Here is a 72,089-nt window from a genome sequence, read left to right as displayed (position 1 = left end):
TCTACATATATGATGATTCTTATTGCCAAAACAGACTTAAATTGAAGAAAGTAGGGAAAACCCCTAGACCATTCAGGTATGACCTAAATCAAATCCCTTATGATTATATACTGGAAGTGAGAAATAGATTTAAGGGACTAGATCTGATAGATAGAGTGCCTGATGAACTACAGAATGAAGTTTGTGACATTATACAGGACCCAGGGATCAAGACCATCCCCATGGAAAAGAAATCCAAAAAAGCAAAATGGCTGTCTGAGGAGGCCTTACAAATAGCTGTGAAAAGAAGAGAAGCGAAAAGCAAAGGAGAAAAGGAAAGATATAAGCATCTGAATGCAGAGTTCCAAAGAATAGCAAGAAGAGATAAGAAAGCCTTACTCAGCAATCGATGCAAAGAAATAGAGGAAAACAAGAGAAGGGTAAAGACTAGAGATCTCTTCAAGAAAATTAGAGATACCAAGGGAACATTTCATGCAAAGATGGGCTCAATAAAGGACAGAAACCATATGGACCTAACAGAAGCAGAAGATACTAAGAAGAAGTGGCAAGAATACACCGAACTGTACAACAAAGATCTTCACGACCAAGATAATCACGATGGTATGATCACTCACCTAGAGCCAGGAATCCTGGAATGTGAAGTCAAGTGGGCCTTAGAAAGCATCACTACGAACAAAGCTAGTGGAGATGAAGGAATTCCAGTTGAGCTATTTCAAACCCTGAAAAATGATGCTGTGAAATTGCTGCACTCAATAAGCCAGCAAATTTGGAAAACTCAGCAGTGGCCACAGGACTGGAAAAGGTCAGTTTTCATTCCAATCCCCAAAAAAGGTAATGCCAAAGAATGCTCAAACTACCACACAGTTGCACTCATCTCACATGCTGGTAAAGTAATACTCAAAATTCTCCAAGCCAGGCTTCATCAATACGTGAACCATGAACTTCCAGATGTTCAAGCTGGATTTAGAAAAGGCAGAGGAACCAGAGATCAAATTGCCAACATCCGCTGGATCATGGAAAAAGCAAGAGAGTTCCAGAAAAACATCTATTTCTGCTTTATTGACTATGCCAAAGCCTTTGACTGTGTGGATCACAATAAACTGTGGAAAATTCTGAAAGATATGGGAATACCATACCACCTGACCTGCCTCTTAAGTAACCTATATGGAGGTGAGGAAGCAACAGTTAGTACTGGACATGGAACAACAGACTGGTTCCAAATAGGAAAAGGAGTACATCAAGGCTGTATACTGTCACCCTGTTTATTTAACTTATATGCAGAGTACATCATGAGAAAAGCTGGCTGGATGAAGCACGAGCTGGAATCAGGATTGCCGGGAGAAATATCAATAACCTCAGATATGCAGATGACACCACCCTTAGGGCAGAAAGTGAAAAGGAACTAAAGACCCTCTTGATGAAAGTGAAAGAGGGGAGTGAAAAAGTTGGCTTAAAGCTCAACATTCAAAAAACCAAGATCATGGCATCCGGTCCCACCACTTCATGGGAAATAGATGGGGAAACAGTGGAAACAGTGTCAGACTTTACTTTTTTGGGCTCCAAAATCACTGCAGATAGTGACTGCAGCCATGAAATTTAAAAGACGCTTACTCCTTGGAAGGAAAGCTATGACCAACCTAGATAGCATATTAAAAAGCAGAGACATTACTTTGCCAATAAAGGTCCATCTAGTCAAGGCTTTGGTTTTTCCAGTGGTCATGTATGGATGTGAGAGTTGGACTGTGAAGAAAGCTGAGCACTGAAGAATTGATGCTTCTGAACTGTGGTGTTGGAGAAGACTCTTGAGAGTCCCTTGGACTACAAGGAGATCCAACCAGTCCATTCTGAAGGAGATCAGCCCTGGGTGTTCTTTGGAAGGAATGATGCTAAAGCTGAAACTCCAGTACTTTGGCCACCTCATGTGAAGAGTTGACTCATTGGAAAAGACTCTGATGCTGGGGGAGGTTGAGGGCAGGAGGAAAAGGTGATGACAGAGGGTGAGGTGGTTGGATGGCATCACTGACTCAATGGACGTGAGTTTGAGTGAACTCTGGGAGTTGGTGATGGACAGGGAGGCCTGGCGTGCTGCAATTCATGGGGTCAGAAAGAGTCGGACACGACTGAGCTACTGAACTGAACTGAACTGATACTTCTAAATAATTGATATATTAAAGAAAAATAACTGCTAAATTGAAAATATTAGAAATTAAATGAAATTAGCAATTCATTTTTAAATTAAATTTAATTAGAAATTAAAGAGTATTTGGTAAATACTATTTACCAAATGGTGCAGGGCAGCTATAGCCATTATTGAAAGAAAATATCATTTATTATATATACATATAAATGTATTAGAATAGAAAGGAAAAAAGTTGCTAATCATCATTGCTTCTAAAAAGTTTGAAAAAGAACAGAAAATTAAATCTAACAAGTAGAAGATAAGAAAATGGCCATAAATTAATGAACTTTATAGTGCTGTTGAGCACTGTCCCTTCTCTTTGAGGAACATGAAAGATACCCCCTCTTTCATCCAGTAACTTTAAGAGAACTGTATTTGAGGAGTGTAAATGCCTGAAAGAAGAGAAGACATATATCATATTTTATTGTCAGAAATATATCGAATAGTGCAATTGCTATCTTGCTATCGAGCTATCTTCTGGCATGTCAGATTACTATTTATATTTGTGGCTATTTATATTCACTTTGTGGCTATTTATATTCTATGGAGAAAGGGTTAAATTAATTTAAATGCAGTGCCTATTTGCTATTTTCTAAGTATTATGCTCAGTTCAGTTCAGTCACTCAGTTGTGTCTGACTCTTTGTGACCCCATGAACTGCAGCCTGCCAGGCCTCCCTGTCCATTACCAACTCCTGGAATTTATCCAAACTCATGTCCATTGAGTCGGTGATGCCATCCAACCATGTCATCCTCTGTCATTCCCTTCTCGTCCTGTCCTCAATCTTTCCCAGCATCAGGGTCTTTTCCAGTGAGTCAGCTCTTCATATCAGATGGCCAAAGTATTAGAGTTTCAGCTTCAGCATCAGTCCTTCCAATGAATATTCAGGACTGATTTCCTTTAGGATGGACTGGTTGGATCTCCTTGCAGTCCAAGGGACTCTGAATCTTCTCCAGCACTACAGTTCAAAAGCATCAGTTCTTCTGCACTCAGTTTTTTTCATAGTCCAACACTCACATCCATACATTATGTTAGATTACTTAAACTGCACACCAATTACTTGATAATACATTTATTTCCACTTTCCAATTAGAAGTTGAAACTTAGGAAGGTTTAAACAATACATGTAAGACATAAAATTATTGTAGCATATCAGTTTCTTGGGATTGCAGACTCACACCTGAATTCTCATGTCTTCAGGCTGACTGAAACCACCAGACTTCTTGATTTTTCAACTTGCAAGTGGCCAATTATGGGAATTTTTCATCTTCATAACTGTGTGAAGCTATTTCTATAAAAAATTTCATTTTATATCTTATCTGTCTGTTATATTCTAATCAGTTCTGTTTCTCTGGAGAACACTGACTAATACAAGGTTAAACATTTTACATCACAAATTTTCAACTCAAAGTGCAAAAGGTAATAAGAAATCTGAATTTATTAAATATAATTAATTTTTTCATTGATTTTCAAATTTTAATTTTGATAACATGAGAGGACTTCCCAAGTAGCACAGTGGTGAAGAATCTGCCTGCCAATATAGGGGATACAGGAGCTGTGGGATCGATCCTTGGTTTGGGAAGATCCCCTGGAGGAAGGCATGGCAACCCTCTCCAGTATTCTTGCCTAGAGAATCCCATGGACAGAGGAGCCTGGCAGCATAGTCAATGAGGTTCAAAGAGTCTAACACGACTCAGCACAGCACAACAACATGAGATGGTAATCTAACACTTTATGATTATGATCGTGAAGCTTTTTATTTTTTTTACTTTTAGTAACAGGCTTTGTCCTAATATTGAAATTGTTTCCCTTCTCTAAAACAGTCATCCATCTGAAACCATCAAATAAAATGTGGACATATCAGCATGGACAATAATTCTGGTGTTGTGAAATCTTACCTTATAAAACATTGCAATTTGGTGAGGAAATTAAAACACGTGCTTGCATTTCAGTTAAATTAGAATGCAAGAGCCTGATTGGTACAAGAGCCCAATTAGAGCTTGATGAAGAATTCTGGAATCATGTTGGAGCCAGGTGATGACTTTCCAGGTGATGAGAGTGTTTGGAATTTTTTTCAGTGTAAGTTCAGAGGCACCCAGGGATTTTTTTTTTCCAAGAGTAAATCTTTTTGGTAAAAGACTTATAGCTCCTGGATTCTTGCTAGGGTTCCTGAATCACTTACTTTTTTGCTTCTAATTCCAGCTACAGAACTCATCATTAGGACATTCAAAGCATCCCTGTGCTTTGGATTATTTGTGTTCAATCTCCATCAATTCTTATATTTTAAATATGTCTCTTTTTCCCTTTGTTGTTTAGTCAGAATTGATGTGGCATATAAGGAAACAAAAACATATCATTTTCTTCATGATTTTATTTGATGTGTAGTTAAAACAGATCAATGTGAATTTAGAATTTAAAAAATCAGATTGCCACTCTCAATCCACAGTTTAACATTGAAAAATAAGTTTCAATTCTTCCCCTACCTTTGAATCAAATAAAAGACCTGTTATTGCCTTTGACTTAAAGGCAGTAAAGACATAAGCCTGTCTTTGACACTTTTCTCTGCACGGTGATTATCTATATAGTTTATTATTCAGGCCAGTTATGCTTTCATTGCCATGGGTTTCAATTAAGCCAGGTGCTTAAGAACATACACATTCAATGTGTTATTTCAGTGAATGCAACACTAGACTGTCAAGATGACAAAAAAATTCCTGAGCCCAAATTACCCAAGCTTTAGGTAATGTGATCTGTATTAACAGAGCAGCTTTTGTAGCAATATTCTACTCTGAATAATATAATAAAAGGTAGCTGGCATCATCAAATAGTGAGTTATTATGAATTTGAGGAGAGTTTTGAAACCTCAAGCTAGAGAGCAACCAAAATTCCATTAAAATAAGGAATAGAATCAAAGAAGTTCTATCACCACTACACTAATACGACCAAATAAAACTGTGCAATTAATTCCTGGATGAATGGCTTTCTTCAGATAGACATATTTCTAGAAAATATAAGCATGTGTATCTCACATGATTTAGCCAATTAGATAATGTGTATGGTTTGAAAGTCTTTCAACCTCACACAAATAATTAAGAATATAATACACATATATGTAAAATATGTATATACCATATATGGTGTATGTGTATATATACATATATTTTATACAAATATAAAATATGGCATACTACATAGTACACATATATATTATATAAAAACAAAAAACATATTAAGAATACTCCAACTCTATAATTTCTATATATTCTCTATACATACTACCCAATTTATACATACATATAGTATGTAATAATCATATTTGCATGCAAGTAATGATCTACATTAAGGATATGACAACCCACTCCAGTGTTCTTGCCTGGAGAATCCCAGGGACAGCGGATCCTGGTGGGCTGCCGTCTATGGGGTCGCACAGAGTCGGACACGACTGAAGTGACTTAGTAGTAGTAGTAGTAGTAATGATCTACATTAAGAATATTCCTCTAAAGTAACTTATGTCCTAGTATTTAGTGGTTAGTAAGGCAACTGTAAGTCTTTTAATATAATTTATAGCTTGTGGTTAAAAAATAGCAGAACAAACACAGAAATACCTCCTGAATTTCTGAAGCCATACTGAAATTACACTAATTGGATACAAATAAACAGGTAGAAATCCTCATGACCAAAACAATGGGAAAAGAGACAACAGCAATAGCATTTGAAAACAGGAAGAAAGATGGGTGAATACTGACTGAACTAGTAGATTTGAGCCAGATTAAATCTAAGGCACCAAAATGACCGGAAGTAACTTTGAGACCAATTCTTAAAAGACTCAGAAATCAGTAGCCATAGGAAACTATGAAAGTGAAAGTGAATAGATAGGGAAAGCAGAGAGATTCAGATTTATCTTCTTCAATCATCTCATAAGTGACTGTCCTGCCTTTTTCTGAAAGAAGAGAAAGGAATAATTTGGACAAAGTGAATCTGAGTGAGTCTAACTGGATTTCAGCATGTGTTTTGAAGTTGCTGGGGTTGTACTACAAAATGTATCTGCTTTGTATTCTTCTTTGGAAAACTACTGGAGGATGTTTTTCCCCAAAACAACAGAGTAAGCAAAGAAGTAGAAGACCTAAGACACAAGGGATATAAAAACCATCACAGAAAAGAGGGACAGGACACTTCAGGTTGATGTGAAATGGAGATGCTAGAATGACATTTGTTGATTAGGACTGTCAGAAGGAAGCCAGTCACCTTTGGAGAATGAAGAGAGGGGCCCTAGAAGGTGTCCTGATGGTACCGGTGTTTTAATACTCTGAATGCAGGGTTATGCATCTAGAGAGAATCATGTGATGATTAATCATAGGCACATGGATTACTAATCACAATAGAAAAACACTAATTATTAATATCATGGAAACAAAAAGTTGTATAAGAAACAAATTGTAAATTTAGTATAATGCTTTAGCTGTAACTTCTATTTTCAGTCACAACAGTGTAAATATTTGTGTCTGTTTTCTGTTGTCATGTAATAAATCATCACCAGACTTAACAGCTTAAACACACACACACACGCACACACACACATCTATCTCCTAGTTCAACAAGTCAAGAGTCCAGGCAAAACATAGCTGGGTTTTCTCATGAGATATCAAGTAATGTGTTGAGGATGCTGTGTTTCTTTCTGGAACACATGGTCCTTTTACAAATTTATGTAGTTTTTGGAAGGATTCAATTCCTTACGGTTGTATGATGATAGTCCTGTTGGCTGGAAGAAACCCTTAGCTTCTAGAGGCCATCTGCAGTTCCCTGCCATGTTCCCCTCCCTGTAGGCAGGTTACCACCTGACTGCTTCTTTAGGCAAGCAAGAGGGTTTCTCTCACTGCTGCTGCTGCTGCTAAGTTGCTTCAGTCATGTCCGACTCTGTGCGACCCCATAGATGGCAGCCCACCAGGCTCCGCCATACCTGGGATTCTCCAGGCAAGAACACTGGAGTGGGTTGCCATTTCCTTCTCCAATGTATGAAAGTGAAAAGTGAAAGTGAAGTCGCTCAGTCGTGTCCGACTCTTCGCGACCCCATGGACTGTAGCCCACCAGGCTCCTCCATCCATGGGGTTTTCTAGACAAGAGTACTGGAGTAGGGTGCCATTGCCTTCTCCGTACTCTGCTAATATAGAGTTTTACAAGATAATCTAATTGAGAGTGGCAGCCTATTTATCACCTTTCCCATATGGCATTGAAAATAATAAAATCACACATTCTACCCACATTCAAGGGGAAAGGATTATACAAGATGAAGATCATGGTAGCCAATTTAGATTTTTGCTTAGCATGATTAAATAAAAATTATGAAATGACTATGGAAAAATGCATGTGAGAGTGCTCAGTCATGTCCGACTCTTTGCCATCCCATAGACTGTAGTCCAACAGGTTCCTCTGCCCATGGAGTTTTATAGGCAAGAATAAAGGAGTGGGATGCCATTTCTTCTCCAGTGTTGGAAGATAGAGGAAGACAAAGTAGATGAAGGAGATACATCTTCATATATCTCCTTGTAAAATCTCACGGATTCTTCATACTCTAGCAGTTGATAGTATATAAAACCAAACACTAAATATATTTTAAATTTTTATTTTTATTAACACCAAAAGCATTTTGTATTGGGATATAGCCAATTAACAATGTTGCAATAGTTTCAGGTGAACAGTAAAGGGACTCAGCCATATGTATACATGTATCCATTCTCCCCCAAACCCTTCCCAACCAGGCTAGCATATAACATTAAGCAGAGTTCCATGTGCTATACAATAAGTTGTTGGTGGTTATCTTTTAACACTAAATAATATTAGCCTGAGAAAATAAGGGCAAATATTAGCCTGAGAAAATATTCCCTCCATAATGGAATATGGAGGAAAAATCAGAAGAATTGCATTTAATCCTTTATATTTGAAAAATGAAACTGAATCAGAAAAATATATAAATAGCATATGAACTAAATAGCAGCTATAGGATCTGAGAGAAGTAAATAGATATTAGAAATACAGTGGGAAAGGTGGGGGAGAAAGAAACAGAGTTGATTTATGCTTTTATATCAAATTATAGAAACAGAGATGATTAAGCATTCCAGGGAATATTTCTGTAAAATTCATGTAAACATCAGCAGAGAATTTAATACGTGTTTCCATTGGTTTACTTTTAAGAATATTTTCTCCAATATGTGTTTTTCAAAAAATAAATAAAAATCAATAAGACAATTTGTCAGAAAACCACAGAAAATTAGGTAATAGTAGTTTAAATGAAGTTTGTTGAATAAATTTTTCAATTGTGATTTTACTTGGTCAGTTACTCAATAAAGGAAAATTTAATATTTTAATTTGATGAACAAGTGATATGAAAACAATACAAGAAAACAGAAAGATATGATTAGAAAGGGATTAATATTTACCTTAGAAGTTGATGTTAGTTATAGATATATCATTTGAAACATTTTTATTAGGCAGTTAAATTCCAGCCACATCATAAACAAAAATATAATTTTGCAGGAGTTTGGTCAACATTCCAAAATGATAGAATAAAATAATTCCAAAATAATAAAATTTTCTCCCTTCCTCTTGGAGTTTTATGTCATCTCTGTCTCAAGTAAACAGCTAACATTCTCCCACATATTTTATCTTCACTTTTTCTTTGCATAACAAATAGATCAATCAATTATAAATCACAACTTATACCAAAAAAGCAACATGAAATCATCATGTCTTCTAGACATTCATTTTATGAATAATGCAATGCCTTCTTAAATCTGTCAATAATGACAGGAGAGAAGAATTGGAACAGAAGGTAAGGCAGTGAAAAAGGGTGACATAGAAATAGGAAGAGTTTTCATTTAATTCACTAGTATAGTGAGGGTATAGTGAGGTTCAAATACTAGAAATAACATCAAATATCATAAATTTCCACATCGATGTCATCAATAAATCATGAAAGACAAGAGAATGGAACTGAAAATATGAGGTAAAACCAAAACACCCCACCAAAAAAAATAAGCAGACAAAAAATATTGATGTAATGAAAAAAATGGCTTTTCCTAAAAGCAAAACAAGAAAATAACAATATGACAATGGCAATAGAGTCCGCAGAGTATAACTGCTACATAGTTTTTTCTCTAATAAGATTAAATGTTACAGATAACAAAAACATTTCACTTCAATACCATATATAGACATTAGAATGTTAATGTTTGTGTTTCTTTTGGAGGAATCTGTTCCTTCTCAATGGATTCTAGTTTTCAAGCTCAATATATTCTAAACTGTGACTTACAAGCTAGAACTAAGCTGTATTAATAAAGAATTATAAATACTGAAATAAAATATGTTTATACACATTATCTGCAATAAAATATTAACTATCAATTCTAAGAGTGTTTTCAAATAAAATGAAACAACTTGGCTAATCTGAAAAGTATCAAGTGATCAGATGCCCTGATAAATTACCTTACTTTTCAAACGCTGGTACTAGTCTTCCACCACTCAAAAATAGAATCATCTAAATATCAATGCAAGATTTAGGAATAAAATGATCAGGGAAGTTGACAGACTTATAAATAGTTTTGTAATTGGTTTTACTTGAATAGTGTTAGAAATGGCTTAAAATTCCCTTTTTTTGGTTACATTCTTTATTTACAATCTTTTCAGACTGTAAAGACTAATGGCAGAAGTATAATCAGAAGGATCTGAAGATATTGGAAGTAAGACGGAACTCAGTAATTATCTTTTTGGATATTAATGGAGTATAAAGTATTGTAACCAATTGTGACCTCTCAGCACTGATGGTCAAAGCTATCTTAATGTAGTTTTCTTAAGCACATAATTTTGAAAGTAATGACATCTTTTTCCCACTGTTTTATGAGCAATAGTTGTTTATTTCCTAACATTTAATAAGTGCTGATGTTTCATTGCTGGGGAAAATATCAACAACCTCAGATATGTAGATGACACCAATCTAATGGCAGAAAGCAAAGAGGAACTCAAGAGCCTCGAGATGAAAGTGAAAGAGGGGAGTGAAAAAACTGGCTTAAAACTCAACATTCAAAAAACTAGGATCATGGCATCCAGTCCCATCATTTCATGGCAAATAGATGGGGAAACAATGGAAACAATGACAGACTTTATTTTCTTGGGCTCTAAAAATCACTGAATGTGATAGAATGAAGTAAATGAAAGTAAGCCATCTAAATACCTAATACTTAGATACCAACATATCACTGATAAGTAAAATGGATGAAAATAAGTAAAATTTATGGAAGTAAAACATCCATGAAAAGCTGACTATAGAGCTTTGTAGTAATTAAAACAAATTCACCTCATATATGGAATACCAGTGTTATGTCAGTAACACGATTAAAAAGTGAATTTAACTTCATGAGTAATTTCATATATTAAGAAAATTACGGCCAGGTTCGATGCATGATACTGGTTGCTTGAGGCTGGCGCACTGGGACAACCCAGAAGGATGGTGCGGGGAGGAAGGAGGGAGGGGAGTTTGGGATGGGGAACAAATCCCCACATGTGTACCTGTGGTGGATTCTGTTGTATGGCAAAACCAGTACAATATTGTAAAGTAATTAACCTCCAATTAAAATAAATAAATTTATATTTTTTAAAAAATAAAATAACAAATAAATTTAATCTAAATTAAAAAAAAAAAGAAAATTATGGCATAGAAATAGACACCTTCATTGCTGCTCATTCCAGAGATTCAATAACTACTGATCCTGAGTACACAGCTAGCCTGTTGGTTGAATCTATGGAACTTAAGTAAGCATTATTTTACTAAAATGAAAGCATTTTAGGAGTTTTCAGCATGTTTGCTATTTTCACTTGATTACAAATTTTTCATGTAAATGTAAACGTTTTTAGACTATCTTCCCTGGTAGCTCAGATGATAAAGAATCTGTCTACAGTGCAGGAGACCCAGGTTCGATCCCTGGGTCGGGAAGATCCCCTGGAGAAGGAAATGGCTTCTAGGAAACTATTGCCTGGAAAATCCCATGGACAGAGAGCCTGGTAGGCTACAGTCCATGGGGTCGCAAAGAGTCGGACACGACTGAGCGACTTCACTTCACTTCACTTCTACACTTAAGAAAACTAAAATTAATATGTACCTAAAATATTTATATATTTACTGAAATCAAACTGACATTGAGTTTTCATATTGAAAAATTGGAGTTTACATGTTTTTATGAAGCTGAACATTGTAGTAAAAATAACTGTACAATTTCTGATTATGCTTACCTTATACAATATTTGATCTTTTGCAACTTGAAATAAACATCAATTTGTAAGTAAAAATTGGTCATAAGAAAAACTTCAAATGATATTAGTACTTGAATCAAGGATGTAATCAAGTTAAAGCTATTTAAACTAACAATATAATACAAATACATGTCAAATACAAAGAGCTACTCATTTAAACCTTGGGCAAATGTATTTGAAGTTATAAAAATATTAGCTTTCTAAGCTTTAGGCTGAACATCCCATTTTTTGAGTTGTATGCCAGTGTGCTGCACTAGCTAACCAATCAATTTAAATTGACACTTTTGTTAGGACAGGAGTATTTGGGGAATAAAAGATGAACACCTTTTCATCCTTCCTCATAAATCAATTCTATTCTGTGCACAAGACATAGAAAATCCTTTAGCTCAAGTTATTAAAATGCAATCTTAACAAAATAGCTGCATTGTTCTCTTGTCTAATATAAAATGTCCATAAAAAAGTGCACTCAAAGTACCTACGGAAATATTCCTCTAAATATACATATGTGCAATAGTAATGGCTGTAAAAATACCATTTTGCTATTAATACAAAAATATGTAATTTTTTAGAAAATGTTCTTTATTTAATAAACAGAGCAAATGGGTGAATTGCAGGGAATTTAGAATGGTACATACCTATGTTAATATGGAGCTTATTTTAATCACAATGTGTCCAATCAGTCCTTGTGTTAAAAAAAATCCATAAATCTATGATATGAGAGGGAATAGGGTGATATGATTTTCATTTATCTTGGTGGTTATATGTGCTTAGCAGAAGGGTAGTGTGTGCTGGATACTAGCAAACTGTATGTTTGACCTTATAGGAAATTTTGAACCATCTCAGAGCATTCCATTGCTTACCAAATGACATTCTTATGCTTAAATGCATAGGGGCTTCCCTGGTGGCTCAGATGGTAAAGCATCTGCCTGCAATGCAGGTGACCTGGGTTGGATTCCTGGGTTGGGAAGATCCCCTGGAGAAGGGAATGACAACCCACTTCAGTATTCTTGCCTGGAGAATTCCATGGGCAGAGGAGCCTGGTGCAAAGCCATGGGGTTGCAAAGAGTCAAACAACACTTTCTTTTTTTTTTTTTTCTTTTTTTTTAAACAGGTTTTAAATTTTATTTTATTTTTAAACTTTACAATATTGTATTAGTTTTGCCAAATATCGAAATGAATCCGCCACAGGTATACCCGCGTTCCCCATCCTGAATCCTCCTCCCTCCTCCCTCCCCTACCCTCCCTCTGGGTCGTCCCAGTGCACCAGCCCCAAGCATCCAGTACCGTGCATCAAACCTAGACTGGCAACTCGTTTCATACATGATATTATACATGTTTCAATGCTATTCTCCCAAATCTCCCCACCCTCTCCCTCTCCCACAGAGTCCATAACACTTTCACTTTTGCTGCTTAAAAGCTTTAGCTGTGTTTGTAGATAACGTCATCTCAGTTTCCAACAGGTTGGTGCGGTGGTTTTAAAGTTTATGTCAACATGGTATTTGATATTATTTTCCATCAAAAGGTGAAATCTAGTTCCCCTCCCCTTAAATGTGCACGTGTTCTACGTCACTTCAGGCATGTCTGACTCTTTGCGATCCCAGGAACTGTAGCCCACCAGGCTCCTCTGTCCATGGGATTCTCCAATCAAGAATACTGGAGTGACTTGCCATAACCTTCTCCAGGGGATCTCCCCACCCAGGGATCCAACCCACCATCTCTTATGTCTCCTGTATTGGTAGACATGTTCCTCACTGCTAGTGCTGTCTGGGAAGACCCCTTAAATGTGGATGGTACTAAATGACTCACTTTTAGCAAACAGACTGTAGTAGAATTGATGATGTATAGCAGAAGCAGGCATCGGTTTATTAATCTTCTGGATATAGTCACACTTTTCTACACAGCCTCTGCACATCTTCCCAACCCTAGTCACCCAGAATCTTTAGCTGTTTAACTGAGACTTTCTTCGGGTCCACTGTGCTCAGGTGGATCTGCTTGCAGTAGCTTTAGCTCACAGATCTGTGATTCAGATACAAAAGGTCTTGCCATTTCCTTCTTACTCCTTCCACTGGATTTCTTTATCGGGATACATCACTTCAATGTCTTGGGGACATCCAAGACCTGTGACAGGACCGCTGGTCTGCAGCGCAACCCTGTGGCTGAGCCACCTTGGAAATTAAAAATCTTGCTCCCAGTTTTCTTCTAGATGGTGCTATCCAGCCAATGATGGTAACCTAATGAAATACCCAGCTCCGGAACCACTCAGATGAGCCACTTCTGGATTTTGAACTCTCAAAAACTTGCGAAATAATCTGTTTGTTGTTTTAAGTTTGGGAATAATTTGTTACATAGAAAATCATTTATAACTTTATTAAATTAACAAAGATAACAACATGAATCCTTTCTTTTTTTTTCAGCTTTATTTTTTTTATTTCTTTTTTTTTCTTTAAATTTTTAAAAGAAAATCCATCCTGAACCCTCCTCTCTCCTCCCTTTCTTAAATCCTTTCTTAAATATCAAAGTCTAATTGAAACAAGAATTCTTATTTCTTCTCAGATAAGACACATCACTGTGTCTCCAGTTAGTTCCTTGAAGTATTTTGGTTGTATATTTTTATTCTATACACTTCTAAATCTCACAAGATGATATTACTGTTATTCCTGCTGTTGGATTGTTGTGGTTTATGCAGTCAATGTTTTTGAAGTCTTTTTCCGTCCCTTCCCTTACTTCACTCTTATTCTTTAAAGATTTATGACAGCTACAAAATTCACAGTTGCGAATTGCTTTTAGCACGTCAAGATAATTCACTGTATTTGAGCCTCTTTTATTTTTTTGTGAATTTCTTTCTAATTTTATTTCCTTTGCAAGTAATAACTTTATTTTTTGCCTCAAAATGTTTCTGTTTGGTTTAAAGTATTAATTTCACTATGATGTGTTTGAGAATAATCTTTGAATTTATCCTATTCAGGTTCTTATGTTTTCTTAGTTTTGGGTATTTTCTCTTCAAACATTACTTTGCCTCCACTCAAAGTCTTTCTGCCTCTTTATACTAATATCCATATTTTATTTGACTTATATTCAAAATTGTTGTCTTTTCAGTTGTTTATTATTAAATTCATACATTTAATGTTTAACTTCAGTTATAGTATTTTTATCCCATGTCAAAAATCTTACTTTACTTAAAGGTGTCTTTGATTGCTATTTTTTTTGTAAACAAACTTATGAGTTTTTAGAGTTAGCAATGTTGCTCTGTCATTCAAAAACGTATATGCTGTCAGGAAGTCATCATTATATTTAATTTAAATTGTGACGTTTTTAACATTTAATTCCCTAGAAATTGTTTGTTTCCCTGGAATGATGTGAGGTAAATGACCTGTTTAACTTTTTCACGTAGAGAATTATATTTCACCTCCACTTATTGTAAATCTGCCTCTCTGGTCTGGCTTGCTAGTTCTATTATGGATCACCATTTCTTCTATACAAGTATCTGTTTCTGGGCTCACTATTCTATTGATCATTCAATCTATATAATTTTAGAAAACTCATTATCAATTTCATGGACCCTAATATCTTATAGATAGAATTCCCCACAGCTTATTGCTCTTCTTCAGATGGCTTTTTCCTATTCTCAGTCCAATCTAAGCTCAGATACACTTTATTTTTCATATTTATTTATTTGGCTGCACCAGATCTTAGTTGTGGCATGCAGGATCTTCAATTTTTGTTGCAGCATGTGGGATCTTTAGTTTCTGCAGACTGGATTTTTATTTTCAGCATATGAGCTCTTAGCTTTGGTGTATAGGATCTAGTTTCCTGACTAGGGTCCCTGGGAGGACCACCAGGGACCTCCCAGTTCAGATCACTTTAAAATTGCTTTAAACTTGGAGAGAATATTACTGTTTACACTACTAAATTCTCCTTTCCATGAACATAGCATGCATGCGTCTCTATTTCTTTAGATCTCCCATGCTTTTGCAATATATTTCCATTTTTGTCTTTGTAAAAAAAATGTGAAATAAAAATTATTTTTCTCATTATAAAATAAATACATGTAGAAACATCTGCACTTAATGTCTTCATTCTCTTTTGAAGAATTATCTTTTACTCCTTAGAAAATTTCTTATTTTCAGTCTGGAACAGTGTATTCCTCTCTAGGCATTGGTGACTCTGGCAACAGTATAAATAAACAGCTAAAGTGTTTATTTTATTCTAGATGAAATTCAAGGAATAGTGTAAGGATTCATTCTTTCAGGAAAAAAACCTCATGCACTCAAGGGACAGTTTTGTCTTTGCTTTTTGGTGTGTGTGTGTGTGTGTGTGTGTGTGTGTGTGTGTGTGTGTGTGGTGGGGGTGTAACTGTACTAAGCAATTCCTCAAGTGAACACATTGGCTCACCACCTGGAGAAAAAGCAGCATTGGTTACAGGCTTTCTTAAAATCTTAATGTCAGCCTGAATCCAGAGGGAGGTGGACAACTGTTGCCCCAGGGGCAGTATTTTTACTGCATGTGGGCTAAGTTGCTTCAGTTGTGTCCAACTCTTTGCCATCCTATGGACTGTAGCCCACCAGGCTCCTCTGTCCATTCAATACTCCAGGCAAGAATCCTGGAGTGGGTTGCCATGCCCTTCACCAGGGTTCTTCCTGACTACCTGGTACTTTTCCTTAATCTTCACAAAAGCAAAACTTTGGTGCTTTCCTGCTATTAACCCCAAAGGCAGGCCTTTGCAGAATATGTTCCCAGTAAAGAGTAGGTGATCAATGGCCAAAAATGATTGCTATGCTTTGTTATCATTAATGCAGTTAATAATTTTTTCATGTGTATGGATCATTTTGTAGGTCTCTTTCTTTGTAAACATTAGAACAATTTAGAATGTTCTCAATTTATGAAGCATTTATTATAAGGCTACCAGTTAGGAGTAAATATCAAGGAACTTGAAATGCTTTGGAGGAAAATTAGATTTTGAACCGGGAGGATAACCTGTGGCATCTAGGTAATTTTGTACATTATTCCTTGGCAATTATGATGCTGTCTGTCTCTCTCAGTTTCTGTTTTTCATTATCACTTCTGGTAGACATACTTCATCATACTCGGGTTCTTATTCTGTATGTATTTTGTTTTAATATGCAATTATTTTTCTCTCAATAGTTTAAACATACCGTATGCCTGTTAAGCAATTGTACTTCCTCTTCTATAAACTATGTGTTGGTGTGTGCCTGTGTGCTAAGTCGCTTCTGTCATGTTTGACTCTTTGCGACCATGTGAACTATAGCCCGCCAGGCTTTTCTGTCCATGGGATTCTCTAGACAAGAATACTGGAATGGGTTGCCGTGACCTTCTCCAAGGGATCTTCCCCATCCAGGGATCAAAATGGGTCTCCTGCATTGCAAGGCAGATTCTTTACCTTCTGAGCTACCAGCAAAGCCCAAAGTTGTGTTTCTATTCTTCAAGTAATAGAACTCAGGTTCTTGTTTGTATTTAATTTTACCCATTGATGATGGAACCATGAGAGTATGACTTACATTTCATTCTGTCTTTGTCTTTCAAGTGATGAAATACCCTGGCTTGTTCCCGTAGCTGATGATGATCTATAGGATTTCCTTTTTAATAATCATCCCCAATACCTATTCTTTATTTCTTTTAAATCCAGAATTTATAGCAAGGAGAGATAAGAAAGCCTTCCTCAGCGATCAGTGCAAAGAAATAGAGGAAAACTAGAATGGGAAAGACTAGAGATCTCTTCAAGAAAATTAGAGATACCAAGGGAACATTTCATGCAAAGATGGGCTCAATAACGCACAGAAATGGTAGGGACCTAACAGAAGCAGAAGATATTAAGAAGAGATGGCAAGAATACACAGAAGAACTATACCAAAAAAGATCTTCAAAACCCAGATAATCACGAAGGTGTGATCACTCTCACTCACCTAGAGCCGACCATCCTGGAATGTGATGTCAGGTGGGCCTTAGGAAGCATCACTACGAAAAAAGCTAGTGGGGGTGATGGAATTCTAGTTGAGCTATTTCAAGTTCTAAATGATGATGCTGTGAAAGTGCTGCACTCAATATGCCAGCAAATTTGGAAAACTCAGTAGTGGCCACAGGACTGGAAAAAGTCAGTTTTCATTTCAATCCCAAATAAAGGTAATGCCAAAGAATGCTCAAACTACTACATAATTGCACTCATCTCACATGCTAGTAAGTAACGCTGAAAATTCTTCAAGCCAGGCTTCAGCAAGATGTGAACCGTGAACTTCCAGATGTTCAAGCTGGTTTTAGGAAAGGCATAGGAACCAGAGATCAAATTGCCAACATCTGCTGGATCATTGAAAAAGCAAGAGAGTTCAAGAAAAACATCTATTTCTGCTTTATTGACTATGCCAAAGCCTTTGACTGTGTGGATCACAATAAACTGTGGAAAATTCTGAAAGAGATGGGAATACCAGATCACCTGACCTGTCTTTTAAGAAACCTGCATGTAGGTCAGAAAGCAACAGTTAGAACTGGACATGGAACAACAGACTGGTTCCAAATAGGAAAAGGAGTATGTCAAGGCTATATATTGTCACCCTGCTTATTTAACTTACATGCAGAGTACATCATGAGAAACACTGGGCTGGAGGAATCACAAGCTGGAATCATTACTGCCAGGAGAAATATCAATAACCTCAGATATGCAGATGACACCACCCTTATGGCAGAAAGTAAAGAGGAACTCAAAAGCCTCTTGATGAAAGTGAAAGAGGAGAGTGAAAAAGTTGGCTTAAAGCTCAACATTCAGAAAACAAAGATCATGGCATCTGGTCCCATCACTTCATGGGAAATAGATGGGGAAACAGTGGAAACTGTAGCTGACTTTATTTTTCTGGGCTCTAAAATCACTGGATCAAGACCATTCCCATAGAAAAGAAATGCAAAAAGGCAAAATGGCTGTCTGGGGAGGCCTTACAAATAGCTGTGAAACGAGGAGAAGTGAAAAGCAAAGGAGAAAAGGAAAGATATAAACATCTGAAGGCAGAGTTCCAAAGAATAGCAAGAAGAGATAAGAAAGCCTTCTTCAGCGATCAATGCAAAGAAATAGAGGAAAACAACAGAATGGGAAAGACTAGGGATCTCTTCAAGAAAATCAGAGATACCAAAGGAACATTTCATGCAAAGATGAGCTCGATAAAGGACAGAAATGGTATGGACCTAAGAGAAGCAGAAGATATTAAGAAGAGATGACAAGAATACACAGAAGAACTATACAAAAAAGATCTTCACGACCCAGATAATCACCATGGTGTGATCACTGACCTAGAGCCAGACATCCTGGAATGTGAAGTCAAGTGGGCCTTAGAAAGCATCACTAACAACAAAGCTAGTGGAGGTGATGGAATTCCAGTTGAGCTATTTCAAAGATGTAATATGAAAGATGAAAGATGATGCTGTGAAAGTGCTGCACTCAATATGCCAGCAAATTTTGAAAACTCAGCAGTGGCCACAGGACTGGAAAAGGTCAGTTTTCATTCCAATCCAAAAGAAAGACAATGCCAAAGAATACTCAAACTACCGCACAATTGCACTCATCTCACACGCTAGTAAAGAAATGCTCAAAATTCTCCAAGCCAGGCTTCAGCAATATGTGAACCATGAACTTCCTGATGTTCAAGCTGGTTTTAGAAAAGGCAGAGGAACCAGAGGTCAAATTGCCAACATCCGCTGGATCATGGAAAAAGCAAGAGAGTTCCAGACAAACATCTATTTCTGCTTTATTGTCTATGCCAAAGCCTTTGACTGTGTGGATCACAATAAACTGTGGAAAATTCTGAAAGAGATGGGAATACCACACCACCTGACCTGCCTCTTGAGAAATTTGTATGCAGGTCAGGAAGCAACAGTTAGAACTGGACATGGAACAACAGACTGGTTCCAAATAGGAAAAGGAGTATCTCAAGGCTGTATATTGTCACCCTGTTTATTTAACTTATATGCAGAATACATCATGAGAAACGCTGGACTGGAAGAAACACAAACTGGAATCAAGATTGCTGGGAGAAATATCAATAACCTCAGATATGCAGATGACACCACCCTTATGGCAGAAAGTGAAGAGGAACTCAAAAGCCTCTTGATGAAAGTGAAAGTGGAAAGTGAAAACGTTGGCTTAAAGCTCAACATTCAGAAAACGAAGATCATGGCATCCAGTCCCACCTCTTCATGGGAAATAGATGGGGAAACAGTGGAAACAGTGTCAGACTTTATTTTTCTGGGCTCCAAAATCACTACAGATGGTGACTGCAGCTGTGAAATTAAAAGACGCTTACTCCTTGGAAGGAAAGTTATGACCAACCTAGATAGTATATTGAAAAGCAGAGATATTACTTTGCCAACAAAGGTCCGTCTAGTCAAGGCTATGGTTTTTCCTGTGGTCATGGATGGATGTGAGAGTTGGACTGTGAAGAAGGCTGAGCACTGAAGAATTGATGCTTTTGAACTGTGGTGTTGGAGAAGACTCTTGAGAGTCCCTTGGACTACAAGGAGATCCATCCAGTCCATTCTGAAGGAGATCAGCCCTGGGATTTCTTTGGAAGGAATGATGCTAAAGCTGAAACTCCAGTACTTTGGCCACCACGTGCGAAGAGTTGACTCATTGGAAAAGACTCATGCTGGGAGGGATTGGGGGCAGGAGGAGAAGGGGACGACAGAGGATGAGATGGCTGGATGGCATCACTGACTCGATGGACATGAGTCTGGGTGAACTCCGGGAGTTGGTGATGGACAGGGAGGCCTGGCGTGCTGCGATTCATGGGGTCGCAAAGAGTCGGACAGGACTGAGTGACTGATCTGATCTGATCTGATCTGAAAATCACTGCAGATGATGATTGCAGCTATGAAATTAAAAGACGCTTGCTCCTTGGAAGGAAAGTTATAACCAACCTAGACAGAACATTAAAAAACAGACATTACTTTGCCAACAAAGGCCCATCTTGACCATAGTCAAGGCTATGATTTTTCCAGTGGTCATGCATGGATGTGAGAGTTGGACTATAAAGAAAGCTGAGTGCTGAAGAATCAATGCTTTTGAACTGTGCTGTTGGAGAATACTCTTGAGAGTCCCTTGGACTGAGGTCCAACCAGTTCATCCTAAAGGAGATCAGTCCTGGGTGTTCATTGGAGGGACTGACGTTGAAGCTGAAACTCCAATACTTTGGCCACGTGATGTGAAGAGCTGACTCGTTGGAAAAGATCCCCATGCTGGGAAAGATTGAAGGCAGGAGGAGAAGGGGAACACAGAGGATGAGATGGTTGGATGGCATCACTGACTCAATAGACATGGCTTTGGGTGGACTCCGGGAGTTGGTGATGAACAGGGAGGTGTGGTGTGCTGCAGTTCATGGGGTCACAAGGAGTCGGACATGACTGAGCAACTAAACTGAACTGAGTATTGTAAACCATCTATGTTCAAGTCCAATATATTTTCTGAAGATATTTCCACTGTTCTAAATTCCTGTTTTGAACATTTGAATTCCAAACTCCTCACTTATTCTTACTAGACCTTTGTTAATGCTATTTCTTCTTCTTCAAGTTCTAATTACAAATCCATCACCTTTAAAAATCAACTGGTTTTCTGGTGATATATATATTATATGTACAATATATAAATATAAATAAATAAATATATAATAATAATAGATAATTCCAAATTAATGAATATATTATGTATATTTATATATGGATATTTTTATCAGTGTATGCTTCTATTTTACCCTTTTTAACTTGTCTTATGGCTTAACATGACTGAAGTCATATTAGTTGCCACCACTTATTTGCAAAACAGTCAAATAGTGATGAGGACATATTAGGCACTAAAAATATACTTACTGAGTAAGGGGATGAATGCACTTCCTCCATAAATGCTAGATTGTAATAGCTTGTGCTGAGCGTCTATGGTTTGAAAGCATATAAAATGCACTCATGCAAATTAAATATATTTTTAATGATGTTCGTAGAAAGCACGCTCATATCACTTGAGCAAAAATGCAAAATCTGTAAATCCTTCTCATAAAACTTGACTAGTTATATGTGTATTAACTGTATAATGATTTTCCCACTCTAAAATAGATCCGTTAATGGACTGCCCAGCTCTATCTTATTTATTCATTATTTTTCTGTTGAAGTAGAGAACACTCATTTTAATACCACTAAACACTGCAAACATGTATAATCCTGCGAATTGTCAGTTAGAAAATTATGAAATTAAGCCATTTTTTTTGGTCTTCTTCTTCTCAAATTACAAAGTTACTTTTGGCATATTGATAAGAGGCCTTTTTTAACAATCAAAATAATAAACACATGGATTACTATTAGTTGTAACACCTTCTTGAGTCTCTTTGCTTTTTATGTTTGTCATCATAAGCTGAATATAATCTTGCCCACTTTTATTCTTTTGACATTTTGTCATTTGAAGCATATTTCAAGATGTAAATATTTCTTCTTGCCTTGGAAAAGTTGTATAGTCAATACAACTATTTTGACCTTTTCAATATTCTACATTTTGACTGGTTGTCTGTTCTAATCATAGGGTCCTGGGGTGGTAAACAGGGAAGGTTGGCCATGGCAAGCGAATCAAATTACAGAATACTAAAAAGGTCATAGTAAGATGGTTTTAACTTCAAAGAACATAAGAAATGGGGGGAAATATTTGTAAGACTTTTTAAATCTTAGTATTTAAGTAAAGGTATTCTTGTGTGCATTTTAACAAGTGAGTAATGAAAGCCAATGTTTACTATAATTTTTAAATTATGTTTGGACTACATCTGAAAAGTCAGCATATTCTGTCTGCAAATTTAATAAAAATAATTATATTTTCCTTATATAAAAATAATTATATTTTCCTTATAATTAATAATATATGAAATCCTCTTGAGAAGGGAAGCTTTATTGCATTTTTGCAGATAGTATTTAACAAATGACAACTACATAATAGTGTGAATTTCAGTCTCTCCTTTCCATCCAAGATGATTTAAAATATTGACTAAAAATCCCATAAGATGAACTTCATTGAGTTTATTCTGATTCACTGAATTTTCCCAATGGGTTATGTTTTTCCCCTTGCTACATGAGGCTCAGAGGACTGATCTTTTCATTGTGTTGTTTCTTTCATTGATGGATAGCTCCTCAAATGTTAAATACCCTTAAACAAAAGTCAGTTGTACACATCAGTCAGAGAGGACGCTTTCTCAAAACACACACAGTGATGTTTGGCTGAATGTTTTCAGTAATGTGACTTTAAAGCATTATACAGATGTAAACTAATGTGTGTATCTGTGTGGCAAGCTGTCATCTAGACATGAAGGACATAAAGACTGCCTGTCCTTTAAAACTATGGAAAAATGGGATAAAATTTGGCTGCTTTGGGGTTATTGAAAGTATTCATAGTCAAATGAATGATTCTGTTACTTAATTCTACTCAATTAGCCCTCTGCTCAGCACATTATCTTGGGAACACAGGTTTTTTTTTCTCTCTTTGTTTTGATTTTGGCTGCACCACTTGGCATGTGGGTTCTTAGTTCCCACACTAGGGATCAAACGCACGTCCCTGCATTGGAAGCATAGAGTCTTAACCACTAGAGCACCAGGGAGATCCCTAGGGGACACGTTGGGGCCACCTCTATTTCCAGTATTGTTGATGCCCACACCAAAGTTGGTGGGGGTGGGGGGCAGGCACGGAGCGGGTAAATGCTAGGCCCAGAAGTAAGCATGTCACTTTTAGCTACAACCCTTTAGCCTGAACTAGTCAATTTACCTATTTACTCTTAAGAGAGACAGAAAGTGAAATACTACTGTATGGATAAGATAGGGAGCTATAAATGTTCTGTTTATGTTATTATGTTATATTTATGTTATTATGTTAATAACTACCTTAAGAAGCAATGTGAACTTAGAAAAATGCACTCTGTCTTTAAATACAGGTCCACTTCTTTCTAATCCACATTAGAGCCAGATGGGTTTTGAAATTCACTTTTATCTTCTTTGGATTTTAGGAAACTCATATGGCATGTATAGCTGAAGGACTAAGAGTAATTACAGCTCTTTCCACACTTAGGATGGGATAACAACCTGAAAATACTGTAAGTAAAAAATGCATTTAATACACTTAACCTACCAAATACCCCACTTTAGCCTAGCCAACATTAAACATGCTCAGAATACTTACATTTGTCAACAGGTGGGCAAAATTATCAAACAGAAAGCCTTTTTATAATGAAGTATTGAATATCTCAAGTAATTTGTTGAACACGATACTGTAAGCGAAAAACAGAATATTTGTCTGTGTACAGTTATTGGGCTTCCCAGGTGGCTCAGCGGTAAAGAATCTGCCTGCAGTTTTGATCCCTAGATTAGGACGGCACCCTGGAGGAGGGCATGGCCACCCACTCCAGATTTCTTGCCTGGAGAATCCCCATGGACAGAAGAGCCTGGCGGGCTACAGCCCATAGGGTCGCAAAGAGTCAGACACGACTGAAGCGACAACACACACACACACACACAGAATGATTGTAAATGTATCATTTGCTTACCCTCCTGATCATGGGGATAACTGGGAGCCACATTGCCTAGCATCACCAGAGAACATCATAGGGCCTGTCACTAGTGCTAGAAATGGTCAAAATTCAAAATGTAATTTCCATTGAATGCATAATGTACCATTGTAAACTGGAAAAATGGTAAGTCGAAGCATCACAAGTCAGAAACTGTCTGTACTTCCCTGAATATAGCCTTCCCTGGGTGTGGGCCTTTGTGATTAATTCATAGATGCATGTTATCTATGCATATAATCATAGATGGATTGGAATTATCTGAATAGGGCCCTGATTTCTCCTTAAGTGTAGCTTAAATTAACTTGCACACCTAATATTCCATCATGGGAAAGCCCCAAAATGCATCACAAATATAATAATAGTTATTTGCACATCTGACCTATATTGGGAATCAATCCATCAGAAATCAGAGAATCAGGACTCATGATAGTTTAACCAAAAGGTTAATTTAATAAAATGATATTTACATGGCTTGAGGAATGGAAGGACAGTAATGAGGTTGAGATTCAGGAAACATTACAGTTAGGGAAACAAATAACATCAAAATTAAGTGTCTTGTATTATGGTTTGTCTTTGCAGATCTTTTTTTTTTTCCTATCTAATCTTATTTTTCTTTTCTGGTCAGCATGCTTCAGTTCACTTCAGTTCAGTCACTCAGTCGTGTCCGACTCTGCGACCCCATGAACCAGAGCACGCCAGACCTCCCTGTCCATCACCAACTCCCGGAGTCCACCCAAACCCATGTCCATTGAGCTGGTGATGCTATCCAACCATCTCATTCTCTGTGTTCCCCTTCTCCTCCTGCACTCAATCTTTCCCAGCATCAGGGTCTTTTCAAATGAGTCAGCTCTTCGCATCAGGTGGCCAAATTATTGGAGTTTCAGCTTCAGCATCAGTCCTTCCAACGAACACCCAGGACTGATCTTCTTTAGGATGGAAGGGTTGGATCTCCTTGCAGTCCGAGGGACTCTCAAGAGTCTTCTTTAACACCACAGTTCAAAAGCATCAATTCTTCTGCAATCAGCTTTCATTATAGTCCTACTCTCACATCCATACATGACCACTGGAAAAACCACAGCCTTGACCAGATGGACCTTTGCTGACAAAGTAATGTCTCTGCTTTTTAGTATGCTGCTTAGTTTGGTCATAACTTTCCTTCCAAGGAGTAAGTGTCTTTTAATTTCACCATCTGCAGTGATTTTGGAGCCCCCCAAAAAAAGTCGGTCACTGTTTCCACTGTTTCCCCATCTATTCGACATTTTAAAAAAAGTTTAAACTTAGTTTCAACACAGAGGCTTAGTTTTAAAACCAAGTTTCTTGAGTAAATGTCCTGAGGTAGATCCCTAAGCCTGGGCCATCAGGCCACGCTGCAAGGAAGGAAGGTAAACTGGTGGTGTTGTCAGGTGGGGAATTCAACTCAGATGACTAAACACATCACTGAAGATGGCCAGCTGGAATGGAGTTGGCCAACAAAGATACTGGAGTACACTCACTGCAGTGATTTTACAGAAGATTTGGGTCTCTAGTATCATAAATACAATATTCTGCTGTGTATGTTTTCTACTGCTCCTCTGATCTGTGCTAAGATGTTATCTTTGATGACCATTATCTATGAGCTCCCAATACATGTTAAGTGGTAAAAAAAATATATTCATTGAGCAAACAGTAAAAAGTTAAATATCCCTGACAATATATTTCAATTATTTGCAGATGTCAGAAACTTATGAAATCTCTATTTCCACCCAACTTATTTTCATCAGTGTTTTCTTTACTACAAAGAACTAAAATTCTTTTTGAAGGAGATGCTATCACTTGCTAAACTGACATTTAGTTTCTTCTCCTTCTCAAAAGAATCTTGATATTATCAACTGACCTCTCTTAGAGAAATCAAGGGAATTCCAGAAAGACATCAACTTCTGCTTCATTGAATACACTAAAGCCTTTGACTGTATGGGTCACAACAAACTGGAAAATTCTTAAAGAGATGAGAATACCAGACCACCTTACCTGCCTCCTGAGAAACCTGTATGGTTAGAAATGGACACAGAACAGAAGACTGACTCAAAATTGGGAAAGAAGTATTTCAAGGCTGTATGTTGTCACCCTGCTTATTTAGCTTATGTCCAGAGTACATAATGTGAAATGCTGTGCTGGATGACTCACAAGCTGGAATCAAGATTGCTGGGAGAAATATCAATAATCTCAGATATGCAGATGATAACACTCTAAGGGCAGAAAGTAAAGAGGAACTAAAGAGCCACTTAATGAGGATTAAATAAGAGAGTGAAAAGGCTGAGTTAAAATTCAGTGTTGAAAAAACTAAGATCATGGCATCAGGTCTCATCACTTTGTGGCAAATGGAAGGAGAAAAAGTATAAGCCGTGACAGATTTTATTTTTTTAATCTCCAAAATCACTGTGGTTGGTGACAGCAGCCAGGCAATTAAATTATGCTTGCTCCTTGGAAGAACAGCTATGACAAACCTAGACAGCATATTAAAAAGCAGAGACATCACTTTGCCAAAAAAGTGCCGACAAATATAGTCAAATCTATGTTTTTTTAATAGTCATGTACAGATGTGAGAGTTGGACCATAAAGAAAGCTGAGTGCCAAGGAAATGATTCTTTCAAATTTTGGTGCTAGAGAAGACTCTTGAGAGTCCCTTGGACAGCAAGGAGATCAAACAACTCAACCCTGAATATTCATTGGAAAGAATGATGCTGAAGCTGAAGCTCCAGTACTTTAGCCACCTGATGTGAAGAGCCAACTCATGGAAAAAACCCTGATGCTGGGAAAGATTGAAGGCAAAAAGAGGAGGGGGCAGCAGAGGATGAGATGGTTAGATAGTATCACTGACTCAACAGACATGAATTTGATTAAACTCAGGGAGATAATGAAGAACAGGGAAACCTGGTATGCTTCAGTCCATGGGGTTGCAAGGAGTCAGACAAAATTTAGCCATTGAACAACAATGATATAAATACACTGTATATCATAGCATACTAAAGTCATCCTCCAGTCCAGAGGCAGGTCCTGATCAGTCTATACACTTGTTTATAATTAATGTAGAAAGAGGCCAAGTTCAGTTAGGATATAGAATAGGGTATTCCCAAGATAAATGTTACTAATTAAAGGTTGGTAGAGGTCTTATATTGGTTTGATGCAAATGGAAAAAATAACTTTCATCTTATGGCTATTAGAGAAGTGTGAAAGACACTATATGTGAAAAACAGACAGTTGTCCTAGGTTATGATAATAGCCATCTTGCAAACATGAAAACAGTGAATCTGAGGCAGTGCTGGCATGATAAAACATGGTGAAATAGAGAATTACTGAGAAACAGGGCCCAGATTTACCATGTCAGATACTTGTCGGTCATTGGAACATCCTGCTATATGCAATAATGTTTCTGTTTTACTTCCATCTATTTGAAAAAGGCTTTTTGTTCTTCATAGCAGAAGGCAGGTAAAAGGGTGCATTATCCCTAAATATATCTTTGCCTTTGAATTATTTAAAAAAATAAAATGGCCTCAAATATCTCAGTGTCTGCATATATGTATATTAGACTCTCCTGTTATTTATTCTGCTTAAATTAATTCATAGATGAATTGCTATTTGCTTTACCAACATCAACTTTCAAAGTGTGCTGTGTATTAATATTATAAAATAAAGATTAAAGGCATGCTTTAATATTATAAAATAAAGATTAAAGGCATGCTTACTTTTTTCAATCTTGAAACTTTACCTATGCAAATATTAAATAATCTTTATATTTGCAATATAACCAATCATAATTTAATTAGTCTTAGACTACCATATATTTCAAAATAATTGATAAAGTTTTATGGAGCCTTAAATTCAGACTTTTATTATGTCAGACATCTGTTCTCCCTAGTCATTTCACTTTAATTGTCCACTCTTTTCTAGAAAAGCATACATCTTTCAGGCATTTTTTTCTATTTTCCCCATGACTCTCACAAGTGCATTTTATGACTTTTGTTTATAAAATGCTTTACAGAGAAATTGACTATTTAGAGATGTCTTTATTTAATAAAAGTATGAGAGAGCTAATAACAAAAAGGAAATTTAATTCAGAATTGTCATTAAAATTGACTTTCTACCCTTCCATTGACTGATAGGCTAGAAGTGGGAACCAAGAGTTCTTTAACACAGTCCATTTTAAAATCGTGTTTAAATATGCCACAATGAAAACCTTTTTCTTAAAAGATGTCTTTGTGTGTGAGTCGCTCAGTCATGTTTAATTCTTTGAGACCCAATGGACTATAGCCTGCCATGGAAATCTCCAAGCAAGAATTCTGGAGTGCGTTGCCATTCTCTTCTCCAGGGGATCTTCCTGACCCAGGGATCAAACCTGGGTATCTTGCATTGCAGGAAAGTTCTTTACCGTCTGAGACTTACACCCTAATATGCGAAGCAAAAGTTAACTAATAGCTATTTTTAAAAGTAAATGAAGAAATACTATAGGGTAGTTCTAAAGGCTGTACAATGCGGCAGGGAAGAATGCAAAGCTTTTTAGAAAGAGCATGGAGATGGCAGTAAGAACTAAAGAAGGGAGAAAGTAATTGCCCAAGTAAGAGTGTAGCCAAGATCCTGAAGTTTATGTGTCCATGAGAACAGATCTTCAGCATTTCAGGTGAATGAGATAACACTTTCCCTCATTCAAGACATAGAACTTCTGTAATTAAAAAGGACATATGCATGTGTGCATGCTCATTCGTGTCCAACTCTTTGCAACCCCATGGACTGTAGCCTGCTAGGCTCCTCTGTTCATGGGACTTCCCAGGCAAGAATACTGGAGTGGGTTGCCATGCTCTCCTCCAGGGGATCCTCCTTACCCAGAGATTGAACCTGTGTCTCTTCCATCTCCTGCATTGGCAGGTGGGTTTTTTACCCTTGCATCACCTGAGAAGCCGAAAGGACTTATAACTATACTTTAAAACATGATTTAATTTAAGTAGAAAGTAAATAAAATAAAGTTTGTAGTATTACTTCCAAAGGAAGAACTTATATATAACAAGAAAATAATTTTTAAAAATCTTTAGACACTGTATAGATAATATTAGCTAAATTTAGGCCATCTAAAATGATTGGATATATTAGATAATCTGAAGTGAACTTTTATTTTTGTTATTATTTCTTCAGTTTTATTGAGATATAATTGACTGTAACATTATGTAGGTTTAAGGTGTATAGTATAATGATTTGATACACACTGTGAAATGATTATCACAGTAAGTTTAGGGAGCATCCATCATCACACATTGTTCAGTCACTCAGTCGTGTCTAATTCCTTGCAGCCCCATGAGCTGCAGCACCACAGGCTTCACTGTCTTTCACTGTTTCTCAGAGTTTGCTCAGACTTACATTCATTTAGTCAGTGGTGCCCCCTGCTGTCCCCTTCTCCTGTCTCAGTCTTTCCCAGAATCAGGGTCTTTTCCAGTGAGTCAAGCTCTTCTCATCAGGTGGCCAAAGTATTGGAGCTTCTGTTTCAGCATCAGTCTTTCCAATGAATATTCAGGGTCGATTTTCTTTAGGATTGACTGATTTGACCTTCTGGTAGTCCAAGGGACTCTCAAGAGTCTCCTCCAGCACCACAGTTCGAAAGCATCAGTTCGGTGCTCAGCCGTCTGTAGGATCCAACTCTCACATGACTCTTGGAAAAACCATAGCTTTGACTATATGGACCTTTGTTGGCAAAGTGCTATCACTGCTTTTTAATATGCTGTCTAGGTTCATTGTAGCTTTTCTTCCAAGGAGCAAGCTCTTTTAATTTCATGGCTGCAGTCACTGTCCACAGTGATTTTTGAGCTCAAGAAAATAAAGTTTGTTACTGTTTCCATTTTTTTCCCCATCTATTTGCCATGAAGTAATGGGACCTGTAGGGAGAGAACAAATTAGCCAAGATGGTGCAGTCAGGCTCTCTCACCCCACGGGCTGTCACTCTTGCCCCATGTTTTATAAATTATGATTATGTAACAGCTGAGATCACTTATAGCACTGTGCATGCACATCATGCAGTATTTGCTGGGTCACAGGCTTTGTGCAGTACACAAAGTATGAGCTTTGTCATGAAAGCCCTGGCTCCTGCTACACTGGGGCTACATTGGAGCAATATCATGGTTATGTTATGTGAGGTTATGTTATGGCTCCGCTATGGCTGCATTTTGGTTATGTTGTGGCTGCTACTATGGCTGCTGTGTCAGCCAGGAGAGAGGCTGTGTTATGGCTACCATTCCAGCCAGGAGAGAATAAACATGTCTGCAGTTCCTATGGCTCCCCACATCTTCTTCCAGCCTCTTAACTCACATCTTGCCTACCCTGGTTCAGTGAACAGGGAATACAGTGTGAACAGCAAGATGATTGGCTCTGTGAGCTGGATCAGCAACACAAGACTGGATACCATGAACTTAGTTTTTTGTTTTTGTTTTTTTTTTTAATGTTGAGTTTTAAATGAACATTTTCACTCTCCTCTTTTGCGTTCATCAAGAAGCTATTTAGTTCTTTTTTTTTTTCTGCCATTAGGGTATTATCATCTGCATATCTGAGATTATTGATAATTCTCTCAGCAATCTTGATTCCAACTTGTGGTTCATTCCGCCAAGCATTTAGCATGATGTACTCTGCATGTACGTTAAATAAACAGTATGACAATATACAACTTTGATGTACTCTTTCCCCAATTTTGAACGTCTGTTGTTCCATTTCCAGTTCTAACTGTTGCTTCTTGACCAGCATACAGGTTTCCCAGGAGGCAGGTAGGTGGTCTGGTATTCCTATCTCCCTAAGAATTTTCTAGTTTGTTGTGATCCACAAAGTCAAGGACTTTAGCATAGTCAATGAGGCAGAAGTAGATATCTTAATGAAATTATCTTTCTTTTTCTATGATCCAAAGGATGTCAGCAATTTGATATGTGTGTATGTGTGTGTGTATACACATATCTTCTTTATCCATCAATCTATTGATAAGCCCTAAGTTCCTTCGATTTTTTTGCCCTTGTGAATAAAGCTGCATTGAACAGAGGAGTGCATATATCTCTTGAAATTAGTGTTTATGTTTTCCTTGGAAAAGATATTTTTATGTTTCAAAGGGCTGAAATAAATTCCTATCATTATATATAAAATTTAGATAATCATTTAACTCTTTACTCTCATAATTCTCCAAGCCAGGCTTCAGCAATACCTGAATCGTGAACTTCCAGATGTTCAAGCTGGATTTAGAAAAGGCAGAGGAACCAGAGATCAAATTGCCAACATCCGCTGGATCATCAAAAGAGCGAGAGAGTTCCAGAAAGACATCTATTTCTGCTTTATTGACTATGCCAAAGCCTTTGACTGTGTGGATCACAATAAACTGTGGAAAATTCTGAAAGAGATGGGAATACCACACCACCTGATCTGCCTCTTGAGAAACCTGTATGCAGGTCAGGAAGCAACAATTAGAACTGAACATGGAACAACAGAATGATTCCAAATAGGAAAAGGAGTATCTCAAGGCTGTATATTGTGACCCTGCTTATTTAACTTCTATGCAGAGTACATCATGAGAAAGACTGGGGTGGAGGAAGCACAAGCTGGAATCAAGATTGCCGGAAGAAATATCAATAACCTCAGATATTCAGATGACACTACCCTTATGGCAGAAAGTGAAGAAGAACTAAAGAGCCTCTTGATGAAAGTGAAAGAGGAGAGTGAAAAAGTTGGCTTAAAGCTCAACATTCAGAAAACTAACATCATGGCATCCGGTCCCAGGATTTCATAGGAAATAGATGGGGAAACAGTGGAAACAGTGTCAGACTTTATTTTTGAGGGCTCCAAAATCACTGCAGATGGTGACTGCAGCCATGAAATTAAAAGACGCTTACTCCTTGGAAGGAAAGTTATGACCAACCTAGATAGCATATTAAAAAGCAGAGATATTACTTTACCAACAAAGGTCTGTCTAGTCAAGGCTATGGTTTTTCCAGTGGTCATGTATGGATGTGAGAGTTGGACTGTGAAGAAAGCTGAGCACTGAAGAATTGATGCTTTTGAACTGTGGCATTGGAGAAGACTCTTGAGAGTCCCTTGGACTGCATCAAGATCGAACAAGTCCATCCTAAAGAGACCAGTCCTGGGTGTTCATTGGAAGGACTGATGCTAAAGCTGAAACTCCAATACTTTGGCAACCTCATGCAAAGAGTTGAGTCATTGGAAAAGACTCTGATTTTTGGCAGGGATTGGGGGCAGGAAGAGAAGAGGACGACAGAGGATGAGATGGCTGCATGGCATCACCGACTCGATGCACATGAGTTTGGGTGAACTCCGGGAGTTGGTGATGGACAGGGAGGCCTGGCGTGCTGCAATTCATGAGATCACAAAGAGTTGGACACCACTGAGCAACTGAACTGAACTGAACTGAACCCTTTACATGTACTATGCATCAATACATCTTCCATGATTACCTAGGTGGTAGAAAAAGTAATTGGGAATTGATGAAATAACACTGATATGATTTTCCTTTGGAACAATCAGCTTTTTTCCTTTCCACTTCCCAAATAAGTTGACCATAAGTTTATCAGACAAGAATGTTGTTCCCAAGTTATTTTTCTATTCAAATATCCATCATAATCCAGTTGTAGTAAGTTGGCTGGAAAGATATGCTGAGTTGTTCCTTTAGAAAAAGAGTTAAGTGTTCAGAAGAAAAAACAATAAAATAGAGTGCATAAATGCTTGCCAAATGTAGACAAGTAATAATATAAAATCTAATACATTGTCAGTTTTATCATTTTTGGAATGCCTGTGATATGGCTTATTATTTTTTAAAAATGCTGAGGTTTTCTCTCTTCATTCCAACTATTTAGCAAACTGGTTTTATTATCAAGGGAAAATTTAATTTATGAAAAACAAACAAGCCTGGGGTAAGCATAATTAATTTTATCCCATTAAAGAAAGATTTATCTTGATCCTAAGTCAGGTATAGTCACTAGTTGAACTCCTCATTTCATGAAACTTTTCTATAACCACAGTTGAGGACTTTGAATTTCCCTTCTTTGACACAAATCTCTGACCTCCCAGACTTTATACTGCTTTACCCTATTGTATTTGCACTACATCATTATATTTAATTTCTCTTTCTATCTCCTTTAAATTTTTAAAGATCCTCTATTAATTTATATTATTCGGTGTTTTACTGTTAGATTATTCTTTCTAGTGAAAAAATTGTATTTATCTCACTTTCCCCTTATTTTGCTTTCATTTGTTTGACTTTTGTGTATTGAAATATACTTGATGTAATATTGTGTAATTGAGACTTTCACTCACTTAGGTGTAGAGCATGTTGACTGATACATTTATATATTCTAATATGATTGGCGTTTCTATCATATCACATAATTATTTCTTCTTGTGGTTGGAATAACTATGTTTTAGTCTCTCTTTTTTTAATTTTGGCATATTTTACTGAAAATCTTAGTTGAAATGAAGACGGTTGATTGAAATGCACATAAGAATTAATGGAAATAATATGCTTAGTTTGATGGCAACTGTGCTGAAAGAGCTGCATATGGACTTGTGTTTTTCTGATGTCTTTCAAGTAGTTATCATATTACTTGGCACATAATAAACATTCAGTAAATATTCAGTGATCAAATGAAGTCAAGAACAAAAGTGACTGAATGAATGAAAATTTATAAACAAGTAAACCTCTGGATATTTCAAGGTGTGATTAGTGATTTTTTTCCTGCAATTCTATCCATCAGTACATTTTTCATACATTTTAACATAATAGTGGCAACTTTGAATAAAGGTCACATTCAAACTACCTACAATGACATTTTATTTCACAAAAAAAAGGAAATTATGAAGGATTTCATTATAAATGTAATCTCTGTAGGTTAAATTTGTTGCATGAATCTTAAAATTATTTCACAATGACATTTAGCATGCATGTATAGTAGCTGGAATTATTAAGGAATTTATTTTCTAAATTGAAACACATTTTTTTCCTGGCCATATGTCTACATTGTATGCATTCCTGGATCTATATTGAACAGGCAGGTTGGCTTCTCATTTAAATGACTTTTTAACAAGTTTTAAAATTATGTTTTTATTGAAGTATATTGGTTTACAAGGTATATAATAATTCTTCACAGAGCAAAAATTGAGGTGGGATTGGGGAGGGTAGAGATAATAATAGAATAACAAAGGGGTAAGTAGTAACTGATTTTATAGCAGATATTAACACATCAAAGGAGAAGGCAATGGCACCCCACTCCAGTACTCTTGCCTGGAAAATCCCATGGACATGGACAGAGGAGCCTGGTAGGCTACAGTCCATGGGGTCTCGAAGAGTCGGACACAACTGAGCGACTTCACTTTCACTTTTCACTTTCATGCATTGGAGAAGGAAATGGCAACCCACTCCAGTGTTCTTGCCTGGAGAATCCCAGGGACAAAGGAGCTGGGTGGGTTGCCGTCTATGGGGTCACACAGAGTAGGACATGACTGACGTGACTTAGCAGCAGCAACACATCAAAAATGAGCTGCATGATCAAGGAATTGAAAATGGGTCATTCTTTGGATGCAATGGTCTTATTGCTAAAATCTTCCTTTTTTGTCCAGTTTGTCAAAATTTGTCTGTATTTTTAATGTCCTATGAGAATAAGATCATATAGAAAATACACTGAAACAAAGACTTTGTCTTTATAAAAAATGATTACGAGTATTTGCAGTGCTATTTTCATTGCAAAGAAACCATTTATTCTAAGAGCATGAAAGACATTCACATGTCTAATTTGCTAGCTATGTTCTGTGCGACTCTGAGGGAACTTTGGTATTTCCTGTCCTCTTCCTCAGAAGTATTTTATTTCACTGCTTCTTTTGACAGTATTGTCTCCTACATTTAGTTCAGCTATTAAGTTATTAAGAAGAATTAAATAAGTTCATTTTGAAATATTGATAGAGGACAAAGCACTATAAATGTGAGGGGAAAGGGTGGAGATACCAAGAGGCTGAGGTAGGAGAGAGGGCTAACGTTAGCCCAGTACATTCCATTCCATTCCCTGCCAGCTCCTGGTGGAACTTGACATTCACTCATAATTGAGAGCCGGTCTTTATAACATTCCTGTTTTCAGTGCCAGGTCTGCTGTAATAATGTTGCCATACTAGTGTTTCTGGGATCAAACTTCATATAAATTTAAACAGGGAATGCCCTGGAAGTCCAGTGGTGAGGACTCTGTGCTTTTACTGCCGAGGGCAGGGAACTAAGACCTTACAAGCCACATGGCACAGCCAAAAATGAAAATAAATAAATAAATTTAAACAAATAGGCAGAAAAGTTTGGATATATTTGCTAGTATTTGGCATGTGGCCGTATTTATTAAATTTAAAAATATTTGTATTTATTTATTACTTACTTTTGACATCTATTCTACCAGTGGTTATGATGAGAAAACATTAAGCAATATTTGTAAATCATAGAATATAAATTAATAATATAAACATTAAAATTATCACTGTAGTAAACTGTATTCAACTGAGTAAAAAATCAGCTGGGTGACGGATTCATGAAGGTAATTGCTGATGACTTTCTTTAACAAACACACAAACACCCCTTTGTCTCCCATTACCTTTCTATTATATGTGAAGTATGTATATATTCTTTTATTCATATAATAAAAAGACACAGCAAAACAAATGCTGTAATATATTTTAAAACACGAACTTGGGAACACCATCTTGAATCCCTCAGTTGGAAAATGCTGTCCATAATGAATGAGTGTACAGGGAAAATGATAAATAGAGTAGTATTTGAGTAAAAAAAACAGTTCCAGAATGTATTAGCTGTGTGACTGGGCAGTTCTTAACTTGAACTTCTCAACTATAAAATAGTCACATTGATAATATCTATTTTACCAGGTTATTAGTAAATATACAAGAGATAATATATAAGGTATTTAATAAATACATATTCTAGTGAACTTTTGATAAATAGCTATAGCTGCCTTTATTCTAATAATTATTCATTTTAATATCATTATTAATAAAGTATAGGTTAGAAATCAAGGAAAGAAGTTTAATCACCTCACTATTGTGGAATATAAAATGCAGAAGCCAGAGAGAAGTTTTAGATTCCTAGGCCAATACAAACCTGAGAATTGCATTTATTCAATTTGAAACCAGACACTGTGAAAAGCACACAGTGTACACAGAAGGAATTCAGTAGATTTAGGGCAAAGCAACACACGTCCTCTGGGGAAGGCAGGGCATATCAACTCTCTGTGCTCCAATGCTATGTGGTATATGCTACTAAAATATAGAAATATATTTTGGCACACATCTATCCATAATACGGTGATCCTACAGTTGTCTTACAATTTTACTGTTGGATGTAAAATCCAACCACTGTTTACATTCAAATAACTCCCATCATTCATAAGTTTCTGAAGGTCATTAACTACAATTGTGTAGTAATGGGTGCTTTATGTCATAATTATTGCCACATATATAAAATCTCTGAGTTTTAACAAGATTTAGACAACAAAACTAGGAGACCATCACCATAATGTTTCTCAGCTGAGATACTAATGCAAAATCAGTGTCTTTCAAACATCTTTAGTAGTGACCCACAGTTACTTATAAAATCTGGACATCATTCCCCTTAAGCTGCAAAGGAAAGTTTTTCCAAAGAATATATTGATTTTAGAGCAGTGCCCTAGAATTGGACAATCTAAGTTCAAAATATATTCTTATTTATTAGTGTAATCATTTCCTTGACTTTGGTCATGTTTTGTAACTGCTCTGAGCTTTGGTCTTCTTATCTATAAAATGAGAATGTTAATACTATTTACTTTTAAAAGCTGTTATGATTTTATGCATCTATATTTGTGTGAGTATACACGCACACACACACATGCATATGTGCATGACAAGTTGCTTCAGTGTGTCTGACTCTTTGTGACCCTATGGATCATAGCCTCCAGGCTTGTCTGTCCATAGGATTCTCCAGGCAAAAATACTGGAGTGGGTTGCCATGACCTCCTTCAGGGGATCTTCCCAACCCAAGGATCGAACCTGAGTCTCTTCTATCTCCTGCATTAGCAGGCAGGTTCTTTGCCACTAGTGCCTGAGAAGCAAGATGTGTATCTATGTGTGTGTGTGTGTGTGTGTATTTGAGATATATATATATTTGAGAGTGAGAGATACAGATATATGTGGAAGGAGTCGGGCACTGATTCAATAGAGCTATTTTTGTGTGATATTTAGATCAGTTTTTTAGCTTTCTTATTAAGATAATTTCAACCGAATAGTTACAGCTCTAGAGATTATGAATAACATTTTTTTTTAATGTTTAGCCATGTAACCCAGTCAGGAATTCTTGAGCCCATGAAAACTGAATGATTAAAATTAAAATGATAGAAGTATATTTTTATCATTAAAAACATACTCAAAAAATTATATCCAGTGTACCTATAATCAAAAATCAGTGATATACTGTGTATGGATAAGTGTATTTTGTTCTGTAATGTACCAAATTAAAAATAAGTCCCTTCATGTGGGGCTAAGACACTAGCTTTTAAAACTAAAGTTCTTGTACTGCATTTTAATGTAATTCATCAGAGTTTGGAGACCTTAATTCATTCTAAAATGCTAGGTGCTTTCTTGCTGAAAAGAGTGCTTAATTTAATTACTCAGCTTCCAAAATTGGTCAAAATATTTATATTGAACTTTACTGGAGTATGAAATTCTCAGTCTGGTGACTCCTTGCAGAAACCACACTTTATAACTTTTAAATGCATCATTCTTCCAACAACAGAACATGGCAAGCACTCTTCTGTTGCCTGTCAAAGAGTTTCCCAATTGTTTTGATAAATTTAATTTCAAAAGTTGGAGATCGATGTCTAGAAAAGTTTCTAAATGAACAATTAGTGAATTTATGCAAAGGAGTCTATGGGAGTAGCAAAAATATGTTGAATAAAATAGCTTATGAGACTTTTCTTCAGCATTATGTCAAAATCACTTGTTCAATTCAGTTGTAGTTCTGTTTTCTGTGAGATGTATGTGTGAAGAGGCACCTGTATGTTTATCTGCTTTCCATGTCTGTGCTGACCAAGATTTGCAATTCAAATACCAACCATTGTAATCACAGCTCTGATTCATAACTATAAATTACACTTATACTTTTGTTATTAAACTTTTCTTATTTAAAATGTATTTTACTTAGACTAATTTTAAGAATAGAATGATTAGATCATTTCTGTGACAGAGCTGACCTTAAAATAACCTCAGCTGTAAGAACGGAATGTATGACAGCAGATTGCAGAGACTGTATGATTCTGGGTACCATCTGAATGTCTCTGAAAATGCGAATGGTGCAATTAAAACAGATGTCTTAGGCTTCTGATCATTTGGTTTAGATGTCATTTGGGTCTCTGATTTTAGTCATCTTACTGGACCGTTCAGATCACAAATGATTTTTTATCTCAATTGAAAATATTGTCCCTATGAAAAAGACTCACTCCTCTGAGTGCCACTTGATACTTTACTAAAAAAAAAAACAAAAAAAAAACAAACAAAAAAACACAAATACAACTTCAAAAGACAATGACTAAAGCTGACAAATATTTTCTACATTGTCACATATAATCATAGTTTCTCACATTGATTTTTATTTTCCTGCGGACCATGCCAACAGATGTTAATATGGTATAAATGAACATGTCAATTTTCTCATACCTATGTTGACAAGTGTTAAAGAATTCAGCTTAAGAGGGACATGCTATCTGACAATTACCTGTCTTCATCTTTTATATCAACTTATGGTGTTGTCCATCCAGTGTTTGGTTTTCTATCATAAGGTGGCATTCGGGACAGAATGCAAAAGGCAGATATATTATTTTATCCACACCAGCTCTGAAACAGCACTTTCTGTCCACCTTTTGAATGACTGGCAGACCAATGAACCTCCTCTCCTCAAAAGCAAAGGGGAAGAAGGCAGGAGGATCTGTACTCTAGGTGTAGGATTCTTGTCTATTTTGATTTATCAGAAGACCTTTTTTTTTTTTTTAACTGTTTTAGTACTTTATTATTATTTGCAGGAATCTTTTTTTCAGAAATGAGGCATAATTAAAGCTGTTAAAATATCACCACTACAACATACATCACATTTTAATTCACAACATTTTAATTCACAGCATGTATTTAGGTTTTTAGCAAATTGAATGTGTTATATACCTGAGTGACCCTCATTCAGTGGCATCACAAGGTGATCATTCCGTAGAATTATTTTCTGGGGTAACTGCTACAGGATTTGAACTGCATTTTCAGGACAGATCTGAAGAAAATAAAATCATCAGTATTCAAAATGCATATTCCAATGTCACAGAGCTTATTTTCCTGCGTGTATTAATACAAGGCACTTTGAAAACCAGCTGGCTGTGAGACAACGTAGATTCCAGGTTGGCATAGTGAACTACACACTGTAGAATGTGAAAATGAAATTAAAGTCACTCAGTCACGTCCAACTCTTTGTGACCCCATGAAACTGTAGCCCACCACACTCCTCTGTCTATGGAATTCTCCAGGCAAGAATACTGAAATGGGTAGCTATTCCCTTCTCCAAGGGTCTTCTAAACTCAAGGATTGAACCGTGGTCTCTTGCATTGTAGGCAACTTCTTTGTCCTTTGAACTACCAGGGAAACCCTATGGCAATTGTCTTTTTTTTTTTTCCCGTATGGACTTAGTGTTATGGAATACCATTATTTATCACAAGATGCATATGTGTTTCTGTACTTTTGTCTTGCTCTTAGAATGTTACAAACAGGACTAATTCATAAATGCATTACATTTTTAGTAAAAATCCCTTCTGAGCTGTTTTAGATGCACGCAGTAAAATTTATTAGGCAAACTGTGAGCAGTTTTAGCTTTTTTAACATATGTGTTTGTTCTCTGGAAAGAGTGAAACAAATTTGTGTCATCAGTAATCTTGGCATTGTCGGTGCTTATCACTTTCATTTACTTTAGCTGCTTTAATGCATTTTTTAACTGTGCTGGGAAGTCTCTTGTGTTTCTGTAATTGCTACTAAATTTATATATTAATTTAAAATTTGTAATTTGTGACATATCTAGCTATTTCTTTCTCTTTCCTCCCCTATGAAATATTTGTGTAAACTTTTTTAAAATAATTTACTAAGATTGCACAATTCTGTAGGCATAAATTGAAACATATTAAATAAATTAATAATACATATTATATTGTCTTGTTTAATCTAAATGCATATTAAATAATGTCACTTCATCCCCTATAAATTCTCCCACTCAGAGAAGTACTTTTGAGAGTCATCAAAAAGGAGTCTTACAAGTGTCTTAAGATTTACCTCAGGTCCACAGGGCGCCTTGGTCTCCATTGCTCCCACATCGCTAATGTACTGGGTGCACAGAACCAAACACGAAAAATAGATTGTGGCCGAGAAGGAGGGCCTCCCTCTCTCATTCTGTTTCCTGTTACTGTACCTTAAAGGAGAACTTCAGCAGGACTAGTTTTGCTTTTATTCATTATAGCTGTATTTCCTTAGGTCAGTTTTGTTTTTTTTTTAATTCATTTTATTTTACACTCACCACGCTACATATAATGCTTTCCAGGTGACGATAGTGGCAAAGAACCCACTTGTCAATGCAGGAGATAAAAGAGATGCCAGTTAGATTCCTGGGTCAGGAAGATCCCCTAGAGAAGGACATGGTAGCCACTCCAGTATTCTTGTCTGGAGAACCCCTTGGACAGGTGAGCCTAGCAGACTACAATCTCTAGGGTTGCAAAGAGTCTGACACAACTGAAATGACTTAGCATGCACGCACACACAACTGCTACATATAAAACTAACCAATATTCAAAAAGAATATGAAATCCATATTGTCTCTTTCAAGAAACAGCCTATTTACTGGGTCTGTAATACCATGCCTCCCTCTGAAAAAAGAAATATGCCAAGATTTTCCCCAAACCATGTGTAAACAGTATATGTGGTGGCAGTAGAAAAAGTGTTTCTCCTTAAATTTATCCTCATGTCCATACAAATCGAAAGCTTACTTGAAATAGAAAACTACTACAAATGATGTCATATGCAGACCAGCATTTCATCAAGTTACTACTTGATGGTGTAGTTTCTGAACTATCTTTCTAATTTTGATATACAAAATTTATTTTTATACATTTACATTATCTCATGTGACTAAAAACCACATCCACTATTTCTTCAGTTTCTCTCTATATACCAGGATATATATCCTATGTTCTAGATTTTAAAATACATATAATTGATCTATCTGAAATTGAGTTTTTTTGTGAAGAATATTCTTTTATACAACTCTTGAGCTCTGGTGGCTCAGAAGACTTCCTTGGTGGCTCAGATGGTAAAGAACCCACCCTGCCATGCAGGAGACTTGGGTTCGATCCCTGGGTCAGGAAGATCCCCTGGAGAAGGGAATGGCTACCCACTCCAGTATTCTTGCCTGGAGAATTCCATAGACAAGGGAGCCTGGTGGACTACAATTCATAGGGTTGCAAAGAGTCAGACATGACTGACTGACTAATACTTTGACTTTGATTTTATATATTAAGTTAATCATATGCATGTTAGCTATGTATTTTTGTTTTGACATATTCCTAGTTCTGTCAGTACTTAGAAATATTTAAATTACAACCTTATTTTATTAATTTTTGTTTAAATCTATATTCTCTTAAACTTTACTTAATAGTCATCATATTTATAAGATAGTTATTAATATTCTTATTTTAGAATTGAGACACTGGCATCTAGAAAGATTAACTACTAACAGATTCATTTTTTTATTATTTCAAACCCAAGTTGATAGCCTTTATTTCATGCTACATCCTTTTGTCAAATCGTTGTTAAATATGACTGTATATTATAAAATTTTACTAGTTTTTGTCTATGTATAAAAAGGAATAATAGAAATTTTCTGGAACATGTAAGTGAATATAGCATTTATAGTACTTTAGCAAGTTTTCAGGTTAGAGGTTAATATTACAAAAGTTAATTGATTTCCTATATTCCAATAATAATCAAATTAAATTTAAATAAAAAATACCATTTATAATAACACCATAAAATGAAACCTCACTAATCTGATGCAAAAATCTTCAGAACACATGAGAGTATTTAAGATCCAAATAAATGAAAAAAATTATGTTTGTGGATTGGAAGACCTAATGTTTTTAATATATCAGTTCTTCCCAACTTGATCTATAAATTTAATACAATCCCTGCAAGATATTTTGTGGATGTGAACTAAATGATTCATAGTTTATGTAGAAAAGCAGAATACTCAGAATCACTATCAAAACATTTGAAAAAAAAAAAGAAAACTGGAAGACTTGCATTATTTGACTTCAAGCCCAAATATAAATCTACAGTAATCAAGAATATGTGGTATTAGAGAAAGATTCGGAGAAGGCAAAGGCACCCCACTCCAGTACTCTTGCCTGGAAAATCCCATGGACGGAGGAGCCTGGTAGGCTGCGGTCCATGGGGTCGCTAAGAGTCAGACATGACTGAGTGACTTCACTTTCACTTTTCACTTTCCTGCATTGGAGAAGGAAATGGCAACCCACTCCAGTGTTCTTGCCTGGAGAATCCCAGGGACGGGGGAGCCTGGTGGGCTGGCGTCTATGGGGTCGCACAGAGTCAGACACGACTGAAGTGACTTAGCAGCAGCAGAGAAAGATTAGACACTTAATCAATGGAACAAAATAGAGTCCCAAGAAATACACCTACATAGTGTATATCCAAGTGATCTTTGACAAAAGGGTAAAAGCAATTCAACAGAAAAAGTACAGTCTTTTGAACAATGGTGCTGGACAAATTGGACAATGTTATGCAAAAAAAAAAAAAAACCCTTATATACATAACTTACATAGTTTTAGAAAAATTAGCAAAATGGGCCATAGAGATACAGATAAAGCAAAACTATAAAACTTATAGAAGAAAACATAGGGGAAAATCAATCTATGTGACTTTGAATTTGATAATTAGTTTTCAGATACAATACTGAAAGCATGACTCATAAAAAAATAAGTAGATGTATTAAAATTAAAAATATCTTCTGTGATAAAGTTACTGTTATGAGAATAACAATTCAAGCCACAGACAAGAAAAAATATGAAAAACACATATCTCATAAATGACTTGAGTTAAAATACAGAAAGAACTTTAAAACTCACCATAAATGGACAAAAACCCAATTTAAAAATGAGTAAAGTATATGAACAGATATCTCACCAAAGAAGATATACAGAAGGGAAAAAAGAATATGATATTCAATATAATTTTTCATTGTTTAGTCTCTAAGTCATGTCCAACTCTTTTGCAACCTCATGGACTGTAGCCCGCCAGGCTCCTCTGTCCATGGGATTTCCAAGGCAAGAATACTTGAGTGGGTACCATTTCCTTCACCAAACACATCTTCCCAACACAAAGCTCAAAACCACCTCGCCTGTAGTGGCAGGTGAATTGTTTACTGCTGAACCATTAAAGAAATACAAATTCAAACAGTGAGATGCCTCTATAAACTTACTGGAATGGTTAAAATTCACTCCTCATTATTTATTTTAACCCATGGAGGATGACATTGGCAGTTGTTGAGTATGCAAACAATAGCACCTCTTCTTTATTGAATGTGGAAGTGTAAAAGGGTACAAGCACTTTGGAAGATGGTTTGGCATCTTTTTACAGAGTTAAACATATTTTTTCCATGTAATGCAGCAACTGAGCTCCAAGATATTTACACCATTGATCTGACAACTTACATTCATACAAAATCTTGCATGTGAATGCTTATAGCAGCTTTATTCATGATTGCTACAAACTGGAACCATTGTGATCTTCTTAATATATAAATAGATAATAGTACATGAAGTATAGTCTGTATAATGGAATAATATTCAGTGATTTTTAAAAATGAATTGTCAAGACAAGAATATAGATAAATCTTAAACGCATATTGCTAGGTGAATGAAGCCACATTCTATATCATATCAATTATAAGATATTCTGGAAGAGGCAAAGCTATAAGGATAGTAAAAAGATTAGTGGATGGATGCAATTCAGAGGGAGTCGAAAAAAAGGAGGTTTAAAGTTAAGTGACACTGTCTTTACCAGCCTAGTAATCCCAGTTTGATAACAAGTTACAAAGTGCTTGTATAACAACATTGTTAGCATTCCTTATGATGGAAATAGGGTTTATAAAATCATAATTCATGAATTATTTTCATGCAAATTAGCAACATGATCTGTCAGCCAGATATGAAATAAATTCAGTTTACAAATAGTTGAATTTGAGTGCAATTTTTAAATAAAATTTAAAATAAAGCACAGTATAATTACTTAGGACAGTTAACTTACCTAAAGTTGTTTGTCGTTGTTCAGTTGCTAAGTTGTGTCTGATTCTATGTAACCCCATGGACTGCAGAACTCCAGGCATCCCTATAAGTTGCTTAGAAAATGAAAAAGCCATTATCAAAACACCAGAGATGATTACACACACACACATACACACACCCCACATACACACACAAAAGAAGAAATAAGACTATTAAAAGAAAGTCTGAACCATAAAAACTAGAAAGTAGGTGTGAGAATGAATAGAGTTTAAGATACGGAAAGATACAATTGTCACAAGAATTAGAATAATATAATTTGAGTAAGTAGAGCAAATAATTTCTTCATAATGCAGTCGAGAAGAGTTAAAACTATAAAATCTTTAGCAGAAAACATTGGAATAAATTTTTATGACCTTGGATTTGGCAGTAGATTTTTATATATGACTCCAAACCTAACTGACAAAAGTGATTAAAAGGAAAAGTCAAGATTCATCAGAATTGAAAAACTTCCATATTTCAAAAATATTATAAAGAAACTGAAAAACCAACCCACGGGTTGAGAGAAAATACTTGCAAATCATGTATTAATATATTGTGAATTATACCTGTTATAAAAAGAAATTCACTAAAAAAGACTAGTTTTGTATATTTATACTCCTTATCAAAAGTAGAATTTTCATTATGCTTTGACTGAATTCAAAGAAACTCTTTATAATATACTATAAGAAACTTTAAACACATAGTCTTGTCAGTTCAACTCTTGACTCTTTAAGACTGAGGGTAATTTTTAAATTTTTGTCAACCGATATTCCATCCAACACGAATCCCTGCTGATACTGTATAATAGAGCAGCTTGAAGAGTTTTAGATTTTAGGAGAAAGCATCTTATCCAACTTGCCAGAAGGAAAGGCAGTGAACACTCTGATTCCCAAACCGAATAACTATCAAATGTGACATATGGTCATCTTGGACCCACTGTCTCTTTGGTAACAGTGCATCTTGAACTTACTAGCATGAAACAAAGAATGATTTCTGATGAGATATTTGTGACACTCAACTGCTCTTGTCAACCTTACAGCATGAGTTTCATTATGCCTGGGTGCATGCTAAGTCGCATCAGTCATGTCTCATTCTTGGCTACCCTATGGACTGTATGTAGCTTGCCAGGCTCTTCTGTCCATGGGGAGTCTCCAGGCAAGAATACTGGAATGGGTTGCCATGCTTTCCTCCTCTTAGTCTCCTGCATTGGCAGGTGGTTTCTTTACTGCTAGTGCCACATGGGAAGTCCAGTATCTTATAGGGCATGGTAAAACAAAACAAAACAAAACAAAAAACCTCTCACATGACTAATTCTATGCACATTCTCTAGTCAAATGTGACCTATATCTGCATGCTTAGCTAATTTATACTGTGCACTGAATTTAGACTTTTTTTTAAAATAAAGATTTTAAAGTGACCATCTAATCTGAGCCCTGTAGGTTACCATACAGAAATGAGAAACAGAACTATGAAATGATATACCCACAGCTTAAATCTGTGTAGCAGAAATATCAGGCGTCATCTTAGGTTTCTGAGTTTCTCTCCTTTGGTTATTCCCAAGCATGTCCTTTTTAGCAATTCTCCCTGCTTAGTTCTCCTTAATCAGTTGAAATTTGACCGAAATTACACTCATATAGTTTTTGGTTGTTATTGAGAAATAAAACCATTTATGAGCCATGTGTATTTCTAATACCAGCTGCAGTCCATGGGGCCACGAGGAGTCAGACATAACTGAGTGACTGAGCACACACACACACATTCTAACATTTAATAAACAAAATATCAGTAAAGTATATTTATAAACATGAAAAAGTATACTCAAAGTGGTTAGGTATTGTATAAGTAAAAATTGACCCTCAAAGCTATTGCCTAATGTTATTATGGTCACACAGTTTTTAGCTGAGAGTTAGAAACTGTCCTCCCATCATCCAAGTCTTATGGATAGACTCCTACTTATTATATGTCACTAGCTCATGGAACTTAGAGAATTCCCTGTCTACTGTAATTTAATAGAAGTGTGAAAACTCTTTGTCTTGCTTGTTTGAAGATGTTAGTCACCATTAAGAACGAGCTCCAGAGAACAAGATGGCAGAGGAGTAGGTGGACATGGACTACATCTCTCTCCACGGATACATCAGAAAGACATGTTCAGACACAGAAGTGCATGCAGAACACCATCTGAGAATGGACAGGAGTACCTGACCAGTGGAAAAGAATATATAGAAACACGCAAAACTCGGTAGGATGAAGGCTAGAGGGGGAAACGGGAGTGTTAGTAGGACTGGACCTGCCCTCAGCGGGTGGGCGAACTGAAGCAGGAGTCAGATCCCAACAGCAGGGCAATTGTCTGAGTTAGAGGAGAAACATTTAAGGCTGAGAGTGAAACAGCTGATCTGTGGCAGCCTAAATGGGATGAGAATTAGACAGTCCTTGCCGCAGCCATACATACCCGTGACAGGAACGCTGGTCTTCTGGAATGTGCAGAGACTGGGAGCTGGAATTTAGGGATTATGGAGTAATCCCAGGGCAAGGGCTGCTGTTGACTACAGAAAGATGGATTGAGGGGATGTGAGGGAGGAGATCATGGTGGAAAATGCCAGTGGAGGAAAGCCAGGCAGCCATGGAAGCAAGGCAATACTGCTGAGTCACACATAGTGGGTGGAGCCATCACCATAGCCTCTCTCTCTCCACATGTCAGCATGGGCGGCTGAACAATAGAGAGGCTGGCCCATCAAATGCCTGATGCACTGAATTACAGAGCAGGACCCTACCCAGGGTGCCCCTTTAAGTGCCTGAGGCGCCAATCTACAGAGTAGGACTCCAGCCAGGGAGGGGCCATCTATGTGCCTGAGGCACTGAACAACAGAGAAGGATCCCAGACAAGGGAACCTTCTTAAGTGCCTGAATGGGTGGGGCTACAGAGAAAGACTGGCCAAAGAGGCCTTCAGATTGCCAGCTACAAGAGGCTTGAAAAAAACTGATAGGGCCATAACTCCTGCAGCAGAGGGAATCCTGTCCCTGCACACTTGGAGCCACCATGGTCCCCACAAGACAAGCAGCTGTGTCACCTTCACGCTCAACTCTCACTGGGGCAGAACTGCCACAGGCAAAAAAGGTTTTGTTTCTACGCGTGCAGGATTGCTTCTGTAGTGTCCCGACTTTGCTACCCTGTAGACTGTGGCCTGCCATGTTTCTCTATCAGAGTGGGGGTTCTCCAGGCAAGAATACTGGAGAGTATTGGCCAATACTGGTTGACATACCCTTCTAGAGCACTATATTTCCTGCTGCCCTAGCCACCAACTCCCCTGAGTGCCTGATGCTGCCAGAACCCCTGCAACCCAAGCAGCTGCACCACTTCCACACCTGGCCTTCTCAGGGCAAACCCAAGTCCTCCAGGGCAGCCTCAGGAGCAAACCCCAGTGGATGGCCCACATGTAGAGGTGGAAATAAAACCACAACTGAAACCCAGGGGCAGTGTGGCTAAGGAAGAATACCCAAAATCTTCCCACCAGCTGTACAAACTGCAGGTTAAATCCACACAGTCAAACAAGCCGACTCCGTGTCTATGGAATATATAAATGCCCATTTAGAGCTCCCACAAAAGAAAACCACTAGCTCCAATAGCTGTGGATATTGCAGTCAAGAACACAGGAGCAGGATCAGATTAGAATCTGAGCTGCCCCCACAGCAGGTTCAGAGAGCAGCACAGTATTGGAGGGCATCCTAGGGAGGTAAGGTGGACTATGACTCCCAGCCAGGGAAAGGACTCAAACAGCAGTGACTCAAGAAAAACATTTATTTTCTTATTTTTTTTACATGTTCTATAGATACTTTTGGATTTTTTTTTCTTTCTGTTTTTCTCTTTTTTTTTCCCTCTCTCTCTCTCTCTCATTTAAAAATTTTAATTATTAAAACTGTTATATTTTTCAACATTTATTCCTTTGTTTGCCTTTCCTATTGTTCTTCTCTCCTTGCAGTTAATCTTTAATGTGTATAAATCTTCTTTGTCTACCTCTATTTAACTTTACATATCTATTCTTTCTTTCTTTTCTTTCTTTCCTTTCCTCTCAGCATATTTATTAGCTTTGTTTTCATTGCTTTATTCTCTACTTGGCACCTTGCTTTAGTTTTGTTTTCCAATTTGTGCTTAAGTTAGTTTTGTTCTTAGCTGGTAAATATAATTTTTTATTTTCTTTGTTTGCCAGGTCAACCTCTTGTACTTTATTTTTGTTGGACTGTTTTGACTTTGCTCATGGGTGTATATGTATATGTGTATAGTCTATTATTTTAGTTATTATTTGCCTGACTTTATAACTGCCATTTGTCTGGAGTTTATCTTTGGTTTCTCATTTTTGGATATTTGTTTTAATCTCACTTAATGCCATAACAAACCACTGTGGAATCTTTGTTCCTGGCCAGAGTTAAAGCCCTCAGCTGTTGGAGTGGGAGCACTAACTCCAAGACCCTATACTACTAGAAAACAACCCCAGGGAGTATCAAATTTTGAGAACTCACACAAAGGAAACCACTTGAAAACAAGACTCAGCATCACCCAAACACCAGTAGCACCATGTGCAGGACACCTCAGCTAAACAGCAAACAGAACAAAAATACAAACCCAGTCATCAGCAAGCAGGATTGCCACCTCACTCAGCCTTGCCTATCAGAGGAAAAACAAACAAAAGAACAAACTCAGCACAATTCTCATCCTATACAAAGCTTACGCAAACCAGTGGATCAACCTTAGAAGGGAAGAAGCCAAAAGGAAGAAAAAATTCAACCTTCTTCAAGGAAAGAATTCAACTTTCCTTGAAGCCTGGAAAAAGGAGACCTCAAACATAATAACTTACAAAAAGTAATAATGAAAAGGAAGAGAAATACTGCACAAATGAAGGAACAAACTAGAAACACAGAAGTCCAAATAAAGAAGGGGAAATAGACAAATTATCTGAAAAAGAATTCAGAATAATGATATTAAGATGATCAAAAACCTTGAAAACAAAATGGAGAAAATACAAGAATCAATTAACAAAGACCCAGAATAATTAAAGAATAAACATACAGAGACAAACAACACAATTATTAAATTAAAAATACTTTAGAAGAAATCAATAGTAGCAAATCTGAAGCAGAAGAACAAATCAGTAAGCTGGAAGATAAAATGGTGGAAATAATTTAAGAGCAAAATAAAATGAAAAGAATGAAAAGAGCTGAGGACAGCCTCAGAGACCTCTGGGACCATATCAAGCACACCAACATTTGAATTATAGGGGCCCCAAAACAAGAAGAGAAAAAGAAAAGGTATGAGAAAAATTTTGGAGATTATAGTTAAAAATTTCCCCAAAAAGGAAAGGAAATAGTCAATCAAGTCCAAGAGGCACAAAGAGTCCCATAAAGGATAAACCCAAGGAAAACATGCCAAGACACATATTTATCAAACAAACACTAAATACAAAGAAAGAATATTAAAAGCAGCAAGGGAGAAGCAATAAGTAACATACAAGGGAATACCCATACGTTTAACAGCTGATCTTTCAGCAGAAACTCTGCAGCCTGGAAGGGAATGGCAGGATATATTTCAAATACTGAAAGGGAAAAATCTACAACCAATATTACTGTACACAGCAAGGATCTCATTCAAAATTGACAGAGAAATTAAAAGCTTTTCAGATAAGCAAAAGTTAAGAGAATTCAGTACCACTAAACCAGCTTTACAACACATGTTAAAAGGACTTACATAGTCAAGAAATACAACAAAGGAAAAAAGTTCTGCAAAATCAACCCCAAACAATTAAGAAAATGGTAATAGGAACATATATATCAATAATTACTTTCGAGGTAAATGGATTAATGCTCCAACCAAAAGACACAGACTGGCTGAATGGATACAAAAAATCAGACCTATATATATATATGCATGCAAAGTACATCGTGAGAAATGCTGGACTGGAAGAAACACAAGCTGGAATCAAGATTGCCGGGAGAAATATCAATAACCTCAGATATGCAGATGACACCACCCTTATGGCAGAAAGTGAAGAGGAACTCAAAAGCCTCTTGATGAAAGTGAAAGAGGAGAGCGAAAAAGTTGGCTTAAAGCTCAACATTCAGAAAACGAAGATCATGGCATCTGGTCCCATCACTTCATGGCAAATAGATGGGGAAACAGTGGAAACAGTGTCAGACTTTATTTTTCTGAGCTCCAAAATCACTGCAGATGGTAACTGCAGCCATGAAATTAAAAGACGCTTACTCCTTGGAAGGAAAGTTATGACCAACCTAGACAGCATGTTAAAAAGCAGAGACATTACTTTGCCAACAAAGGTGCGTCTAGTCAAAGCTATAGTTTTTCCTGTGGTCATGTATGGATGTGAGAGTTGGACTGTGAAGAAGGCTGAGCACCGAAGAATTGATGCTTTTGAACTGTGGTGTTGGAGAAGACTCTTGAGAGTCCCTTGGACTGCAAGGAGATCCAACCAGTCCATCCTAAAGGAAAATCAGTCCTGAATATTCATTGGAAGGACTGATGCTGAAGCTGAAACTCCAATACTTTGGCCACTTGATGGGAAGAACTGACTCATTTGAAAGGACCCTGATGCTGGGAAAGATTGAAGGCAGGAGGAAAAAGGGATGAGAGAGGATGAGATGGTTGGATGGTATCATGGACTCAATGGACGTGAGTTTGAATAAACTCTGGGTGTTGGTGATGGACAGGGAAATCTGGCATGCTGCAGTCCATGGGGTTGCAAAGAGCCAGACATGACTGAGCGACTGAACTGTACTTACTGAACTGATGCACCCAACATAGGAGCACCTCAATACATAAGCAAACACTAACAGACATAAAAGGAGACATTGACAGTAACACAGTAATAGTGGGAGACTTTAACACCCTACTCACACCAATGGCAGATCATCAAAACAGAAATTTAATAAAGAAACACAAGTCTTAAATGATACATTAGATGAGATGGATCTCATTGATATCTTCAGCACGTTCCATCCAAATGCAGAAGAATACACCTTCTTCTCAAGTGCACCTGGAACATTCTCCAGGGTCGACCACTCTTTGGGTCACAAATGAAACTTCAGTAAGTTTAAGAAAATTGAAATCATTATCAAGCATCTTCTCCGACCACAATGCTATGAGACTAGATATCAATTACAAGGAAAAACAGAGTAAAAAACACAAACACATGGAGACTAAGCATGTTTCTAAATAACCGACTTGTTAGTGAAGAAATCAAAATGAAAATCAAATAATTTCAAGAAACAGATGACAATGAAAACACAACTCAAAACCTATGCAATGCAGCAAAAGCAGTTCTAAGACGTTCTAAGAGGGAAGATTATAGCAATGCAATCCTACCTCAAGAAACAAGAAAAACATTCAACAGACAATATAACTTTATACCTAAAACAACTGGAAAAGAAGAAGAACAACAACAACAAAAAGCCCAAAATTAGTAGAAGGAAAGAAATCATAAAGCGTTGAGCAGAAATAAATGAAAAACACCAATACAGTATACTAACGCATATATATGGAATTTAGAAAGATGGTAACGATAACCCTGTATGTGAGATAGCAAAAGAGACACAGATGTATAGAACAATCTTTTGGACTCTGTGGGAGAGGGAGAGGGTGGGATGATTTGAGAGAATGGCTTTGAAACATGATATTATCATATGTGAAACGAATTGCCAGTCCAGGTTCGATGCATGAGACAGGATGCTCAGGGCTGGTGCACTGGGATGACCTAGAGGGATCGTATGGGGACAGAGGTGGGAGGGGGGTTCAGGATGGGGAACACGTGTACACCCATGGCTGATTCATGTCAATGTATGGCAAAACCAATACAATATTGTACAGTAATTAGCCTCCAATTAAAATAATAAATAAAATTTAAACAAGAAATAAATGAAAAAGAAATGAAAGAATAGTAAATATTAATAAAACTGAAAGCTGGTACTTTAAAAAGCTAAAAAAAAATATTGACAAACCTTTAGCCAGACTCATCAAGAAAAAAGAGAGAAGAATCAAATCAACAAAATTAGAAATGAAAAAGGAGCAGTTGCAACAGACAATGCATAAATACAAAGGATTATAAGAGACTATCATGGACAACTATATGGTAATAAAATAGATAGAAATTTACAGACTCTTAGAAAAGTTCAATCTTCTAAGACTAAGCCAAGAAAAAATAGAAATTATGAACAACCCAATTACAAGCAGTGAAACTGAATCTGTGATCAAAAATCTCCCCAAAAAACAAAAGCTCAGGACCAGATGGCTTCACAGGAGAATTCAAAAATTCACAGGAGAAAACATTTAGAGAAGAGCTAATGCCTATCCTTCTAAAACTCTTTCAAAAAATTGCAGAGTAAGGAACACTTCCAAATTCATTCTATGAGGCCACCGTCACCCTGATATCAAAACCAGACGAAGACAACACACAAGAAAAGAAAACTACAGGCCAGTATCACTGATGAAGATAGATACAAAACTCCTCAACAAAATTTTAGCAAACAGAATTCAGCAACACATCAAAAAACTTGTAACACCATGATCAAGTTGGGTTTATTCCAGGGATGCAAGGATTCTTCAATATACACAAATCAGTCAATGTGATATACCATATTAACAAATTCAAAGATAAAAACCATATGATCATCTCAACAGATGCAGAAAAAGCCTTTGACAAAATCAGTGTCCATTTATGATTAAAACTCTTCAAAAAGTGGGCATAGAAGGAACCTACCTCAACACAGTAAATGCCATATATGATAAGCCTATAGCAAACATTCTCAATGGTGAAAAACTGAAAGCATCCCCCCTAAGATCAGGAACAAGAAAGGGTGTCCACTTTCACAACTATTATTCAACATAGTTCTGAAAGTCCTAGCTACAGCAATCAGAGAATAAAAAGAAATAAATAAAAGGAATCCAGATAGAAAAAGAAGTAAAGCTCTTACTGTTTGCAGACAGCATACTACTGTACACAGAAAACCCTAAAGAAAGTATCAGAAAATACTACAGCTAATCAATATTTTATCAATGTTGCAGGATATAAAATCAATACACAGAAATTGCTTGCATTTCTATATACTAACAATGAAAAATCAGAAAAAGAAATTAAGGTATCAATACCATTCACCATTGCCACAAAAAGAATTAAATATCTAGGAATAAACTTACCTAAGGAGACAAAAGAACTGTATACAGAAAATTATGACATCAAAATTAAGAAATCAAAGGTTGCATAAACAGATGGAGAGATATTCCATGTTCCTAGTTAGGAAGAACCAATATTATGAAAATGAATGTACTACCAAATGCAATCTACAGATTTAATGTGATCCCTATCAAATTACCAATAGCATTTTTCACAGAACTAGAAAAAAAATTCACTATTCATATGGAAACACAAAAGACTGAATAGCCAAAGCAGTCTTGAGAAAGAGGAATGGAGCTGGAGGAATCAACCTTCTTGACTTCAGATTATACTACAAAGCTGCAGTCATCAAGACAGTATGGTACTGGCACAAAAACAAAAATATAGACCAATGGAACAAGATAGAAAGCCCAGAAATAAATCCATTCACCTATGGGTAACTTATTTTTGACAAAGGAGGCAAGACTATACAGTGGGGTAAAGACAGCATCTTCAATAAATGGTGCTGGGAAAACTGAACAGCTACATGTAAAAGAATGAAATTAGAACACTTCCTAACACCACACACAAAGATAAACTCAAAATGGATTAAAGACCTAAATATAAGACCAGAAAATATAAAACCCTTAGAGGAAAACATAGGCAGAATACTCGATGACTTAAATCAAAGCAAGATCCTCTATGACTCACCTCCTACAGTAATGGAAATAAAAACAAAAGTAAATAAGTGGGACCTGATTAAACTTAAAAGGTTTTGCACAGCAAAGGAAACTATAAGCAAGGTGAAAAGACAACCCTCAAATGGGAGTAAATAATAGCAATTGAAACAATTGACAAAGGATTAAATTCCAAAATATACAAGCAGCTCATACAACTCAATACTGGAAAAACAAACAATCCAATCAAAAAGCGGGAAAAAGACCTAAACAGACATTTATCCAAAGAAGCCATACAGATAGCTAACAAACACATGAAAAGATGCTGAAGGTCACTCATTATTAGAGAAATGCAAAGCAAAACTACAATGATATATCACCTCACACAGGTCAGAATGGCCCTCAACAAAAAGTCTACAAACAATAAATGCTGGAGAGGTTGTGGAGAAAAGGGAACATTCTTGAACTCTTGGTGGGAACGTAATTTGTTACAGCCATTATGGAAAATGGTATGTAGATTCATTAAAAAACTAGGAATAAAACACCATATAAGCCAGCAATCCTACTCCTAGGCATATACCCTGAGGAAACCAAAATTGAAAGAGACACATGTATCCCATTGTTCTTTGCAACACTATTTACAATAGCTAGAACATGGAAGCAACCTAGATGTCCACCAACAGATGAATGGATAAAAAAGTTGTGGTACATATACACAATGGGATATTAATCAGCCATAAAAAGGAACACATTTGAGTCAGTTCTAATGAGGTGGATGAACTAGAACCTATTATACTGAGTGAAGTGAGTCTGAAAGAGAAAGATAAAGACCACATTCTAACACATATATACAGTATCTAGAAAAATGGGACTGAAGAATTTATTTAGAGGGCAACAATGGAGAAACAGACATAAAGAACAGACTTACGGACATGGGGAGAGAGAGGAGAGGGTGAGATGTATGGAAAGAGTAACATGGAAACTTACATTACCATATGTAAAATAGATAGCCAATGGGAATTTGCTGTATGGCTCAGAAAACTCAAACAGGGGAGGGAGATGGTAGGGAGTTTCAAAAGGGAGGGGATGTATTTATACCTATGGCTAATTCATGCTGAGGTTTGACAGAAAACAGCAAAATTCTATAAAGCAATTATCCTTCAATAAAAAATTAAAAAATAAATAAATAAAATTTTCCGTTAAAAAAAAGAAAAGGAAAGAACAAGCTTCAAGGCATAAGCAGTTCCCGTATGATTATTGTAGAGTCAGGTTGGTGCAATTATGAGAAAGGAAGTCATGCAAAACTTAACCTTACAAAATTGAGTGTTCCAGGTTGATTGACTCTGAAACATCAAAAATAATAATAGAAAAATTTTGTCACAGTAGGAACTTGTTTATGAAAATGTCAGTGTATGTCCCATGTTGCTTTTGCATAACTGTTGCATTTCAGATTTGTTCACTGAACAAGCTAATTCAACAGACAAGTTGTCATTAAATTTCACTGGTGGGAGGCATATAAGACTTGCAGGCTTTTAATAGTTCGAACATTTCATCAGCCATCATTTTAAAGACTTTACCACATGTATTAGTCATTTACAATATAAAAGCAATATCAGTACAATTATTTTGAAATCTGTTTCTTAACCCTTCATTCACAAGTAAAATTTTAGAGAAGGCATTTCAATTGTGATTTTTTAAATTATTACTCTAGTATTTGCTCTAAAATATAATTCTGGTAGATACTAAATAAGCATTAAGCCAAGATAATTCTACTGTTGCTATGTACATAAAAATTCCAGATCAAAGCAGAATAAAGAACTTAATATAAAGTACCATGTTTTGGTTTTATTTTCTAACGTCTTAAAAATGAAATGTATATGATTACCATTTACTTTTTTGTGTCTTTTTTAAACACCCTAAAATATAACAAAATGCATTCTTTTCAACACACATATTTCTTAGTAATGATTAGCATTAATTCCCAAAATTCAGAGAAAATACTAGAAAATATTTTTCGAAAAAGCTCTCTTAACATGTAACCAGCAAGTGCATGACTTGTTATTTTTGAATGAATGATGTCCAGGTATACATCCTCTTGTTTTAAAGGGTTTTAATAATTATTATTCCCTTTAAAAATACTTCACCAGGAAAGAAAAAAGTCATTTTTCAATAGCTAATCTTGGAATATGGCAACTAGAACCAGATTATTATTGTTCACCCTCCCTTCAACTTCCAAATCTAATGTGTCTCTGAGCTGAGCAGTGGTGGTGAACATAAGCTGACTGGATAAGAGTTAGTTCAAAGTCGTTTGGGCTCTGGAGATAGAACTGCAGCTTGGCTTCCTTCTTTGTGAAACATGTTTGTGGTCACACTTATGTCAATTTAACATAAGAGAATAAGATATAAATACATATTCATATTTTACCTTCATCCCATTGGACTTCTACTTGTCATTGAACTTGTTTTATCCAGTGAAGTTTGTGTGGAAGTGATTTGTTTTCTTTCAAAAAAGAAACCTTAAGATCCAGGGTGTATTTTGGTGTGTTTTTTTTTTTTTTTTTTCCCTCTTCCAAAATTTCATATACATACTTTTCAGTCAGTCTAAGCCCCAAGGTAAAGTCAATGCAGAGAAAAAGATGAGGCCAACCCTCAATGGAGGTTTGCAGGAGTGAGAAAGAAAATTTTTGCCTTTCCAAACTAAACGAGTTTTCAGACCAATAAAGTAAAATATGTCATTCAATCTATAAGAACCATATTTCTGGAGTTTCCTTTTATTTTATCCTTAATTTTGGCCACTGGTAAGACTATTTGCAACCCAAAATTACTCAAATTGCTAGAATCTTCAGTGGAAAAAAAATGGGGAGATGGATCCTACCCATTGTGACCTGCTACTGCTGCTGCTAAGTCCTGGGACCAGACAAATGTTGAAAATATCTCAAAATTTGAATCTATGAGATTAAAAATGTGAAGGACTCTTAAAGCTGCAGGAAGGAGTTCATTAAGATTGTTCAAATTGTTAAAACTATTGAAACATATTCCATCTCTACTAAAAATGCAAATTATTTATTTAAGCATTGTTTAAAATAATTGTCTTTAACTTTTTCTGAACTCATCTTAAATATTTATGCTGTCAGCTGGTCCAAGGGTCTATTCTAATGCTTTCCCTTAAATGAATCTATAATAATCTCTGTACTATCTGCATAGCCCTGAGTTTCAGAATTTAATTGGATTGGATTAGTCTCCAACACTGAGTGTGTCTACATAAAGACTATATTCACTTCTACTTGCCCCGTATTATAGATGACAGTATGCTGGACAGCACAGAGGTAATGATGGGACCTTTGCTTACCCACACCTATCAGCCACATTTCCATCCAAAACTTTCTGGCTTTGAGGTCAGAATATTTGTAAAAACTGGGAGAATATTTAAGAAATCTGTTCCAAATATTCTGTTTTGATTTCCAGCTACATTTTTAAATAAGAAAGAATTTTTTTGGTTTACCTTTTCCCCATCAATTTATAATCTCCATAGATATTTACCAATACATTCACATGTGTAAAACAGAAGAGTACATTATTTTTATCACGAAGATTCTTTTAAAATTAATTGTTTCAAACCACAAAATAGACTATTGAAATACAATAAACTGTGATTCATCTACTAGAGTCTGCTTGTAACTATACAATCTTATGAGTTATTCTATAATTTAATAAGAATTGTATTAATTTGAAATTGATTGTTATTAATCCATTGTGTTCATCTGGAGGGGCTATCTCAAAGATGTTAAATTAGAGACTTATCTTTTTATCAAATTAAAGACAGCTTGGAAACTGGCTTTTCTTGCAGAATATCTTGGCTGAGCTCCTGCAGAGGAGAATTTACCAAAAGACCAAGTCACTTAAAATATTATTTTTAACTAAAGACATCTGTCTACAAAAAAAATAAGTAAATGAATGTGTATATCTATAAGCATGCATACATATATAAAATCATGCTAACATACATTTTAGTTGTGATATGCTAAAAAGATATTCAGTATTCTGTGGTGTTGGAGAAGACTCTTGAGAGTCCCTTGGACTGCAAGGAGATCCACCCAGTCCATTCTGAAGGAGATCAGCCCTGGGATTTCTTTGGAAGGAATGATGCTAAAGCTGAAACTCCAGTACTCTGGCCACCTCATGCGAAGAGTTGACTCATTGGAAAAGTCTCTGATGCTGGGAGGGATTGGGGGCAAGAGGAGAAGGGGACGACAGAGGATGAGATAGCTGGATGACATCACTGACTCGATGGACGTGAGTCTGAGTGAATTCTGGGAGATGGTGATGGACAGGGAGGCCTGGCGTGCTGCAATTCATGGGGTTGCAAAGAGTCGGACATGACTGAGCGATTGATATGATCTGATCTGATCTGATTCCAATAGAAACTATTATTTCCTTGTCACTTCTGAAAAGGGTGCAGAATTATAAAACCAATTTACAGATTATGACCAGTAAAATGAGTTGACAGACTCCTGTGTGTCAGAGTAAGGAAAGAATATGTAGTCAGTCACTGGGTTTGGGAGCTCAGAAGGTGATTTTGACTGTTGTTTCCTTTGTTTGGATAATGGGAGAAAGGACAGTTTCATGATCTCTGCAAAATGGAAAGATAACTCTCAAAGATCCTGTGGCCCTTTATTCACTGCTGTATCTCAGCATGTACTACAAATGCTTCCTTGAAATTCTGATATATTAAGAATAGACTATTCTAATAATTTCAAGCACTAGAGAACCCTGGGACTTGCTGCCACCGTTGTCTGCTGGTTGTTAGTACAAGCATGCAGAAGAAAGAAGTGGCACTCAAGACGGAATTCTGGAGGAACAATAACAATTCTGATTTATTTTTTGAATACTTTATCTCATTAGCTACAAAAAATAACCAACTTTGTATGAGCACGTCATGGACATGGACATCTAATCTTCAATATTAAATGTTCTGTCGTCAACAGATATTTGTTTTGTTTTGTTTTGTTTTGCTCTGATTCTTCCCTGAAGACTCCTGCCATCAACTCAGGCCAGTGGACTTTATTGTCAATAAAGATAGAGTGTTGCCCAACCCTATGGGAAAGGTCTGTGCCAGGTGCTTTTGCCTACAGCCTCTAGAGGACAACACTTCACCAACTTTGAGTTGAGGTTATCCATGTGGACTGAGTCAGGAAATTCAGAATGCTAATCTAGAAGCAGGCAGGCTCATGAGACTGCTCACCCAAGAGCAGTGAGGTGAGAATCAATGACACAGGACCAAATAAATTGGTGAGGGATGATTGTGGTTTGTGTTTAGAATACTGTTGATGTTTAATGTTTTATTTCTGGATATAGAAGCTGTTTCTCTTTACTTATAAATTATGTATAACTCATAACAATTTAGCTGACAGTAACTGACCCATGGGGATGGAAGTTCAGTTTCCCCATTAGCCTTTATTGATAACTTAGGTAAGGCATTTCTCATGACCATTGTGCTGACTTAGGAGTTCAAACTCTCCAGAAGGCCTACTGTGATACAACTCTGGTTAGAAAAGGAAGGAGCTCCTATTTACTGCTCTCTGCTATGCCTCTACTGACACCAGCCTAGTGTGGGGAAAGAAAGGTGCCTTTTTACCTATGATGTGAACAGTGAGATTTCAAAGCAGAAATGTTTAAGAAGAAATTGAAAAAGAAACTGATGAATTCTATATAAGAAATATGAAGTAGACATATTTTTCCTATTTCAACTATTAATTAAAAGTAAAATCCCTGAATATTGTATAATAAAATGAACATAAAGGGACTCTGAAAAGTTACGAAAAGAAGACAGGCTGGCTAGGGACTTCAAGCCAAAGTGATATGAAGTGAAGTGTTAGTTGCTCAGTCATATCCAACTCTCTATGACCCAGTGGACTGTAGTTACTTAAATGAAAAGACTGAGTGCCTAAGAATTGATGGCTTCAAATTATGGTGCTGGAGAAGACTCTTGAGAGTCACCTGGACTGCAAGGAGATCAAATCAGTCAATCCTAGAGGAAATCAACCCTGAATACTCATTGGAAGGACTGATGCTGAAGCTGAAGCTCCAATATTTTGGCCGCTGATGTGAAGAGCAGACTTGCTGGGAAAGACCCTGATGCTGGGAAAGACTGAAGGCAGGAGGAGAAAGGGATGACCGAGGATGAGATGGTTGGATGACATCACCGACTCAATGGACATGAGTTTGAGCAAACTCCAGGAAATGGAGAAGGCCAGGGAAGCCTGGTGTGCTGCAGTCCATGGGGTAACAGACTCAGACACAACTTAGCACTGAACAACAGCAGTCACATCAGCTGTTAATCATCCCCAAAGGCCCACTTTTGTCATATATATTCCCCTAACTCTATTCTCTGTCTTCTTAGCCCTTGATAACATTTCTATTTGTAGCACCTCAATCTCTTTTTTATATAAATTAACTTGTCTAGATTTATTCTCATTTTTTTCTTCACCATCAACAACAGAATACATTACATCAATTACAAACCTCATAACACAAATCTAATAAGCAATCAGAGTCCCTTTTTAGAAGACAGAGGAGAAAGGTAGTGACATCTCATGCATGAAAATTTTTTACTGATTGGGCCTCGTTTTTAATTAATTAAAAAATATGACCAATTATTAATTTTTCTTCAATGTATCATAACCAAATTTAAACATATAGAGCAGAATTAGGTGCTGTTTGCAACTATTTTTGTGCACATTTTTGTTAAAGTGTGTAAGTTTTTTCTGGGTTACCAAAATTCAGATTTAGATGTTGAAACCAATGTATGCCAATAGAAGAGATTTTTAAGTGAGAAGCAAGCCAATTTTACCTCAAGTATCCTGGCCTTCTGTTTTGCAGGGTAGAGAAAGCTATTTAAACAGTTTTTCTACTAGGTAGCACAGTCCTTACTGACTAAATTATTTTGATTCTCCTTGGGATGTGGATGACTGCACGGAACAGTGGATTATTAAAGGAGCATACTCAAAAGGGTTAATATGATTTTTAAATCTGCTTAACTTTCTCATACAGTGAAGTAGCTTGTGCTACTTGCATGGTTATACTCATCTAAGGCAGACAAATATCAGCTATATGTAAAATAGTATGCAAAAATTTTATTAGAGTAAGATTAGAGTAAATTTTATTACAGTAAGGACTTGCTGATTACTTCTATTGTTAGAAATGCCCTCTATGATTCCATATTGAGAATTCACACTAAGCTAATGTCAGAGAGAAAAAAAAAAAATGAGTAAGATATAGTCCCCATAGACAAATGAAAATTAAATAGTGAGTATAATCTATTTGAGGCTTCTCACAAATATGTTTTATTCAAATCCTTTGGATGCATTTTTGAGTGATTTCTTAAGCTGCTCCTTTGGATGCATTTTTGAGTGATTCCTTAAGCTGCTACATTGTTAATATACACATACAGAGAAACCAACTCAATTTTGAATAAAAATAAACATGCCTTCTACTCATACTTTAAATCTTAACTTTTTAACATTTTCTTAATTTTTTTAAGATTGTCCCTAAAAAGATTAAATAAAGCAGATGGAATGTCTACTTCAATCTGTTTCATAGATATGCATTTTTCTTTTATTTTATACCACTTAATTAAATTACCTGTTTTTATATGTGTGTGTGTGTGTGTGTATACAGGCTTCCCAAGTGGCTCAGTGATGAAGAATCCACCTGCCAATGCAGGAGATACCAGAAATGCAGGTTTGATCCCTGGGTGGGGAAGATCTCCTGGAGAAAGAAATGGCAACCCACTTCAGTATTCTTGCCTGGGAAATCCTATGGACAGAGGAGCCTGGCAGGTTATAGCCCATAGGGTCACAAAGAATTGGATATGGTTACATGGCTGAGAACACACAGAACATATACACAGATATACACACATACACACATATATATATAGCTTTAGTTTTGTTTTTTTTTTTCTGTGTCAGTTTTTATTTTATTGTATATCTCCATTGGACCATAAGAGGGAGATCCACTTATGGAATTAGGGAGTGCCTAATTCTTCTATAGCTGTATCCACAAAGACTTGAACAGGGTTTTAAGGGTTTAAAGCAATCTAGCTTTAAGGATTCAATAAATAGATGACAATGTCAAAAAAGCAGGGAAAATGCTAATTTAATTTTTATCTTAAGCAGATTAAATTGCTTTGGTTTTTTTTAGATTCAATTACCAGTATGATTCTGTGCCAAAGATTATAAAATTTGGGAGAAAATGGATTATAATCGTGGAACATACTCTACAAAGAAAAAACATAATAGTACCATATCTTGTATGGATCACCTAAAGCTTCCATTAAACAGTTTATCTTATCTTCAATAAGTATTTTTGTTATATAAGAAAATATATATATTTATGTACATATAAATATATATTTATAAATAAAAGACAAAATGCAAATATGTTTTTAATATTGATCTGAAGATAGCAAAATTTTATACTAGAGGTGCTAAATCAATTGCTTCTCTTATCTTGACCTACTTCTGTTTTGGCTAAAGTAGGTCCCTTTCGAATCTTAATGTTTCATTAAAGTACTTAACTATTGCAAGAAGGAAGATTAATTGTATTGCTGAAAGTTTTATAAAATAATATTTCAACATAAGTTAATATTTTGTCAACATATCAACTGTAATTTTAGGTTAATTTTTAAAATAAGACTTGTATTCTGCATTGAAGTCAGGTTTCAGAGTTTGTTCACTAAACAACTGATACAGATTCTTTTCCTGTCTTTGTCTGCTAATGTCAACACCATGTGCAATAGACTTAGTTGAAGAGTCACATTGCTGGATAAATGTTTATCTCTTTATGCATTATTGACAAGTGGTTTATTTGTAAATTGGGTTCAAAGGAGTCATAGATCATGCTGCTGCTGCTGCTAAGTCGCATCAGTCGTGTCCGACTCTGTGCAACCCCATAGATGGCAGCCCACCAGGCTCCCCTGTCCCTGGGATTCTCCAGGCAAGAACACTGGAGTGGGTTGCCATTTCCTTCTCCAATGCATGAAAGTGAAAAGTGAAAGTGAAGTCGCTCAGTCGTGTCCGATTCTTAGCAACCCCATGCACTGCAGCCTACCAGGCTCCTCCACCCATGGGATTTTCCAGGCAAGAGTATTGGAGTGGGGTGCCATTACCTTCTCCCATAGGTCATACTAAGGTTTACTAATAATTCAAAAGACACAATAACTTGGGTCAGCAGAAACATTCTTTTCTTCGAGAAGTCTTAGGGTAGAAATGCAGTTCTTAAAAATAAAAAAAAATAAAAATAAATCCCAGATTCAGCATATATTGCTTTCAGATTTAAGAGACACATTTCTTTTTGAGCAGCATGTACTGACACATGCAGAGACACTGGTCTTATGGAGGAAGCTCTTTAGATTTTGGAAAATTCCTCTTAAGTAACTCATTAATTGCACAGGTTACATAACTAGCTCCCGTTTTCTAATCAACCATAAATGCCTGATTTATTTACAAAAAAGTATGTAATCACATCTGGTAAATCTTGCTAAAACTATTTCATAGTTTCATAGCTCAACTCTGTTTCTTTTTCACTAGTAACTAATATTGATGCTTCCATTAGAAGGTCTGTAAGAAACGGGGGTTGTGAACCCATTAGCATGTTAGTTTATAAGATTTCCTTGTGGTCCTTTATTCCTTCTAATTGTCCAGTTCTAAATACAGAGCAAATGTGTTACAGGGCTGCTACCAGTTATTTCCTTCACACTAAGAAAAGCACTGGTAACTATCTGGGGCCAGGTCTGAGGACTTTTGTTTTCCTAATTTCTTGAAAAAAAAAAAAAACAACATATAAAGTATGACTCAGAATCGCCTACTTCTCTTGGGTATTTCATAAAACTCCAGTTTCCTGTTCTTGAAAACACATATGTAGCAATTTCATCTTGTCTTCTAAGAGAGATTAAGATTTTCTCCACTATACCCAAACAATATGCTGAATAGCAGTCTCCAGGCCCCAGGTTTGTCCTTCCTAAATAATGCTAAATAATCATATTTTATTGAGCTGTTTGTAATTGTAATGATTGATTTATATATTAATATATAGATATATCTATAATTCTGTATCTATATAACTATTTCTATCTTAAATGCCTTCACTGGTATATCTTCAGATAATATCTTTAGATATCTTTAGGTAATCCTTGAGAAAAACATATGCAAATATTTAATGGAATCAGTGCCATTGGGAATATGAGTGCTTCTATAAAATTTCAGAAATAAGGAAATACTGTTTTGGGCTTTTTTTGCCTGATTTTACTCCTATCAACATCATTTAAAGACTTTCACATGAAAGCTAAGATGCCAACTCCACCATCTCACCCTATGCTGTTATAAATAGATAATGGGTTTATCACAAGTTATTGTTCCTGTTTTCTTCTTCAGTTTCCAAGGACTTCTTTCATGTAATCACTTACTTCTCATCCTGTGTACAGGTTCAACAAGAAGGGTTAATACAATACTGTCATCTTGGTTTAATATCAAATTACTTTCATGCCATTTGTTTCTCTTTTCTATTATTTTAAAGAAAAAAAAATGCAGTCCTTCCTTTCCCATATGCATTATTTCTAGTGTACTGGCAACTCATATGAGAAGCAACCTTAGGGGGTTGACTTCAGAGATGATTATTTCCTGCTCTTGGTCACTTGTGTGATAGAATGTGTCAATCTGAACAGCAAGTGACTTTTTATAGTATGTTTTCAAGGCTGCCCTTGAAGGATGGCTTGCGTCAGAAGGTTTCAAGACAAGACAGTTTTAGGACAGGGCAGCTTTAGGAGGTTTTATTTATTTATTTATTTGATTTATTCAATTTGATCTTAAAAAAAAAAAATCCCAGCATAACTGCTGGCTAGGAATTTGCACAACAGAAAAAGAATTGCTAGAAGGAATTGGCTTGTACAAGAAGAAATTCTGCATGTAATTCTTACTAATTTGAGAAATGAAAAGTAGTCACTCGGAAATAACCTTCTTTAACCTTGGAATTAACTTCCAAGCCTGCATTTTTATTGAGAATGGGATTACTGAAATCAAAGTTTGCCAGTAATTCCATTCATTGGGAATAACAGTTTTGGAATTGAGGTATACCGGTAGTTCTTTATTCCTTTAAATAGCATGATCAAATAAGAAAATAATATAAAGGCAGGGAAGTCTGGGACCTCACAGATACAAAAACAACAACTACGCCCTTTTTTTCAGTGCTTTCTTCTCTATTACCATTTTATTCTAATTCAATGTATATTTGAAACTACTATTCAAAGCTGAACTTGAATATAAAAGTATCTAATCACACACATGGCTAATAGTAATAAGAAAACTATTGTCTCCATCCCATACAAAGATACTTATGAGTTTCTACTTTAAGTTTGCAATCAGTGGATCATTGGATTTATTTGTATTATTTTGACTGACTATTCATTTCTAGATGAACAGAGGTTTTATTAGAATGAACATTCCTCATTTAATTCAATTAACTATATATTGTCAGATGAATAGTAGATACTGATTATGGCCAAAATATCTTTATATACCATTAGCTTTATCTTCTTTGATAGTTTTAAAATGTGTGTAAAATTTGTCATTTCTCACAGTGCGTGGTGAGGGCTTCATCATCTTTCCTTGCAGTAGGACTGGATATTTGTGACTTTCAAAATAAATATAGTGTCCTATAACTGAAACTAGATGAGTTCTGAGCTTGATCATGAAAAAACGATACAGCTTTCACCTTGCTTACTATAATACTACTTCTTGAAATCTTAGGCCAATAGGTAAGCACTCCCACTGCCCTGAGACCATCATGTTGTGAAGAAACCCAAAGGATCCACTAGGAGGGACAATAATAGAGCCGTGGGCTCGATTCCTGGGTAGGGAAGATCCCCTGGAGAAGGGAAAGGCTACCCACTCCAGTATTCTGGCCTGGAGAGTTCCATGGACTATACAGTCCATGGGATCACAAACGGTCGGACACGACTGAGCAACTTTCACTTTCACTTTCAAGACTAGATAAGAGTAGAGGACAAAGGCAGAAACAGAGAGAGAAGAGAGACACACAGAGCTAGAGATGCTTACAAGCTTGCAGCTGCTCTGGTCCTCTTCAGTTCAAGATATAGTCACCATTTCATTGAAGAGTAACTCTTAGTCATACTGCCCTAGGGCAGTAGACTAACTGCATATGTTGTCTCTAAATATTGAAATCCTAACCCCCAAAATGATAATATTAGGGGGTGGGACTTCAGGGAGGTAATTAGATCACAAGGACAGAAACCTCATGAGTATGAATAGTACCCTTATAAAAGAGACCCCAGAGAGACCGCTTGCTCTGTCTGCCACATGAGGTCACAGATAAAAGATAGCCATTTAGAAAGTGAGATCTCACCAGACACAATCTACCAATGGATTGACTTTGGACTTCCAGCCTCCAGAACTGTACGAAATAAATTTCTGTTGTTTGTAAGCCACCCGGCCTATGTTATTAAGATACCTAGTAAGTCTCTTTCTAAATTCCAGACCCACAAAAGCATTAGAGATAGCGATTATTTTTGTTTTCAGCTGTCATACGTGGGGGTGATTTTTCACCTTTAAAAAATCAGAAGATGCATTCAGTGTATTTGTGGAAAGGTTAGTTATATGAGGAGACAAGCTTAAAATAAGTTTAGGTGTAAAAATAATTAATTGAATCTACTAAATGAGTTATTGAGTACCTACAAGAAATGTGCCAAGATTATTAGTATTCAGGGCTAAACAGTAAATATATAGACTGATTTCTTCATCATGAAACATATGATTTAATAGAGAGTAATTTCCCCAAAGAAACACAGAGGGAAGGTCAAAGAATGGGATAAACCATTTTCTTTAAGGTGTCCGTAGTTACTTGTAACTACAAGACGACACATTGACTTAAAGATGATTTCAAGAGCACTTCAAGTTTTTTTTACAATATAGCAAATAATATCAAATGTATGTAAAAAGCCCAAAATTAGAGTCCACAGACTCTAATTCTTATAACTGTACGACTTTAAATTCTCCATGGGACTGATTGTTCTTTATTTTACATAGCTTTAAATCTACAAATAAATGAAAGTTGAACAACAGATATTTCATTTGGATGTTTTCAAAGGCTGCCTGTCTTGCATTATCAAATGATTTTTAAGAAGTTTAAGTACATTAAAAATTTAATATCTTGTTTAGTCTTGAAAACAAAATCATGTCAGGTAGCACATGTGCTGTACTTGGCTGTCTAGGTATCAGCAAGTCAAGAGGCAGTGATTATTAAGTGCAAAAGAGATGGCAGCAGTTCAAATGGAACACTGACAGTCCTCTTAATACATCTACCAACCTACTTGCGTTAATCTAGAAAAAGACTGTCTATTTATCTCGGACTTAAATCACACACAAAAAAAACACTTTCAAAATCATGTTAAAGGCAATAATTACATGCACAATACTTGAGTTGCTGAAGAACTTTTCCCTCATTCAGAAAATTATTACCAATTGCCACTTTTGCTTTTACATTCTCTCCAACTCGTTAAACTGCGAAGCTGCGACTGACAGTTAAAATAGATTTCAGTAACGTTAGCTCCAATTTCAGAAGATTAAATGCTGAGTATCAGAGAGTGGAATGCTCTGATTAGGTATATTTACCAGACTCTTTTAGAAGATGAAATGTGGGCACTTAAAAACTAGAGACTAAAATATGTGTTTATTTTAGGTCTTATAGTAGGTCATGTTCTAACATGAAATTGCTTATATTGCTACCTATATGAAAAAAAAAAAAAGCAACTTTCTTACTTCTGTTTTCATATGAAAAATTAACTCCAGTGATTGAATGTCTACAAAGTGGGTTAGACTGTACCATGCCTTTCAGTAGGTCATAGCTCAGTGGTGGAGACATACATAAATATCTATAAAGGAAGGACTCCAATAACTAGAAATGATTACACAAGTGACCAAGAAATGTCTACAAAGGATGGTGCTTATATAGTCACAGAATATCAAGTACTCTATGGGTTATGGTGTTGGGCAGAGGGTTACTCTCATGGAATATTAGGTTAGAAAAATGTGCAAGATTTAATTGATTTACATTGAACTGGGGAAGCTTTATATTTATCTCTGTGGACTGGTTGCATGATTTTTTACACTTAGCCAAGTAAAACTCAAGAAACATTATGGTAACCTATCTATGGTACAAAACTTTACAAAGTCAGTTTGTGATCTGAATGTTCTTCCCACCTGCCTCTGATCTTTTTCCTCTTTGTGCTTCATAGACATCCCTCCAATAAACGTTTTACATATGTTATTTTTTATTGATATCTACTCCTTAAAGGACTTAGGGTCACACACACACACACACACACAAAAACACACACACATACATACACACACACACTCTAATACAACTATATGCTATATGATAGATTAAATGGAGACATTTATACCTCGTTGCATTCTTATTTTTCAAATATCAGAAAGTTCCTACAATTATAACAGAGAACATTTGAACTTTAAAGCAGTTAGATGTCTTCTCAGTATACTTTTTGTAATGCAGAGGGAAAGTAATTCCAGCATGCTGCTACTGCTGCTAAGTCGCTTCAGTTGTGTCCGACTATGTGAGACCCCATAGACGGCAGCCCACCAGGCTCCCCCATCCCTGGGATTCTCCAGGCAAGAACACTGGAGTGGGTTGCCATTTCCTTCTCCAATGCATGAAAGTGAAAAGTGAAAGTGAAGTCGCTCAGTCGTGTCCGACTCTTAGTGACCCCATGGACTGCAGCCCACCAGGCTCCTCTGTCCATGGGATTTTCCAGGCAAGAGTGCTGGAGTGGGGTGCCATCTGACCAAATGTTGACCCGTTTTGAAATATGTTATACTCATTTGTTAATAAGTATGTATCAAATATAGGATCAGGCTCTAAAAATAACAATAATAAGTAAAAACGGTTAAATTTATCCTCAAATAGTATAATGGAAGATAGACATAAGAAAGGAATATTATAATCCTAGAAAGAAATACAAAAATAGGAAAAGTGCCAGACGTTATGGAAGTACTTAAGAAAGGCATTGAACCTATTACAGTCTGGGATAGCTTTCTCACAAAGGTAACAAAGCCTTGGTAGACTGAAAAACACTATGAAAACTCAGAGTCCAGATAGAATATAATGATTCTGACAGTCTGAAAAGTATGTACTTTGTTTGGAATTAAAAAAATAACATAAGACTGACAATAGTTGATGCTGAAAAATAAGCAGTTCGGTCCCATATTCCTACATTCCATATAATTTGGTAAAAAAAAAAAAAAAGCAAGAAGCCGTATAAGGATATTAAGCATATATGTTCAACATCTTTTATGTTTTAACTCGCTTTGTTCCAGTAGGAAGATGGGTTTGAGAGCACAGCTTGGGGGAATATGGGTATTAAATACCCTAAAAAAACAAAACTTTTTTTTGTGTGAAACCAATAAACATGTTGGACAATATATACTAAACATTTTAAATGCATAGCATAGCAAGAACTATGAATTGAATATGCAAAATTTAACTATCCAAAGTAACAAAAGGAAGCTTAAAACAATCTAGATATTGATACAAAAATAGTAAAATAAAATAAACCTAATAAATTTATTAGGAGAATATTAAGAATTTGTGTACTTATATTAATCCCAGAAACAAATAGATTTTATTACGGGGAAAAAGCAGTTTACCAAAGAAATAAAACTAAACTTATATATACATCAATTACAGTTGCTTTGATTTATATATAATGCACAAATGGATTTATATACAAGGAGAGAGTGAAAAATCCATAATGAAGAGCTACAGAATAATTTAACATTTCTATCCCAGTAATTAAAACATAAACAAAAATGCTGTGTTCAAAGAAATTATCATCATAATTAATTACTTGAAGTGATAACCAACTTGTGTATACACAAAAACCTGAGTTCAATGCTAATAGAATCTATGTTGTTTTAAAGCACATAAGTGACATGAATAGTTTGACAATATATTAGGTTGCAAATAAAATTTCAACAAACTTTAAAAAATATAATAATATTCCACAGACACTATTTTTTGTTACACTCAATTTACAACCAATTTACAATCAAATAATAAAAATATTGATGTAAATGGTGACTGAAATTAGAGAATGCACTTCTAAATATTTCAAAGCTTACAGAAAATTAATGAACATATACATCTGAACAAATTTGAAAATACTATTATATAAAAATGACACACATCTTAAGCAATATTTAGAAATGAAGCAAATTTACTTACGGTTATTAGAATATCAGAACAACTGATAAATAGCAACCTAAGCATCCATTGAAGAAGTGAAAAAATGAACAAATAATTAAACCAAAAACAGAAAGTTAAAATAGTTTAATCATAAATATATTATAAAATGCAAAATACTTAAAAGATATAAAAGAGGGGAATAATAAAGCAAATAATGGCTCAGAAAAAATATACACATAATTTGGGCAAGAATGACTAAGAGAAAAGACAAGTTTGAGCGGGATCTTAATTTAGAACAACAGAGATTAAAATGGGTAAAAGAACACTATAAATGACTTCATAATAAAGTTTAAAATTTTGTATAAAAAGAAATTGTTTGGAACCATATACCATCAAAACTGCATCAAGAAAAGACAGAAATTCTCAACTGTCATTAAGAAATTTGATTTAGCTGTTAAATATGATGCCACCATATAACCACCAGTCTGCAAAAGCTTTATGGCTTGGGTCTGCCTATCACTATAGTCATAGATAATCTGATATCATACAAATAAAAATTTCTTATAAAGTTAGACATATAGTTAGCATAAAACCCAACATATCCACTCCTAGGTATTGACACAAGAGAAATTAAAACATATAGATATGCATATAAAATATTTTACTCAAATCTTCCCTGCAGATTTTAAAATAATGGTTAAAAATGAGATAATCCAATTGTCTGTCAACTGAAAAAATAGATTAAAAGATTGTAGAATAATCATGCAATGGCACAGTACTCAGCAGTATAAACGAACTACCAGTACATTCAAAAACATGGGTTTATTTCAAATCTACAAGTAAAAAGCCATAAAAAAAGAATACATATTTCATGATGCCCTTTTTAGAAGAGATAAAAACTATTGTGTCCAAGATAAGTCAGTGGTTATCAGAGACTTGACAGTGGAGTAACTGACAAGAGTCATGAAGGAACTTTCGATCAATGGAGATTTTTTTATGTCATGATTATTATGGTCAGCGCATAACTGGATTTGGATTTGTCAAAATTCATCTAGTTGTACATACAAAACTGTTGACTTCTTGTATGTAAATCTGATTTTTTTAATCTTAATTTTGAGGAGTGACAGTATTATATAAATCATTACAAATGGTTGAATTGGAGAAAATTTTCCTATTTCCCAATTGCTTTAAAAACTTAAAAATGAAAAAATTTAAAGAGGGCCCAATAAACTTGAGAAACAAACACAAATATTCAAGCATATAAAAATTTTAGTCTTAAAATAATAGAGATAACATTATTGAAGATGTCAAACACCAGCAGTTTTTAATGAAGATTGGAACGTTGCTGAGGAACTCTACTTAATGTTATATTTTTACCTTTATGGGAAAAAAATCTTAAAAAAAAAAGAGTGAATATATGTTTATGTATAACTGAATCACTTTGGTGTACACCTGACTGACACAACATTTTAAATCAACTATACTCCAATAAAA

At 36.0% G+C, this 72,089-nt stretch overlaps 1 long non-coding RNA gene across 1 annotated transcript; it reads right to left on the bottom strand.

Moving 5' to 3' along the window:
* Positions 1–39,250: 39,250 nt before the first annotated feature.
* Positions 39,251–47,192, bottom strand: LOC147345987 (uncharacterized). The gene is made up of 3 exons (XR_015154186.1): positions 46,938–47,192; positions 44,472–44,562; positions 39,251–39,387 (listed from the first exon to the last, which is right to left on the bottom strand). It is a non-coding gene; the product is annotated as an uncharacterized LOC147345987 (long non-coding RNA).
* Positions 47,193–72,089: the final 24,897 nt, after the last annotated feature.

The sequence above is a fragment of the Bos grunniens genome, chromosome 24 (assembly GCF_055505025.1).
Source record: "Bos grunniens cultivar Pamir isolate PY7600 chromosome 24, Bosgru_T2T1.0, whole genome shotgun sequence".
In the NCBI taxonomy this organism is placed as follows: domain Eukaryota; kingdom Metazoa; phylum Chordata; class Mammalia; order Artiodactyla; family Bovidae; genus Bos; species Bos grunniens.
This window is presented reverse-complemented; position numbering and strand designations above follow the sequence as displayed.